Source organism: Chenopodium album, chromosome 22 (assembly GCF_948465745.1).
Source record: "Chenopodium album chromosome 22, dcCheAlbu1.1, whole genome shotgun sequence".
Taxonomy (NCBI): Eukaryota; Viridiplantae; Streptophyta; class Magnoliopsida; order Caryophyllales; family Amaranthaceae; genus Chenopodium; species Chenopodium album.
The window spans coordinates 13,226,751-13,298,839 of NC_137855.1; the positions used below are offsets into that span (position 1 = coordinate 13,226,751).

At 36.7% G+C, this 72,089-nt stretch overlaps 3 protein-coding genes and 1 pseudogene across 4 annotated transcripts; 2 read left to right on the forward strand and 2 right to left on the reverse strand.

Annotated features, from left to right (window-relative positions):
* The first annotated feature begins 13,894 nt into the window (after nt 1-13,894).
* Nucleotides 13,895-20,141, forward strand: LOC145605429 (putative disease resistance protein RGA3). The gene is made up of 3 exons (XM_081661481.1): nt 13,895-14,740; nt 16,554-19,632; nt 20,001-20,141. The coding sequence occupies exons 1-2, from the start codon at nt 14,071-14,073 to the stop codon at nt 19,592-19,594; spliced, it is 3,711 nt and encodes a 1,236-aa protein (XP_081517607.1). The 5' UTR covers nt 13,895-14,070; the 3' UTR covers nt 19,595-19,632; nt 20,001-20,141.
* Nucleotides 20,142-29,416: 9,275 nt separating this feature from the next.
* On the reverse strand, nt 29,417-30,572 carry LOC145606064 (NDR1/HIN1-like protein 6 pseudogene; annotated as a pseudogene).
* Nucleotides 30,573-43,936: 13,364 nt separating this feature from the next.
* LOC145605890 (uncharacterized) lies at nt 43,937-49,555 on the reverse strand. 2 transcript variants are annotated; one of them, XM_081661957.1, is made up of 5 exons: nt 49,383-49,555; nt 48,608-48,765; nt 47,269-47,335; nt 44,286-44,389; nt 43,937-44,125 (listed from the first exon to the last, which is right to left on the reverse strand). In XM_081661957.1, the coding sequence occupies exons 1-4, from the start codon at nt 49,512-49,514 to the stop codon at nt 44,291-44,293; spliced, it is 456 nt and encodes a 151-aa protein (XP_081518083.1). In that variant the 5' UTR covers nt 49,515-49,555; the 3' UTR covers nt 43,937-44,125; nt 44,286-44,290. The 2 variants fall into 2 exon arrangements, with proteins under 2 accessions (XP_081518083.1, XP_081518082.1); XM_081661956.1 differs by lacking the exon at nt 43,937-44,125 and having other exon boundaries at nt 44,171-44,389.
* An 8,313-nt stretch (nt 49,556-57,868) lies between these two features.
* On the forward strand, nt 57,869-61,023 carry LOC145603983 (putative disease resistance protein RGA1). The gene is made up of 3 exons (XM_081659946.1): nt 57,869-59,808; nt 59,914-60,087; nt 60,200-61,023. The coding sequence occupies exons 1-3, from the start codon at nt 57,869-57,871 to the stop codon at nt 60,654-60,656; spliced, it is 2,571 nt and encodes an 856-aa protein (XP_081516072.1). The 3' UTR covers nt 60,657-61,023.
* The last annotated feature ends 11,066 nt before the right edge of the window (nt 61,024-72,089 follow it).

The following is a 72,089-nucleotide window of genomic DNA, read 5'->3' on the forward strand; positions in this document are numbered from 1 at the left end:
ATTGCTTGAGTGGTGCTGTTGTTACTATTTCAGATGAGTTGGTGGACTCTATTACGCAGGTGGTTAATCTCTTTCTCGCAAGGAAATGTCCAGCTGTGTTGGGCGAATATATTGCTAGTGTTTCGGGGTTTTTTGTGAACTCCTCGGATACTGGTCGCGTTCTTCTGACAATGAGACTTGGACACCTGTAAAACAACGAATATTCCGTTTATCGGAATATTCGCCTCCGACGATCAAGTTAGAGATCGGAAATCGGAAAAGCTAGAGAGAGAAAGTAGAGAGAAGTTGGAGCTTTTTAATGCTCTATATTTATGTTATGTCGTAATCCACCCCTCCCATCATAAATGATTGGGGTATTTATAGGGGTGGGAACATGTGCCCCTCTAGGGTTTATACCCTAGAATTTCGTGACGTGCTTGGCTGCGCAATCAGGGGTCGCCACGTGTCATGGGGGGCGCCGTTTTACGGCATTCAAGGTTTTTCTTGGGATTTGGCCCTGATGTAATCAAGGCCTTTTTCTCTTTTTGATGTTGTATTGTGTATTTAAAGGTAGCTGACATGTGTCACCCTATCAGGGTGACACGTGTCACCCTCTCATAATGCCACGTGTCGCCTTCTTATTGGGCCACGTACTTGGGGTATTTTTACCCTAAACATTTGCCCCTCAGAGGGGGTGGCTCGTACACTTACTGGCCGCCTCCTCTGATCTTCCATTCTGGACGTCCATGTACTCTGGGTTGGGTTTACCTCCCATCTGCCCTGGACGTCCATATACTTTGGACTCAAAGCTCTTTTTGCTACCTGGACGTCCGTATATTTTGTTCTGGACGTCCTCGTAGTCTGGAGTGAGCTTGTCTTCTTGCTTATTTGGACGTCCATATGGTGTACTGGACGTTCTCGTACTCTGAGAGAGGCTTAACCCCTAGTTCATTTGGATGTCCACATACTTTGGACTGGACGTCTTCATGCTCTGGGAGGAGCTTATCTCCTAGCTCATCGGGACGTCCGCATATTTTGGACTGGACGTCCTCATACTCTGGGAGGAGCTTATCTCCTAACTAGCCAGAGCGTCCACAACATTTAAAATGAACATCCTTGCTTTTTCAGTCTGGACGCTCTCGTACTCTAGGAGGAGCTTATCTCCTAGCCACCCAGAGCGGCCTCAGCAGTGGGACTAGACGTCCTCCTATTTTTTGTCTGGACGTTCTGATACTCTGGGAGGAGCTTATCTCCTAACTACCCAGAGCGTCCACATATTTTTGAAACGGATTGGGCGTCCTTGATTTCAGGCGTACTCTCTGGTTCTTTCATCATGTTGTGTACGTCTGAAATCTCCCCTTTGGACTAACGTCTGGGAATTGGGCGGACGCATTTTCCTCTTTAGATATTTAAGTTCCGGAGACTAAGTGTTGAAGGTGTAAATCTCTTGAATTTGTGATTCAACTCACTTGGACGTGTCGTCAATTGTCCGTCTGATTTCCACATAAGTTAACAGAACCCTAACGTCATTCTGTCTCTTTCTTCGAGTAATTTCTTCAAAAAATTACCGTTTGAATGTTTAGGCGGGAAAGGTGGTTTTACCATTTTGCCCCCATGAGTTCATTCTATAAATACGGGAAGTGAATTCTCATTTTCACACTTTACCCAATTGTGAATTCTAGAGAGAAGTCAGAGCATTCTAGTGAGAGAAAGTGATTTTTCCTTTAATCTTCAAGGGCGCCGCCGTGAGTTTGAGTTGTCCGGGCGTTTTTGAGTTTTCCGGTCAATCTTCAACAACACCAAGAACACTTTTGAAGTTTTCAAAACGTACAAAGGTAGGCCGTCTACACTTCTTTCTTTTCTTTACTTGTATTTTTTCTTTTATTTCAATTCTGGATCCATACTCTGCTTCGTTCGACTCTCCTCATGAGGCCGGCCGTTCGCCTGGGACTGAGGAGTCTAGAGTGGACGGAGAAGAGTTGTCTCCTCCTTGGAGTGAGTCTATGTCTGGTGCGTACATACTCACCCCCACTTATTCTTCTCTGTCCCCACAGGCAATGGCAAGAACAATGCGTACGCGCGAGTTTCATGCGGCCAGGAACCCAGACGGTAGTCTGGTTCACCCTAGGGTCCCATATGACCCTAATAACCCAAGTACCATGGAGGTGGAGACTAGCTCCACCACCCAAACAACGACCGCCTCCACTGGCTCTCATCACTTGGCCGTGGAGGTCACTTCTTCTTTCGAGGAACGCCAACAAGCTCAAGGCGCCTTGTCCACCCCTGCTCTGGAACTTAGGTTCCCTCAATTTGCCAGCTCAGTCATGGATGAGGCCGAGCTGGTAGCCTGCAAAGACCATCCTACCAATTTTGGGGCGGACGCTACTGGTTCGTCTGTCCCCTCTTCCTCTCAACCTCTGCTCCAACTGGGCGGGGCGGACAGACCTATGACGGGAATCTCAATCAGGGAACCGTCCGATCTGCCTATTCGCAACGCCCCTTCTTCGGGGAACGAGGCGGACGCTGCCAAAGACAAAGGCAAGCGTCCATTAGTTGAGGAGGGAGTTCCTTCTTCCACGGGCGTACTCAGCTCAAGAGGCCGAAGCTCGGCCGAGGCAGTAGACCTGGATAGGGTGCTGTCTTCAGAATTCGGGAGTGCCTCCTCTCACCAAATGGAAGAAGAAGAAGTTGAGAAAGAGGCCGTGGGTGAAACGGCCGAAGGTGAGGCGGCGGCCGAAGAAAACGTCGCCAACATTGATAACTTCAGGGACTTGTACGCCTGTACAGTTGGAGAGACGGCCCTGAAGTTCTTGAAGAAAGAATTTGAGGAGTACAAGGAGTCCCTCCATTTGGGGGAGGGATTTGAGATACAAGTCCCCAGGAAAGCCATTGTCGTGGCTACCTGAGATGATGAGAAGCCGCGCAAAAGGGCTTTTTGCGTTTATAGGGCCGCCTTGGATGTAGGCCTTCGCTTCCCTCTTCATCCATTCGCCCGGACAGTTCTGGACGAGTATGACATTGGCCTTTTCCAACTGACGCCAAACAGTTGGTTAAACATATTTGGGTACTTGGTGACGTGCATCTGCAAGGGTTTCACGCCAGACTTTGCGGTCTTCTGTGAGATGCACTCACTTACACGGCTGGAAAAAGATATGGATGGTTGGCTCGTCTTGAGTGCGACCAGGGATTACATGGTCGTGGTCGACCGTGTCAGCAAATGGAGGGAGTGGAAGCACGTTTCTACCGCATCAAAACTAAGGATGCGGAGTTCAACCTCCGCATGAATAAGTGCCGTCCAGATCCCATTCAGCTCGAACGCGGGGATCACAAGCCTGACAAGCCACCCATCCATCCAAGCCAAGAACACCAGCTTGAATATTTCAAGGTCAATCGGGTCAAGCGGGGTAACAAAACTGAACGTGTCCCTCGCCATTGGGTTCCTCTAGCCAATTGGCTTAGGGACACTACCTTTATGTTTGCGTACGGCCTGTACCAGAACATGCCCCAAGGTGGACACTTAGATATATAAACTTTTTGTACGCACGTAGAGTTTTTTAGAAAAATATTCTAACACTTTGCTTTTTCCTCTTTGCAGCGGAGGCGTACGCTATGCTTGACCCGGCACAGAAGGGAGAAGTGGCTATGTCCAAGGTGGACATTGCCCGTTACAAGGCTCGTTTCAAGATGTACGAGCAAATCAAGGAGGTAAATACTTAGTTTATTTTTGAGTCTTTCTTTTTTATTGTCCATTCTGCTGTATTGGGAGGAACCTGCTTCCAAAGTTTGCACGGACGCATTTCGTCCGTTCATACATGTTGGAAGGGAGCTCCTTCCCCAATTCACACGGACACTGACATGCTTTCTGCCTTATGTAATTTTTCTAACTTGCTTGTATGTTTACAGTCTTCCACTACCCCAAAGGCAAGAAGAAAGCAGCCGGCTTCTTCCACTCCTGATGCGAACGCATCCAAAAGGAGGAAGACGGTCGCCACGAAGACGCCCTCCAAATCCGCGGCCAAGACTAAGTCGCAGACTGCTCAAACGCAGTCTAAAGGAGATCAACCTCGGCTGGTACAAAGCGAGGCCTCCAAGTCCGTGGATCCTGTTGCTGATCAGGTCCACGACGCGTCCGTCCCTATGGACGACGGGGGTAAGTCAACCCCGAAAAAAATGATCGGCCTCACCTCGACTCGCATGTCGAGGTAGTTAAAAAATCTAATTGGCTAAATGCCAGTCAGTCGGACAGTGACACTGCTGGCCGTTTAGACAACGAGGGGGACGCCTCTTTGCCGCCCCCTCCCATCAATCTCTCTCCTCCAAGCTTCTCCACTGGTTAGCCTTTCTTCCTTATTCTTGTACCATTTGATTTACTTGTACTTGTAAATTTTAGCTAACTCTTCTTGTCCGGTCGTCCGCAGTTATCTCAGAGGAGTTGCAAATGAGGCTGCCCGGCCAGTCACTGACTGGCGCGGACAGGAAGGCCATGCGCGAGGCCATGGTTCGCGCGGTTCCCCAAGCGCAGCGTGATAAGCTGCGGGGAATCAATGAGGGCTTCCTCGGCCCTATGCTCAACTGTAGTGCTGAGGTACGTCTCCTTTTCTCTATACCTTTTCTTTCCAACACTTAGCAAATTTTTCTATATTTGACTAAGTTTCCTTCTTCTGTCCGCAGCTCTTCCTCCGCCTGAACGCCTTCCTTGAATGGAAGGATAAAGAGAACGAGCGATTGAAGCAAGCTTTGCTTGAGATTAGAAAGGCCGAGGATGCTATGAATGGGACGGCCGCCGTCCAAAGGGTGCATTTTGAGACCCAGATAACCGCGCTGTCCGACAAGGCGGCGCGGCAAACAGAGGACCTGGTCAAACTGGGCAAGGCACTCGAACAAGAGTCCTTGGCCAGGGAGGCCTTGAGGGTTGAAAGGGACGAGGCCGTCCTAGAGAAGGAAAAATGGAGGCTGGGCTTCGAGGCGTCTGAGACCTTGAAGAGTGAGCTGAAGTTGGCCCAAGCCAACCTTAAGTTTGCTTTGGACGAAGCGGACGCGCTGAAGGCCGAGGTTGAGGCCTTGAAGAAGTCCGTTTCGGACTATGCTGAGCAGCTAAAAGCTCCTCGGCCGCCCAGCGCGGAGGAAATCGTCCGCATTGAGCAGAATGCCGAAGACAGGCTTAGGGCATACTTCTTCGATGCCTTCGAGCTGATGGTGGATGACGGAGAGGCCGCGTACTATGAAGAACGCTTCAAGAAGCGGCTGAACTATGTCTGCCTCAGAGAAGAGGCGAAGAAGGCCGGCCAGCCTCCTCCAGAGCTGGTAGTTACCTCTCCTAAGTCCGGAGAGGACGAGGAAGAGGGAGATGAGGAGGAGGAGGCGGACGGTGATGCCGCTCCGGCCGAAGACGCCAAGGTTGCGGAGGAGCCTGCCAAGGATGATACGGCTAAGTAGAGCTCAGGTCCTCCAGCAACCGTCTGCTCACCTACCCAGTTTTTTCTTCTTTTTTCTTCTTTTTTGTTCTTATTTTGAGGCCGCCTGTTTGAGCGGTTTTGTAAACATTTCGGCCGCCTTTTACGCGGTCAGTTTAATGAAGATTTCGTCCGCCCGTTGAGCGGTTCTTTAATTCTGTTTCATACTTAGCAATTTTTTGCAATGTTGTGCTTTTTGAATGTTTTTCGTACGTCTCAATATTATGCTTTTTCGTACGCTCCTAGGGGTATGCCCCTTTATTCGGTGTTCGCCTAGTCCATTCTCTAAGATGTTTGATTAACTTGGTAGTTTTTATGCCTTAAAGGGTATGACGACTAGCAAGTTAATCAAATCATAGTAATGATTGCCCTTGGACTAGGTGAAGCACCGAATCAATTTAATTGGCCGTTCAGCTATCTTTGTACGAGTAGTCCGTTGAAACTATCGCTCGGACGTACCCTTGAAATCCCAAGTATTATCTCAACTTAGAGATTCCTGGCTCGGCCGGGCTAAACGCCTAGGTATGCCCTTGCCCTATTTGTAAAGGATACTTGCTTTTTAAACAAGTTCAGAATACCTTGCCTCAGCCTTGAATTGGTGCGGACGCATTGTTCTCTGAATTGAATCAGTTTTTTTTTTCGTGGCCGAATTGCTCCATCGGAAGCAATATTGCTTCCTTGTTGCTTCGGCCACTCAGTAAGACTGATAAGCCGTGTTGCTATATCGGAAGAACTTAGTAAGTCATTTCACTCGGCCTTTAATTAAAAATCATAATATGCAAATAAAGATAAGTAAAATGGCAAAATAGTTCAACAATGCTTGACTTTTCATTAATTTTGTCAAAAGTACATTGTTGTGGCCGTATGGCTTTGACTACATGGCTCGGTCAATAGACCTAGCTGTATACACAGCTTTTTGGCTAAGTACTTAGAGAAACTTAAACATGATATTTCTTCAGATTGTCAGTGTTCCATGTCCGTGGGATCTGACGGCCATCAATTGCTTCAAGGCGATATGTGCCGTCTCGGACTTCTTCCCTGATTCGGTACGGCCCCTCCCAGTTGGGTCAACTTGCCGTCTTCATTGGCACGGCCAACAGTTTCCATTTTCCTCAACACTAGATCCCCCATTTTGAGTGGCCGCTTAGACACTCGGCGGTTATATGCCCTTGTCATCCTTAAGCGATAAATTTCATGTCTAAGGGTCGCATTGCCCCTAGCTTATGGAAGAAAGTCTAGAGCGGTCTTCATGGCCTCCCAATTGGACGATTCATCATAGAGCATTACCCGCAAAGTGGGCTCGTACATTTCAATTGGGAGTACAGCTTCAGCTCCATAGACCAAAAAGAATGGAGTCTCCCCTGTTGAACTCTTTGTTGTTGTTCGTATGGACCATATCACATTAACCAACTCATCTGCCCATAGGCCGCCCGCCTTTTCAAGCTTGCGCTTGATCCCATTTGAAATTAACTTGTTATAGGCCTCAACTTGGCCATTGGCTTGTGGTCGGCCGACTGAGGAAAAACAATGAGTTATGCCTTGGTCCCCAAACCATTCCTTGAGTTGGCGCGTCTCAAACTGAGGTCCATTGTCGAACACCATTGACTAAGGTACCCCATACCGAGTGATTATGCTCTTCCAAATGAAGGCGGACACATCCGTCCATTTGATGCCCCAGACGGCCTCAGCTTCAACCCATTTAGTAAAGTAGTCTACTGCCACTAGTACATATCGTCTCTGGCCGGATGCAGGAGTATACGGCCCCAAAATGTCCATGCCCCATTTAACAAAAGGAAGCGGACTACTGATGGCTGATAAGCTATTTGCTGGACGATGAATAAGAGTTGAAAACCTCTGGCACTTCTCACATTTTTTCACCATTTGCATGGCGTCCGTATTCAAGCTCGGCCAGTAATATCCCAAATGTGTCGCTTTTTCAGCTAAGGCTCGTCCTCCAATATGTGAGCCACAATGCCCCTGATGGAGGTCATCCAACACATCATGCCCTCTTTCAAGAGTTATACATTTAAGATAAGGCTTCACAAAAGCTTTTTTGAATAGCTCCCCATCCTTCATCTCGAACCAGGCCGCCCTCCTCTTCATTAGCCAACTCTCTTTTGGGTCGTCCGGAAGCATTCCATCCCTTAGATAGGAAATAATTCTGTCCATCCAGGTTGAACTTCTATCTATTATCTGAACGGGCTCGGCATCAATACTCCTTTTCTCCTTTACTTCCCAAAACACTGATCTTGGAGTATCACATGATGCTGAGGAAGCCAATTTGGAGAGCGCGTCCGCTTGATGATTTTCTGATCGAGGAACTTGTCTGAGAGAGAAATGTTCTAGGCACTCGGCCTCATCCTTCACTAGCTGCATGTACTTCATCATGGCCGGCTCCCTAACTTCGAAGCCACCATTGACTTAATTGGTGGACTATTAGCCGGGAGTCCGAGCACACTTCAACTTTGGTTGCCCCGGCTGCTTTACACATCCTTAGGCCGGCCAACAATGCTTCGTACTCAGCTTCATTGTTTGACGCTTGGAACTGAAATCTCAACGCATACTCATATTTGTCTCCTTCAGGAGATTCACATATAACACCAGCACCACACCCGGTCGCTGTTACACTACCATCCACAAACACTTTCCAGACTTGGTCCCCAGCCGGCTGAAGATCAGGCCGTGTCATTTCAGCCAAGAAATCCGCAAAAGCTTGCCCCTTGATTGCTTTCATTGGTTCAAACACAAGGTCAAAGCCCCTGAGTTCCAAGGCCCACTTGAGCATGCGGCCACTTGCTTCTAACGTTGAGAACGGCTTCTTCAAGGGTGGGTCGGTGTAGACCACAATTGAATGTGCTAAAAAGTACGACCGCAGCTTCTTTGATGCCATGTACAAGGCCATGCCAAATTTTTCAATTGGGGGGTACTTAAGCTCAGCATTGTGAAGTACATGGCTGATAAAATACACCGGGACCTGATGGCCGTCCCTCTCAGCAAGAAGGATGACACTTAGAGAATGTTTAGAGATGGCAAGATAGATATATAGCTTCTCATTCCTGAGCGGACTGACGAGGCGAGGCAATGTATGCAAGTGACTTTTCAACTGTACGAATGCTTCCTCGGCCTCCTCTGTCCACTCGAACATGGCTTTCTTCTTAATGGTTTGAAAAAAGTAACGACACTTATCCCCTGACCTTGACAAAAATCTTCCAAGGGCTGCTAAACAGCCGGTCAGTCTTTGCACCTCCTTAATTGTTCTTGGAGACTTCATGTCAAGGACGACTTGAATTTTTTCCGGGTTAGCCTCAATTCCATGTTGATCAATAAAAAATCCGAGAAACTTGCCGGACTCAACACCAAATACACACTTCTTTGGATTCAACATCATCTTATGCCGCCTGAGTTCGGTGAACGTTTCTCGTAGATCCTTGAGATGGTCGGCCGGCTCTTTTGACTTGACAATCATGTCATCAATGTACGCCTCCATGTTCCGGCCGAGCTGGTCTCTAAAGACTGTGTTAACAAGCCTCTGAAATGTAGCAGGGGCATTCTTGAGGCCGAATGGCATAACTTTGTAACAGTACAACCCCTACTCGGTCACAAACGCTGTCTTTTCTTGATCTTCTTCCCACAAAGGGATTTGATGGAATCCGGAGTATGCGTCCATAAAACTCATTAGGGCGTGTCCGGCCGTAGAGTCAACCAAACGGTCAATCTTAGGCAAGGGGAAGCTATCCTTAGGACACGCCTTGTTCAAATCCATGTAGTGCACGCACATCCTCCAAGTCCCATTCGGCTTTTTCACAAGAACTACATTGACCACCCAATCTGGGTAGAAGCATTGCCGAATGAAACAGGCGTCCAGCAGCTTTTTCACCTCTGCTGCGGCCGCCTGATTCCTCTCTTCTCCGTGATTCCTCTTCTTCTGGCGGACAGGTTTTATTAAAGGATTCACGGCCAACTTGTGCACGGCCAGGTCAGGACTTATCCCTGGCATTTCACCAACTTGAAATGCAAACACATCTTTGAATTCTCTTAACAGCTGAACTAACTCATCCCCAAGCAATCCCAAAGCTATAGTGCCGACACTAACTGTCCGTTCTGGGTGGTTGGAGTCAAGCACTATATCCTGGTGGCTGCCGGCCGGCTGGGGCCTCAACTCATCTGGCTGACCGACAGTCATTAATTGCTAGGCTTCTTCTGCCCTGATCGCCTTACGCTTCTGGCCGACCTGGTATGCTGGGAGTGAGGTTCCTTCTTCCTTTGGCTCGGACAGTTTTGGGCCGCGCGCTGTTGGCTTCACGGCCAGCTGATTACATTCCTTAGCCATTTTCTGGCTTCCTTGAATTGTTCCAATTTTTCCGTCCGACCTTTCAAACTTCAACAACATTAAGTGAGGCACTATGACCGCCTTGGCTGCATTTAGAGTGGGGCGGCCAAGGATGACATTGTAGCCGGTCAACTCTTTAACAACAAGGAAGCGGACGACCATGTCTCTCCCCTCTCCCTTCTGCCCGAAACGGATTGGAAGATCAATCCGTCCGACCGGATGAATGACATTCCCCCCAAATCCTACCAAGGGGTGAGTGATATCCTGGAGAGCATCTTCTGGGAAGCTTAAATTCCTTAGGGCAGACAGGCTGATGATATCGGCCGAACTGCCCGTATCAATCAATATTCGTCCCACCTTCAAATTTGCTATCTTCATGACAAAGACCATGGGATCATTGTGCAAAGCCCTGACCTCTCCACGGTCAGCCTCACTTATGATCACTTCAGGAAATGGCTCGGCCTTAACGGCGTCCGTTTGCATCACATTTGACAAATTTCGAGCATCCTGCTTGATTCCTTTCATGGTAGGGCCGTCTGAAGCAAAGCCTCCTGATATCACGGCCACAAAACCTGAATCAGTGCTATTCCCATCATCTTCCTTGTCATTTTTCTTATCACTTTGTTGCTTTTTCTCGGACGTGTTGTCTGTCCGTTTGTAGGTGAATTTGGACTTGGTCACATAAGGTTTCAGCAGACCCTTGTCGGCCAACTTATCCAACAGCCTCTTTAGATTGATACAATCGTTCGTGTCATGACCTACATCCTTGTGGTAATGACAATACTTGTTCTTGTTTCTGTACTGGGCCGAGCCTCTCAAAGGATGAGGCTTCTCAAACTCAAACTTGTCCTTTATCTCCATCAAAATGGAGTAGTCATCCTTGTTGAACTCATACTGAGGCTCGTACGTCTTGCTTTTCTTTGACTTGGGTTGCTTGTCATCAGCTACCCAAATTTCTTTTCTTTTGCTTCCTTCTTTCTTTCGGCCGGCCGAGTCTTGCTGAGAAGATTGCTTCTTTTCAGCCCCCTTGGCCGGCTGTTCTGATTTGGTGAGCGAACAAAAGTCCGCGGCCTCAATATAGGCTTCGGCTTCCCGCAATACACCTGCGTATGACCGAATCTTTTTCCTTACCAAATCAAACTTAAAACCATTATGCCTTAATCCCCGGAGAAATTCTGAGTATGCCATTTCGTCCGGAAGATTATGAATTTGGGCTTTTTCTTGGTTAAATCTTTGGACATATGAGCGTAGTCCTTCATTCTTCCCTTGAACAATTGTTGCCAAGTTGAGACTTGTCTTTCTTGGTGGGATGTTGTATGAGAAATTTCCCACAAACAACAAACTGAGGGTAGTAAAGCAATTTATGCATCCAGTCGGAAGGCTGTTAAACCAATCCTGGGCCACCCCCTTAAGAGTGGCCGGGAAGCATCTGCACCATGTAGCATCATCTATACTTTGCAAGTACATTAAATTCCTGTACGAGGTAATGTGTTCCTCTGGGTTGCCCGTACCATCATAGGCACCCACTAATACACTCTTCACTTTTGCTGGTTGAGGGGACGTTAGTATGTCTTGCGAAAACGGAGGCGGCTTATATCCCAAATTCAACAAACGCATCTGCCAATCGATGGGATGAGGCTGCGCTGAAGTTCCAGCCAAGTAGGGAGCCTGGCCGAACACCTGGCCATACGGCCCATATTGCCCAAAGACTTGGGGAGTTGGCTGTATCAACCCATTGAGTACTTGAGGGGGCTGATATTGTGATGGCTGAATTGGAATGGGAGTAGACTTCTGCTGGAGACGGCCGTGTTGGTGTATTGAGAGAAAGATTGGTTGGAGGCTTCATCCGGCATGGTTGGGGTAGAGGCCGTGTTAGAATATGCGGCCCTCTCCCTTTGCTTGTGCCGAATGTAATCCCTTGCGTCTTTGAAACGCTGTGACGGCTCAGTCTCAACTCTTTTCGGCTGTCTGCCCCTCCCCCCAGCCGACTGTGAGGTTGGTCCATGGGACTCGGGGAGACCTTCCATGCGGACGACGGAATAGGGTATTACCAGCATCAGTTGCATTGGTCTTGTTGTGTGTTTTCTTGGAAGCACCTCCTCCCCCTTTTTGTTGGTTGGAGGCCAACTCTTGGCGAAGCTTAGTCAGCTCGGCCATTAGGGTAGCTGGGGTAACAGGAGGTCGTTCAGCCTCTTGAAAGGAGGCAGTCAAAGGATTGCTAGAATGTATGGTTGTACGTAAGTCTTCTACATATCTGTCCTCGCCTGGACGAGGACCAGTATTAGGTGTCTGACCATCTATTGCCATAACGGACGAGTATCCCCACAGACGGCGCCAAATATTTCGGGGTTTTTTGTGAACTCCTCGGATACTGGTCGCGTTCTTCTGACAATGAGACTTGGACACCTGCAAAACAACGATATTCCATTTATCGGAATATTCGCCTCCGACGATCAAGTTAGAGATCGGAAATCGGAAAAGCTAGAGAGAGAAGTAGAGAGAAGTTGGAGCTTTTTAATGCTCTATATTTATGTTATGTCGTAATCCACCCCTCCCATCATAAATGATTGGGGTATTTATAGGGGTGGGAACATGTGCCCCTCTAGGGTTTATACCCTAGAATTTCGTGACGTGATTGGCTGCGCAATCAGGGGTCGCCACGTGTCATGGGGGGGCGCCGTTTTACGGCATTTAAGGTTTTTCTCGGGATTTGGCCCTGATGTAATCAAGGCCTTTTTCTCTTTCTGATGTTGTATTGTGTATTTAAAGGTAGCTGACATGTGTCACCCTGTCAGGAGGACACGTGTCACCCTCTCATAATGTCACGTGTCGCCTTCTTATTGGGCCACGTACTTGGGGTATTTTTACCCTAAACAGCTAGTGCTCCTTTCACGTTACTTGTTAAGCCTAGTGGTGGTATTCAGCCCATTGTTGTGGGTACCGATTAGAGGCGTCTTGTTTCAAAGGTTGGGGCTAATTTAATTGGTCCGTGTGTGAGAAGCTATTTAGGAGGTCTTCAGTTTGGTGTTGGGGTGCCGGCGAGTGGTGAGGCTATTCTTCATGCTGTTAATCGTTTGGTTGAGGCTCGTGGCGGTGATGGTTGCCTATCTATATTGTTGGTGGCTTTCCATAATGCCTTTAATTTGGTTGATTGTACGACTATGTTGCGTGAAATTCGTCTCCGTTGTCTAGCTCTCTCGCGTTCGGTTGAATTCTATTACTCTTCTCCAGCTAAGTTGTTTTACGAAGAGCATACCTAATGGTCATGTCAGGGAGTGTAGTAGGGTGATCCTCTAAGCCGTTCTCTTCACCTTATTTTTGATGAACTGAAATTATTTTTACTAAAACAAAATTATATTTGCCGAATTTAAATTATTTTTTACTAAACTTAAATTAATTTTACTATGTTTCAAAAAAAAAAAAAATTAATTTTACAAAACTGAAATTATTTTTGCTGTACTGAAATACAAATTCTTAAATGGACTTGGTTCACACTAATTTATTGTGGACCACTAACATTACAGAAATTATGATTATTTTATTTATAAAAAAAAAGTCACTATGATAAAATGAAGGTCACTATGTTGAAAATAAAAGTCATTTTTGTAATATATAGGCTATAAGAGGTTAATTTTTTTAATGATATATTTTATAAGGTCAATATAAATAATAAAGGTCACTATGATAAAATTAGGATCATAACGTCGGACTTCAAGTTCACAATATTATTAAACGTTATACAACTTTTAATAAAGGTTACTATGTTAAAAATAAGAGTCACTATGTTAAAAATAAGGGTCACTATGTTCAATGTAATATCAGTTTCGTATGTATAAAGCTCGGGTCCACAATAATATTATTGTGGACCAGGTCCACGCAAGTATTTCTGGTACTGAAATTATTTTTACTGATATTCTATTATAATTATTCTTTAAGAAAACTGAATTTTATTTAACTGAAATTATTTTTACGTAATATTATTTTATTAAGGTGAGATAACAGGGTCTAGCAATATGTAATTCGTACGGGCAGGTGTACCATACCCAAAATAACATTACGAGTACCTATAAATAAAAGAACATAAATATAAATAAAAAAACATTAAATAACAGTACAACCCCTCTACTATACTACGAGTATTTTCATTAGTAATTGTTGGGAACCTGTGTCAGACCTTAGTATTTAAATGAATTACATTTATACTAATTTAATTCATTTATCATCCCTGCATACAAACACACCTTCTAGTCTTTTACTCTCTCAATCTCTCTTTCTCAAACAGTCAAACTGCATACAGCTAGTTGATCCATGGCGGAAGCCTTAGCAGCATGGTTGGCGTTAGATGCAGCGAAAGCCGTGACGAAGGCGGTGACAGCTCGGGTGTTGAAGGAGATTACACTTGCCTGGGGTTTTAAGGATCAACTTAATATACTCCTAAACAGATTCTCCGACATCCAGGCATTTCTGGAAGACTTGGGAAGTGCCAAATATGTGGAGAAGAGCAATTTTGTGAATCTTTGGCTCAAAAAACTCACTGATGTGGTCTATTCTGCTGATGAACTCATGGACGACTATGATTACGAGTTACTTCGTAGAAAAATTGAGCTGAAGAACAACCATCCATCATTCAAGAAAAAGTTCTCCAACTTTTATAGTAGTGCTACAAACCCCGTTGTGTTTCGTATTCGGATGAGTCATCGGGTTCAGGAGATTCTTTCCAAGTTGGATGAGTTGGACAACGAGGCTATGAGAAACGGTATACAGAAGGCGCCTCTAGCAAGAGAAGCAGTAGCATCGACTACTGTAGGCTGCTATGTTGATAATGAAGCATTGCATCAAAATCGGAAACATGCTGCTGCGACACGCTCTGAATTCATTGGGAGGAAGTCTGATGAGAAGAAATTGCTGCATATGATTCTCAATTCTTCCACCCAGGAAGTTAATTGTTTATCCACTGTCGTCATTGTGGGAATAGGAGGTAAATTTCATCCGAAAATACCCGTTTATTAAAATAATAAATAAAATTTAATTATCAAATGACAAAATTATAAATAAATCAACTTTTTATTAAATATATATGATTCACACTGTTGTTGATATATTTACAAAAATTTCATGCTTATAGATACGGAGTATTTTTGTTTGGTCGTCTATTCCTTTTTGTTTTATTTATTTTTTTATTTCTGTGGTTGGTACTGAATGCTACTATGCAAGGCAATTTGGTATTATGTATTCATTTTTTTTTTTTAGAAATTTATTAATTTATTTGGTGTCATTTGTCTTGTATTTTTGTAACAATTTCACTATCATGTATGATGCATCAATTTTTTTTTATTTTTTTTTTTTTTAAAAAAAGTAACAAAAATAAGAAAATGTTAGGTACCATAAGAAGTACTTGTATATTGTATCAAGTTGACTGTTGACTTCCCTTGGTGCCAAATTTATTGATTTGGTACCAATCGTAGCAAGATAAAAAAAAAAAAAAAACAGCAAAACTATTTCCTAATTAATTTTTAATATTAAAATAAAATTTCTAAAATTATCTACATTATATCGGCTCAATTTTACCAACTTTCATTCATAGCACTCTATAGTCTATACTCTAACGGGGCGTTTGGATTGTGGGAATGGGAATTTGGGGATTAAAAGGTGGGAATGAGATTGAGAATTAATTGATGGGAATACATGAAAATATGTCAATACCTTGTTTGGATAGTGGGTGGGAATATATAGGGAATAAATAACAATTTTACAAAAATATCCTTACTAAGATTATTATTTCATTCTTTTCATTAATGGCAAAAATGTCATTTTCTTCCTATTTCCATTCCCATCCATTTATTACCTATCCCCCCTAGGTAATAAAATGGTGGGAAATCACCCATAAATAATCCCATTCCCAAACCCCTTTTTATTCTCATTCCCACCAAACAAACAAGGCATATTTTTTCAATTGGAATTAAAATTCCCAATCCCACCCTCAATTCCCACTTGCCAAACACCCCCTAATGTACTTAGAATTGTCGGTTCATTATGGTCATGTTTCTACGGCGGTCGTTTGAAATATGACTACCTTATTATTTTAATGATAAATGATATGAGTGATCTATTTTTTCACACTATAAATTGGACACAATTGGTATTCTAATTTCTACAATGCAAATATAACTTTTGATAATTTTAATCCAACATAAAAATAAATATTTTTGAGAAACTATAAAATAAGAGTAAAAATTACATAAATAAAACTAAAAATTTAAGAAATTAAAAAAAGGTTGATAATAATATGTTATAGCAAAAATAGAGTAATATAATTAATTACTTGGATAAAAATACGTTAATTATGAGCTATATAATCATTAATATATTATGATAGTCATATTTCAAACGACCACTGTAAAAAGTTTTAATTCATTTTACCTTACAAAATAAATAACTAAATAAATAAATAAAAATTCAAACTCTAAACTCTGACCAAGTGAAACTTGATGGAGTTGGTGGAGAATTCATTTTGTGACTTTGAATTAAGAAAGTCGAGCCCCATGGGCCCATCATTCCCCTCTACTTTCAAGTCTCAACTGCAATCCTATAGTAAAATTTTCACTTTATTACATATGCGTCTTATCACTAATCTTTACCATATAAGAACATAGAATATTTATGCCTTTGGAGGTTTCGTTACTTTTAACTAGCACCTGATTACAAATTTGCTGTATGCTTGTATGCAATGAATTAATTTATACGAGGATCTTGTAATCAATATAGCTTAATCTTCTATCTTATTTAAACAGGTATTGGCAAGACAACTATAGCTCGAAGACTGTATGAACATGCGAAAGTTGATGGGCACTTTGACAAGAAAAAAGTTTGGATTTGTGTATCTAAGGATTTCAATGTCGACAGACTTTTGAATGAAATGGTTGAACATCTTACATCAACCAAATGTGACTTGAAAAACACAGGTGCAATTAAAAGTAAATTGCAACAACAGTTGAAGGGGAAAAAATTCTTTCTTGTCCTTGATGATGTTTGGGAAAACAATCAAGACTCTTGGGATTCCTTCAAAAATGCATTGCTGAGTATTGGTGTTCTAAAAAGATGTGTAATTTTGATTACCACCCGTAGTATTGATATCGCGGAGAAAGCAAATGCCTTCTATCAACACAAACTGCCAGGATTATCAGAAGACGAGGGATGGGCTCTATTACAGCAGCGAGTTTTTACTGATACACCACCTAAATATCTCTTCGAGGATGTTGGGCGAAGGATTGTTAACAAGTGTAGGGGTGTTCCTTTGGCGATAAAAGCAGTTGGTGGCTTATTACAGTCAAAGAAGCATGCATATGAATGGGAATCGATAGAGAATAGTGAACTATGGAGTTTCCAACCAGAATATATAAACGATATCCTGCCATCATTATTGTTGAGCTACAACCATTTGAATCATGTGTATGTAAAGCAATGTTTCGCGTATTGTGCAATCTTCCCTAAAGATTATATGATGGAGAAGCACCAATTAATTACTTTGTGGTTGGCGCAAGGATATCTTCATAATGAATCTGTAACTAGCAGCTCCACTTCGACGTTGGAAATGGTTGGTGAGAGATATTTTAGTACTTTGCTAAATCATTCATTCTTAGAAGAAGAAAAAGTATGCAGTAAAATAAGGTACAAGATGCACGATTTAGTTCATGATCTTGCAGCCTACGTTTTAAAGAACGATTTGTTGGTCTGGAAAGTTGAAATCAAGCTTGCAGATGTCTCCCATGTTCGACATTTGGCGTTCAATTTAGTTGACGATGAAACACAGTCTGAAAATTTTACAAGTTTGAGGAGAAGCAAGCTAAGAACCTTATGTTTCTGGAAGAATGCGCCAAGCTCCTGGAACAACTCCAATTTAGGCTGTGCACGATACTTGCGAACGTTAATCATGACTGGTGCCGAGCTAACAGAGGTTCCATCAAATATTGGTAATCTTGTTCATCTAAGGTATCTTGACCTATCTAACAATGAAATCCATGCACTACCTGAGTCAATCTGCAAACTTTATCAGCTACAAACATTGAGACTCTTAGGTTGCTATGAATTGAGAAAATTACCCAAGGAATTGCATAGGTTGGAAAGCTTAAGACACATAGAGACAACAACAGGTTCCATGTTGGCATCAAGAAAACTCGGGAAATTAACTAACCTTCAAACTTTACCTGGGATTGAGTTGCTTGATGGAGAAGGATGGACCATTGATGAACTAGGACCTTTAGATCAAGTTAAAGGTCAGATGAAAATTAGTGGCCTTGAACATGTCAAAAACAGAGAAGCAGCAAGAGAAGCTGGCCTTGCAAGGAAGGACAAGATTACGACTCTACATTTGCAATGGGGCGGTGTAGATAGAGAAGCAGCATCTCAGACGACTAACAATCATTGTTTGTACAGATTCAACATAGACGAGGATGTTTTGGATAGCCTTGAACCTCACCCAAACTTACAAACATTAATTGTACAAGGATTTATGGGTGTGGGCTTTCCTTCGTGGATGATGACAATGGTTGTAAAACAAGGAGGTCATTCAACACCTCTTACACATCTCACACAAGTGGAACTAAGAAGTTGCAGTAGATGCCTACAACTTCCTTCGTTTGGGCAACTACCTTTTCTGAGGATCTTGTTCCTAGAAAAGTTCGATGATTTAGAATGTATAGGGGAGGCGTTTTATCAAAGTAGAAGAAACAACTCTAATGCTAGAGAGCTTCGTGTGATTAGGACTACAGAAGAGAAGGTATTATTTGGGTCTCTAAGCGAGCTCCACATTAGATCTTTCGAAAGGTTGACCACATGGGAGCCACCATCACTAATACAGGGGGCAATTCTATTTCCTAAACTTGAAACTCTGAAGATTGTAAATTGCCCACAACTGGAAACGATACCTTGTTTAAAATTTCAATCTCTGAAGCATCTGTCACTTGTGTGCGTTGGTGGCACTCAACCCTTGGATATAATCAAGTATAGTCCTTGTCTCAAGTCCCTGCGCGTACAAGAAATGAAGAAAATGATGATGTTACCTCGAGAGCTAGCAAATTGTACTAAGCTGGAGGGATTAATAGTAGAAGCTTGTGAGAAAGTGAAGACTATACCCAATGGGTTGATGTCTCTAACCAAATTGAAGATTTTATATTGCCCATTGCTCGCTTGTATTCCAGATGGCCTCTCTTCTCTACGTAACTTGAGAGTTACGGAATGTGCAAGGTTAGAAAGGATGCCAGAGAGTCTAGAGGAATCTACATCTTTGGAGTTCATGTGGATACAGAAGTGCCCATTGATAAAGTGTCCCATCATTCCTAATTTGAGCAAATTGCAAGGACTTAAACAATTGTATTTGGTTAATGTGGGGGAGTTGACGACTTCAAGTCTGCAGTGGATCCCAAAACTTCATCGCCTTTGGTACCTAAGAATTGGCGGGTATAGTAGAGATGAATGGGACTTCAGCCTTACATGTCCCCAATCTCTAAGGGACCTTACATTGACAGATTTCCCAAACGTCAAGTCTCTGCCTCAGCAATTCCTCCCTACTACCCTTCAATATCTCACGATTGAGAAATTTGTCAAGTTGAAACAAGTTCCAGAGTGGATAGGCAACTTGTCATCTCTTGAGAGATTGTGGTTAAGGGATTGCAAGAAATTGAAATATCTACCTTCAAAACAAACCATGCTGCACATCTCCAAATTACAGCATCTTGGTATTGTTAAATGCCCACTTTTGAAAGAAAGGTGTGTCGAAGACGATGGACCTGAATGGCATAAAATCGCGCACATTTCAAATACTTATATCGGATAGTGATATGACTATATGAGGATCATGTCTCCTCAGTATAGGTAACCTCTTTGCTATATCTATAACTAGTATATATATATATTGATGTTCTTGTTTTATAGCTGCTTCTAGTAAATGCAAACTAAAAACACTGTTATGTTTTTTTTAACGAATTTTATTTATTTTTACCTATCATATCTCAGAAGAAGCACTTAAAAATACCATTATGTAAATAGTTGTAGTTGCATCACAAGTAATCTGAATTTGCATAAAAGAAAGGAACACATTTGGATTTTCTTTGGTTTTTATGACTTGTTCAAACTAATTTTAAATCATCAATTTACAATTAAATTTGAATTGAATCTTAGGGAGTAAGTTGTGAAATTTGAGAGTTGGCTGACATTAGCCATATATTTTTATTTTTCTGCAGGAACTCTAGTAAGCAGACTACCAGAGTCCTTATGTGTACGACAGGCTCTTATATCATTCGTGTAATACGAATATTCAGCTTGGTTGTATAGCTCTCTGCTTGCTTTTTTTACTTGTGGTTACATTGTCAGCTGCACAACGCTCTACTTTTCCAAGAGTTTCTCTTCTAGTTTTACCATAAACACGGGATGTACCCATTCATCATCACCACTAATTACAAGTACCTGTATATACATGAGTATTGAGTAAGAAAATGCAAGCATAGTAATCCTTGTATATTTTAGCTTATAGAGAAAGTTATGTATGTATTCGATTATATGATGTATGTAGCTGCTTATTGTACTGAAGAATTCGTCCTTATTGTTGAATTTGAACTAAATGATACAGAATTTGAGAATTTAAACATGAATTTGACTAATTGAATTGCCATTACATTAAATTTAGCTTAAATTCAAGGCTACTGAACCTTAAAAACTGGGGAAAAACTTGTAAAAATTGGAAAAATGATACTCCCTCCGTCCCCAAATGATAGTCCCTTATGGCTTATTTTTAGTCCCAAAATGATAGTCCCATTTGCTTTTTTCAAGTACCCATATTATCAATTTTTATCAAAATTCTCTCTAATTACAACAATATTTGTGCAAATTTATATTTCCTATATAAATTTTGTTTTCCAATGTACTTTTATTACTTTCTCTCTCTACTATTTTACATACCCAATGTAAATTTATTTTTCCAATGTAATTTTACTACTTTTATTTAAGTTTCTTAATTCCCGTGATTTTTGCCCATAAGGGACTATCATTTGGGGACGGAGGGAGTATTAGGATTAACATTGATTTACCTGAGTGAGAGCGAGAAAGTCTTGAAATCAATTTTCTGGAAATGGTTTTTTTTTTTTGAAACAATTTGTTAATTACTCATGAAAAATGTGAAATCCCTTCCTTCAAATGTGCTAATTTGATTGGTATAAATAAATTTGATTGTAAATATAGATCACTGAAAGCTGCAGTAGCATATTGGCTAAATTTTAAGAAGAAAGATCCATGTTCCTTGCTGCAGCAAAATATTAGTTTCTTTTTTTTTTAAATTTATCGCTTCTTATATTAATATTGATATATAACTTCTTTTTTTTTTTTTTTTTTTTTTTTTTTTTCCGTAAATGGATATAACTAAAAGCTGCAGTAGCACATTGGCTAAATCTTATTAAGCAAAGATCCAGGTTCGAATACTGGCTACAGCAAAACTTTTATTTTTTATTTTATTGCTTTAGACCATGTTACGGGTTGTGGGGGTGGAGCTACTAATGTGGCATAAGTGCATAACTATCTTTTTTTAAGTTATTTCCTAGAAATTATTTTTAATTTGGGTCATTTTGTATTATAGATGGAGGGCTATTTTTTTTTCCTAATGTATTTGTAGTAAAAGTATTACTAATAAGAATTTCTCAAAAAAAAAAAAAAAAAAAAAGGTAAAAATAAGGACCATTTGAAGAGAAATAAAATAAAAATAAATATTTATTTCAAATAAAAAATAATAAAATTAAATATTTGAGAAAATACATTTTTTAAAAAAATGCTAAAGGATACTTTTATTTAGAATAAAAAATCCCTGTAAAAAAAAATGAATAAAAAATCGAGGGCTCGTTAGTCTTTGTTTATTGTTCTAGGGCTCGTTCTAGTTTTCATTTCTTATTTCAAAATCATATGATATATGTCATATAATATTTAAAATTTCGTCACACTTATTAATATCATGATAATTTGGAAAATTTACAAATTGCAGCCATTTAATAACAAAATTGCAAATTGCAGCTCAAAAGTTGTTATAAATTGTAAACTGCAGTCCAAATTAGTTTTTTCGTCGGTTTGCGTGTCGAAAAATGTTCGGTTAAGGTTTTAGCGGCCAGTTTAGCCTTAAGGATCCAAATTGAGCTCGGAATTGGCAAAAAATTGAATTGAGTACTTGAATTACCATTACATTAAATTTATGGCTACTGAAACCCAAAATCTGGGGAAAAACTTGTAAAATTGAAAAAACTAATATGAATTTGAATGAAATTAAAAAATTAATATGAATTTGAATGAAATTAAACTCGCCGTCTTCCCCCACTGATGATTAAGCAGTAGAGAAAAATAGTGATTAGAGAGTAGAGATTAGAGAGTAGAGATTAGAGAAGTAGAGATAAGAGAAAAAAAAATTTAGAGAGAATTTATTGATTTAGGGTTTAGAGTATAGAGGCTCTGATAACATGTCAAAATAGTGAGAATAGATTTTTCAGTGTTGTATTACGTTATGCACAAAGTATATATACAACCTAAGGGTAGAGATTACGGCTTATACGGTGGCCCAATACTATATACATTATATGGCTTAACAAATACGGAGTACTCTGTACACATATATTCATAGATATTCTCTCTCTTCTCTCTCCTCTCTTGTAGGGTTTAATTTTCTTGGCCGTGTAGGCTGGAAATAGTCTAATTTCCGAAGAAATTAGACTATTGAAGAAATTAGACTATTTCTGACCCTTTTCCTTTTATTCAATTTAGATTTTGTTTTGTTTTACGTTTTGGTTTGTTTTGTTCTCTCCATCTGTAAGAGTTTGTCCCAATTTTCTGGGATTTTGATTCTCATCCATGGATGGGAATTTAATTTCTAGGTTTCTTATAATAATTGGGAAGGTGATTTGGATTCCTATAGGCTTGGGATTTGTCATCAATTGGTCGATCAAAACATCAGCGCAGGTTGTGAAGGTCTCAACTTAAAAAGATGCAAAGACATCGAAAATCATTGCTTGTGTCAAGCTTGAAGCGGTGGAGTATGAGCTATGCCAAATAGGCAAATTAGTTATGATTTTGATTGTAAAAGTTATGATATTTTATCTAAATCTGTGGTTTACAGTTCTTTATAATTGTAGATGCCGTATGGCTATTATTTGATGATAGTCTTGAATTCAATTTTTCTGGAAATGTTTGAACTTTAATTTGAATACTCATAAAAGTATAAAATCCTTTCCTTTTAATGTCGTAATATTCGGACTTTAAACTTTTAAATAATACGGAACATAAAAATATTTGATCGTAATAAATAATTAGTTAAAGCTGCAGTAGCACATTGGTTAATCACAACAATTAGGAAGGGGTTAAGGATTGGCAGTACTGTCAATGAGAGAAGGTTGCTTGGTGTAGGTTCTGGTTTGGATTCTAGTTAGGTGGAGGGACCTAAAATTGGTGAGAATGAGACAGAATTTGAGGACCTTAGTTCTAGTTTCAAGGGGTGAAGAAAAATGGAATTTGTGGTTCAAAGTGATTCATTTAGTATGCATGATAGTCAGGAGGGAGGCAATAGTTTGGGTTTGATTGAAGGTTAGGTGAAGGGCCTTAAATCTGGTTTAAAGGTGAGAAGAAAATGAATTTTGTTGTCCAAAGTGATTCATCTAGAGATAGACAATGTGATTCAGATGAAGATAGTGAAGAAGAAGTAGAACCAAAGGGTGATGTGCCTGCAGATGAATTGGTTCAGCTTCAAAGGATTTCTAAAATCAAGGATAATTGGAAACCTAGGAAATGGTTTGACTTTTTAGATGATGAAGATGATGAGGATTACTTCAAGAGACTTTACAAGAATGGAGAGGTGTATGAGGATGCTGATTTTCGGAAGATAATATTAAGACCATGGATGATTTTCACTGATAAGGCACACTTTAAGGACACTATTAAGGACTTTACTGTACAAGAGAGATTAGCAATTAATGTGGAGTATGCTGACAATAAGAGGTATACAACAGTGTGCCAATCTCAATGTTGTGACTGGAGGTTGCATGCAACCAGACTTTCAGATGGAAAAATGTGGGCAATTAAGAAGATATGGCCCAATGTACACACTTGCAGAGGTTTAGAGACATACAACCCCATATGCAATGTTGAGTGGATAATATTAGAGATAACCTTGACATTCGTGGGAAAGCTTTAAATGAACTTCTATTCCAAAGATATGGCATCTACATGAGATAGTCTACTTTGTATCGGTTAAAGAGTTATGTAATTGAACAATTCTTTGGAGGCCATGATGTGTCATACTCCTTGTTGCTTGTCTATGCTAAAATGTGCATTGAGACAAACCCTGAAAGTAAAGCTTTTTGTTCATGGCAAGAAACTGAATCACTACCTAAGCAGCTCCAATTTATATGTACGTTCATTTCCTTCACTGGAAAGTGGAGAAGGCTTCTTAGAGGTGTTAGGCCTTTGATTGGTGTAGATGGAACACACCTAAAAGGTAATTATGGGGGACTATTGCTATCCGCTGTAGGAATAGATGGCAATAATAAGATCGTTCCCATAGCCTATGCTATTGTGAGTCAAGAAGACAAGGAGTCATGGAGCTATTTCTTCTGGCATTTGTTGAAAATTGTTGAAGAATCTTCAAGGGAGCTTTGGACTATCATTTTTGATAGGCAAAAGGCAAGTACTTAAGTTTTAATTGAATTTTTTGCTGTTTAGGATAACATTTGTATTTTAGAGCATACTAATCTTGTTCATTATTGTTTCAGGGAGTAGAATTAGCCTTAGACAATGTATAGCCAGAAGCTGACAGAAAGTTTTGCTGTAGACACCTCAGTAGAAATTACAAAAAGAAGTTTCCAGGCCCTTTGATGTATGTTTTGTTTTGGAGAGCATGCAATGCAACTTCAGCTTTCACATTCAGGAAAGCTATGGAGAAGCTTAAGAAAGAGGGAGGTGATGATGTCATGTGTTGGTTTGCAGATTTGGGAGAATAGTCGAAGTGGAGTAAGCATAAATTTAACCCTAATGTCTGCAATGAGACCAATACATCCAATTTTATGGAAAGCTTTAACTCCACACTTGGAGTTACCAGGTGTAGGCCTGTATTAACTCTGCTAGAAGGTAACATTTGTACATAACATTGTTTTGTGCTTATGATAATGTGAATATATTATGGACAATCATATCTAATTATGTACAACTATGCAGGAGGGTCTGTATGGTGAGAATTGCAACAAGGCTTGAGAATGCAAGGTCTTGGAAAGATGAGGACATTTGCCCAAAAATTGTGAAACTGGTGTAACAAATAGGGAAGTCATCAAGCTCAAACTGTAGAGCTTTCAAGTCCAGCCAAGGAGAGTATGAAATCCATGAGGGTAGATCTTAGTTCCCTCTAAGCCTTAACAAGAAAATTTGTTCTTGTGGTGCATGGCAACTTTTAGGAGTGCCATGTAGGCATTCCATTAGGGCCCTAATTGATGCAAAGTTGGACCAACATGACTTTGTTAGCTCCTGGTACTCTGTCAAGACATATAAGCAAGCATATAACGTTTGCATTAACCCAGTACCAGACACTAACCAATGGCCTGCTAATGACTCAGGCAGAATTATAATGCCTCCTAAGATGAAAAGAGGAATTGGAAGACCAAGTAGGAATAGAAAAAGGGAATTGGAGAAGGAGAAGTGCAACTAGGCAAAAGAAGCAAAACAGTCAAATGCTCAAAGTGTGGATGCTTTGGGCATAGTAAAGCAACCTACAAGGGAGGCTTAACTGGGAAAGAGCTAAAGGCATCTAAGCCTGTTGTCATCTAGAACCCAAGGGTCAGATACCAATCAAATGCAGCAAAGGCAGCAAAAGCAGTAAATAAGTCTATAGCCACTTATCAACAGCAACTAAGCCTGCAGCTAGCATCTTTCAAGAAAGCACACGGAAAGAAAGGCAGGCTGTTAGCTGATGCAACAACAGTTTTGACAGCATCATAAATGCCTAGCTAGTCAGTCAACATATCCCAAGCAAACTCAAATTCTCAAAGCTTTTAAGTGTTACAGAGTAGTAGATTAGGCGTTGAAACATTTTTATCTTGGGTTTTTTGAACTTAACTTGTCTAGTTGGTACATATGTGTTTTTACCAATGTTCCCAAACATCTTCAATTATCCCTATTTATGATATTTATATAAGTATATCCAACTGTGGCCATTTTGTCTATTTTAAGTTGTCCTTAAATTTTAATTTTGTCCCTATTTACATTCAATGGAAAGTAAAAGAACCCATAATTAAGAAACACAGATAAATGCCAATTGTTCGAAATTTCCATTCATTAACCCACAAAATACAACCTTTAACTACTCATAATCTAACAATTACATGGCATAAGTAAAAGGCACAGTACACAAATCTCATTTTAGAGATACAAAGAGTAGGATCAAGTACATGACAAGAGCAATCCTAACAACCATGTAAACGTAGCTTGCAAACTCATACGCTCTTTCGGTAAAATCAATAAATTCCTCTCTTAACACTCTCACATTGGATGATTCATCAAGATATTTCCATTATTTGTTCTTCGGTAACCAACATGAACAAACCAGGCCACAATGCCTACACTTGTAACATGTTCTCCCTGGATTCGAAATCGACTTAGAAACCCTAATGTCTGCATGTCTTGGTGGATTGCAGTTGCATTGAATGCGTTTGACTCACATGGATCTTCCATATCTCCTGCCAGAAGTTGAACCAGTACCTGCAGAATTAGCCATGTCAAAGAAATACAGAACAGGAAGTGGAGAGAAGAGAAGAGAAAAAAATTGCAGCAATGGAGGACAAATGAAATGGAGAAGAGAAGAGGAAGTGGCGCATTTATAAAGAAGTCTTAGAGTGAACGTTTTTGGTGGGAAATAACAGGCATTTTAAGGGGGAAAAGTTGGAGGGAAAGGAATTAAATGGGGGCATATAAGTCTTTTTAGTTTATATTAAACCTAACCTGCTAGTAAACTAAGTTATTAACGTCTGCTTAACAGACTTAATCACGTCAGTTAATAAGTCAAAAACTAAGGTGTATCACCAAGAAGTCAAAAAAATGTGGTACCGCTAGGAAAAGTTGAAACCTGGAGTGTACCAATGGGGATTTCCCTTATTTTTAAAGGTGAATAGAAGTTCAATAAAAATAAAAGGGAGAAAATTGAAGTTAAGAACATCTAACTACATAATCTTTTGATATGTAACTATTTCAACTATTTATTAATAAACTTTGTTACTCAGCTTCCTCCGTTTTTTTAATAAGTGCTCCATTAACATTTTTTGCATTATCCAGTACTTGACATACTTTTACTAATTGTGATATATGCATGCATAAGAAAAATATAGTTTTGTAAATACTTGTTGGAGTTATCACACAAAAAATAGAATATTAATTATTTTTCAATTTTAGTAATTTATATATATTGATAACTAAGGATATTATTGGTCAAAGATTTGTATCGGCATATGTGTTATGGGTGAAATTCTCACGACACAAAGTAAAGGCCTAAGTGTTGTCCTATGACCAAGACGGCTGTATGTTAGACGAGTCTTGGTGTTCAGGTTGAATAAGATGGGGAATGCCAAGGAAACTAATGTCCATTTCCAAGCAATAGCTAATGTCAATGACGCACCTTAATGACGGACGTCAATACTCGACGCCCGACAACTATAGAGAAGTCTAAAGGCCTTCAGTGACCTCCGTTGACCTCCAGTGACCTCCGACGTCCTTCAGACATACGACGTCTAAAGATGACACTGACGCTGACACTCGACGTCCAACCATGACGCGTCTCGCAGTGCGACGCCAGAAAGTTGCGGAACAAGTCAATGTTGTTACTAGTGGATCCTATAATCAAGGAGAGGATCTGGCAGCCTTTAACCACTCAATGAAGTTGTTACAATGGATATGGAGCCTAACCAAGTCCACATTCATCAAGGGACCAAGTCTTGAAGTCAACAAACAACCTCCTAATTAAAATCAAGGAAGTCATCCTTATCTTCCTCAACCGATTTTCTACCACTTAAAGGCCTATAAAAGGGGAGCAACGACCAGCCATTAAGGCAGATCATACACACCATATTCCAAGCATAAAACACCACATAAGAATACACTACAAGATACATCATCAAAAGCTACATTACGAGGCTCCGTTCGACGGTCTACATGACGACATGTCTATTCCGATTGTTCTACAAGCTGCAATGATCAACTAAATCTTCATATATCTTCTCAATAGTTTTAATGTATACTTTATCTCCTGTTCTTATGTTTTCCTTCATATCCATGGTCTTAGACGCCCGAATTATTTATATCAATAATGGCTATAACGCCCGTATCATAGTAAATTGGTGGACAAGTAGCCACCCGCGGTTTTTACCCACCTTCATTGGGGTTTTCCGCGTCACCATATTGTGTCTTTATTCTTTCTATTTCTATTGTTTACATTTCGTAACCCCCCTTTTGATCTAGTTATTGGTATCCCAACCAAAGGTCGTTCCTTGACGATTTTTGGCATTAACAATATGTGTCGAGGTGAAATGGAACTCTTATTAGAGGAAGTAGTAATGGAGGAATTTTATATATTTTAAATACATAACCATGGTTAAAATATTCTAAAAACACTTATGGCCCACCAAATTCATGTTGTAAGTTTTTTTTAAAAAAATAAAATAAAATAAAATAAAATAAAACTTAAATATATTATAATATTGATAAGGGGCCCACACTTTTTGTCAAATGAGATTCAAACTTGGGTATTTAAACTTAGCAACTTTCTTTTGGAATTGATAAGTTTAGATACCAAGTTATTGCTATCCTTTACTCGCGTCGTATAAAAAATATTTTCTCTCCCTCCTAAAGAAACTCTCTCAAGTCTCACGATTGGAGATGATTTTATAAAGCTCCTTGTTTAAACTTATTCCTGTACCTTTTTGACCATATTCTAAAACATCAATATTTAACTTCTTAGGACCTTTATTACCAAATCCTCATATCAAGAACAATCAGTCTTAAAAGGAGTTTATGCAATTTCTTAATAGTAAAACTAGTTAACAACTTAACATTATAATAAAGATTTTTTTTAGTATTCCGTATAGAATTTGATCTCATATTTATTCTTAAACGTGTACTTTGTTTTGAACAATTCATGTTGTTGACCTAATCAATTAAATTCACTTGATAGCTGCCTGTGGCAATACATGCCAATTCACTACTTCAGGTACTCAATATGGGAAGGTGAAACGTGAAATTAATTAGGTGTCGTCACAACTTTTTTTTTTTTGTTTTTTTCATGGATTTGAATTTTATAAAGCTTCGCGAAGCACTATGTAATCATGAAAGTACACATTGTGTTTCAGTTTAAACTAGTTGATTAATTGATCTAGTTGGATCGTCATATACTCATATGAAAGCAAAATACTTCCTCCGTTAATAGTTATTTGCAACAAAGGGGTATTATTTGTGAGATATAAAATATTCCTTTGTTGCAAATAACCATTAACGGAGGAAGTAAATAAATTCCTAGTCGTAATAATAAAATAAATGTACAACACATTCTTATTCATATTATAGTATGTAATATAGCATATATATCCATCAAAAGTCGATGTAACATGTACATGTAGCTCGCTCATATACAATAAAAATCAATGTCATGGAAGATCCACAAATAATCCTCCAAATCTTTATTCAAATTACCTAATACTAGTAAAAAAAAGTAACCAAAGAAAAAAAATCAAAATCATGTAATAAATGAGAAATGGAAATCGAAAAGAATGAATTTCCAAAAGAATCAAAAAATACGTTTGAGTCTAAATTTGCAGCTGCTACTTCCAATTCGAATTTCCGCTTGATCAGCTAATTTATCAATACTTAAGTGACACGTAACCCTAAACCTCATTTTCATCAACTTCAACTTTCCCAACTTAATCTTAACAGGAACCTTTGCCCTTAAAACCAAGGGAATATTTCCAGTATCTTGCTGTTGTTGTTGCAATGTAGAGCTTAACCCCGAGGCATTGTTCACGGTACCGGATAACGACACGTCGAGATTGGTGGTGTTACGGTGGCCTTGATAAAACTTAGGCAATGACCCTTGACAAAGTTGGGTGTCTTTGTACCAAGCAGTAAGACTAGACCCACCTAGGTAATATATACCTATGCGTTTGTTAGGGTTGTGAGCGGTTATGTTTACGACGAACGTGGCTGAGATGGAGTTGTTGCTGTTAGGGGAGAATTGGGTGACTTTAAGGGTGTCAATGGAATAATCAGGGATTTTGGGGCGAAATATGAGGAAGAGTATACCTATGGTAGCACCGATAGCGACGATTAGTACAAGTAGTGTACAAAATATGCAACAAAATGCACGGCAGCAACAACTTCTTTTTGTACGTTTGTATGGTGGGGGTGGTATGGGGTAGGCGCGTGGAGAGCCGGCTCGAGGTGGTAAAGGAGGGTAGTGTTCACGACCGGTGCTATCGGACTTGAGTGTGTTGGGTGGGATCAGTGGCGCGGATGATGGTGGTGGCGCCTCCACGTCCGGTGCCGGGTGGATCCTTTGATGATCGGTAGACATCTTGTTTGGGCGGTTGTTTTAAGACTTTTTGAATAAGATGTGTTTTTGAATGTAATTGTGACTTTTGTTAAAAGAAGGAAATATAAAGGATATTATAGGAGTATAAAAAGTCAGGAATTGGGTACGTTGAAGTTTCGTTTTATTGACTTTGAGTGGTTTAGGTGATTTAATAACGTGTCCCTATTTGTTTCTAGATATATATATACTTGTACTTTTTTCCTTTCATATTGTAAGAAACTAAGAACTTTTGTGATTTTTTAATTGTTTTGATGTGGCTGCTACAATGGTCAAAGATGAGGGGGGAAATTATATTTATATCTAATTTTTGTCAAGTTGCCTATTTATTTTCTGATGTATTTTGTTGTTGTCAAAGTGAAATGCATTGAATTTATGATATTTTTGATATATAATTTGATTGAAGATAATAGAAAGTGAACAGATAACCAGATTTAGTCATACTTGTATTAATTAATTGTGTTTTGTTGCTTGTGGTAAGGTCCATCAAAGGTTAAAACGTGTACATAAATTGTAAGGCATGTCCTAGTCTTTATTTGGAGTTCTAGGATTTTAGATTTGCCATTTAGTAAATTGACTAAATTCGCAAGGCATGACCTCCTAGCTAGTTATGGTTTTACGCTTTCGGCTATGGTGTGGGCTGATGGCCATATATATACTAGTATATACTAATTTTGTTTAGTAGAGAAGATTATTCTACACTTTCACTCGTAAGTATATAAGGTTAAGTTTAAGGATCACACGAATGTCTCGAGCCAACAAGTAGATGATAGAATTGGTTGGATTGACATACCACGAGAAGTTTCAACACAATGCACTTCTATCTATGCCTAGCCTGTTAGCCTCGGCTATATCATTGAGAAATTAAATATGGTGAATAGATATGTTTTGTTTTTTTTTTTTTTTTTTTTTTTTTTTTTGACAAAGAGAACAAATAAAGAAAAAAACAGAAAGACCCTTAAAAAGACCAGGACAAAGAAATACGACGCCGAGCTTGAGCTGCTAGCCAGTGAGCTGGAGAAACCCAGGATCGAGGAACCTTCTTGATTCGACAAACCGAAAGACCCGTAATAAGATCCCTGATTGTCAATAATAACCAATAGCAAGAAATATCCACCGTTGAGGCCTTGGATAGTAAGGAAACCACCTGGGAACTATCAGTATAGATCTGTAAACGAACACACCCTTTACGCTTAGCTGCTCTTAACGCCCATAAGCACGCTTGAAGTTCTGCCTGAAGAGCTGAGGAGGCTTTGGTTGCCCGGAGACCGCCCCCAACAATATGATCCGAATGAACATCCCTTATAACCCAGCCAACACCTGCTGTATTATCCTGAATATCCCAAGCTCCATCAACTATTAGACAAAAATCCACAGTATCAGAAATATTCCCCACAAGGCATCCTGGCGAAACCGAAGTCGAACTTATAATTTTGCAATGCTGGGAGATGGAAGAGTGACGAAAGAAAATATCAATCTCCGAAGCTTTCGAAACCCCTTCTTCTGTCAAGTGAAGGATCCATGATGGAGAAACAACAGCCTGTCTAAAGAGCTTATGATTGCGAGAAAGCCAAACGGCCCACATGAATGAGATGAAGCGAGATAAACCCTCGAAATCCCTCCTGTCCTTAAAATCTGTAACCAAATCTGGGAACCAAACCCCAAAAGGTTTAGTATATAAAGTAGAGTGAGAAAAGACAAACGGGCGTCGAATCAAAAGACCGGTCACCATTGAGCAATCCCTAAACAAGTGAGGAACCGTTTCTCTGTGCTGATAACAGAAGACACAAATAGGAGAAACTGGGATGCCTCGCTTACTAAGCATGTCCCTAAGAGGAAGAGCATCATGTAACATTTTCCAAATGAAGATTTTAAATTTAGGGAGAAGAGAGAGACCCCAAAACCGTTTCCACCATAGTTCAGAGATCGAGACACTAGCCATGGAAGCCGTTGAATTACGGACCAACATTGCATACGCTGACTTAGTGGAGAAACTTCCATCCTTTGTAAATTTCCAGTAGACAAAATCATCCATAATACAGTGCGGCCTATCCAGAGAAAGAATTCTCTGAGCTGATTGAGAATCAAACAACTGATGTATTAAAGATACATCCCACGCGTAAGAACGCGGATTAATAATAGAAGAAACATGAGTCGGCAAATCCGACTCAACAGCCGAAGCTTTAAACTGAACTGGGCTTCCCGAAGCCCAATTATCCTCCAGGATCCGGACCTGGGAACCAGAACCCACTTTCCAAGCGAGACCTTGTGATAACGTAGCCATGCCTTCTAAAAGGCCCCGACAACCCCAAGAAGATCTAGGAATCTTTCCTGACAGAAAAGAACGAAGAGATGGATACTTAGAGAACAAAACTCTCGATACTAGAAGTTGCGGGTTATTGTAAAGACGCCAACTCTGCTTCGCCAGAAGGGCCGAGTTCAAAACACCGACACTTCGAAGACCCAAACCGCCCATACCCTTCGGTAAATGTAAAAGAGAAGCAGAACGAAAGGCAAGGCCCTTCGAAGAAACCGAAGACTTCCACCAGAAACGAGACAACAGCCGATCAATCCGGTCACAAACCGAAGCCGGAACTTTGAAAACTGAGAGGACATGATTGAAAGAAGCAACTAAAACCGAATTAATGATAACTAGCTTCGCAGCCGCTGACAGCCGTAGGGATGCAAACTCCGAGAGACGTTTGGCAACTGTATCCACTAGATGGCCAAACCCCGCGACTTTACTCCGACCCAAATCAACAGGAAGGCCCAGATAAGAACCTAAAGAATCCGAACTGCAAAGCCGCATGCTCTTAGCTAAGTAATCCCGATAATCCACAGGAGTGTTAGGACTGAATTTCACAAAAGATTTCTGAAGATTGATCATTTGCCCGGAGTAGTCACAAAATTCCTTGAGTAGCAACATAACTTGATTCGAAGATTCCGGAGAAACTTGAAAAAATAACAGGGAATCATCTGCGAAGAACAGGTGGGAGATAGAAGGGGATCCTCGAGAAATACGAACGCCTTTAAAAAGAGATAATTTTTCCGCACGCCGAAGCATTGCCGAAAGAATCTCCATACATAGAACAAAAAGGTATGAGGAGAGAGGATCTCCCTGTCGCAGTCCGCAGAGAGGATGAACGGTCGGAGTGGGATCCCCATTAACCAACACTTGATAAGACACAGTAGAAATACACTGCTTGATTAAGTGAATCCAGTAGGGAGGAAAGCCAAAAGATTCCAATGCTCTGATCAAGAAATCCCATCGCACCCGATCATAAGCCTTGTTCATATCCAACTTTAAAGCTGCGTAAAAAGTTTTACGGGCTTTAGAGCCGTTCATGAAAGATAAGAGCTCGTGAGCTAAGAGGCCATTATCCAGATATGTTTTGTTGCTTGTGGTTGCAGTCCATCAAAGGATAAAATGTGCACATAAATTTGTAAAGCATGTCCTTGTCTATTTCAGTTTTCTACGGAGTATATCAATAATTTGAATGATATTTTTAGGTTAGCCATTTAGTGAATTGACTGCTCTCCCATTTCAAAATAAATGTTCTATTTTAACTTTTTGTTTGTTCCAATGGACCCTATTTGGTGGTAATTTTTGAGGTAGTGGTTAGTGGCATAAGTACGTAGCGTTTAGGTAGTTTTTCTTAAACGTTAAAATATTAGTGTTTAAAAGGTAGCGAGTTTGACATTCGAAGGTATGGGTAGCATTTGTCAAAAAAGTAGCATGTTCTAATTATAAAAAAATATTAGCATTTCAAAGATAGCATACATCTCTCTCACTTTAATAGCACAACAAGGTATGAAACGACACAACATAACATGACATGACAAAGCACGCTAAATTAAGTTAAACTAGCCTTTTGACCCGTTCGATGCACGGGTTCTTACCTAAGTTATTTCATATGTAGGTATGTTTTTCAATAGTTGAAACTTTTGATATGAAATACGAAGTAACTGTTTCATTGCTAAAACTTAAAGGGAAAAAAAGAATAAGGGTAAAACAATGGAAAAAGATAATGAGATTTAGTTACGTATAAATACATGAAGATTGTAGGATATGAAATGACATATTAGTTTAAGTTATGTTTTAAGTCTAGGAATTAAAAAGACAATTTTTATATAATTCAATTCATATGTTTATGTGAAGTATATTAATTGGTTCAACTTTATTTTATTATGATGGAAATGAAACACTTCATTTTCTTAATTGAATTTGCAATTTATGGAATACATTAAGACTTAAACAAAAAGATTAAAAGGGGTGACATGTGTCATTTGTGGTATTGAGTAACTTGTGATGACATGTGTCATATGAAAAAATTATGGTTTGTGTTTTTAAATACTAAGTATAGAAGTATAGATTGGTTTATCGAGATATAAATAGAAGGATAGATTAGTTGGTTAGCAATCTTAGAACTTTGACTTCCAAGTACATTCAGTTAAGGATCGAATTTCTCTAAGCTTATTACATTTAATTTGCTTATTACTACTACAAAGTTATGATTGTTAGACTTTTACGTAAAACTTTAGTAACTTTTTGGTATTAGGTAACATTTTTTGTAACACTTTATTGTAACATTTTGATATTAGGTAGCACTTGGTTGTAACATTTAATTTTATCAAAAACTTTTACATGCCCCCGATTTACAATAAAATAGTGTAAATTGGCGGCACGGCACGTGTGCGAGCATTTATTATTATTTTTTTAATTCCGAAAACAAAACAAACGAAAACAACCTCAAAACTTGAAATCGCAGAACAACAATGGAGGAGAGAGAAAATAAAAACACGAAGAGAGAAATCGCAAAAACAAGTACCTTAGGGCTTCGATCATCAATGGAGAATTCATCATCGAACTTCAATACCTCAAATTATAGTAATTTGATCCACGAAATTCTGCAAAAACAGAGGCAAATTGAAATTTCATTGTTAGGTGATTTTGAGATCTCGAATTCTTTTGTTGAAATCTATTTATAATCATCGAAGAAGAAACAAAGAGTTTTGGAGATGAATGTGTTCTACTGTTTTTACGATAATTACAATCCTGGCACAGGAGGTGATCACAAATTATAGTAATTTGATCCACGAACTTCTGCAAAAACAGAGGCAAATTGAAATTTCATTGTTAGGTGATTTTGAGATCTCGAATTCTTTTGTTGAAATCTATTTATAATCATCGAAGAAGAAACAAAGAGTTTTGGAAATGAATGTGTTCTACTATTTTTACGATAATTACAATCCTGGCACAGGAGGTGATCAAATTTTGGGAGGTAATCAAATAGATAATGCAAAAGAAGCAATTGATAATGCAGAAGAGATAGAAAATTAGGTGGTTCCTCGTAAATCAATAGATTCAAATTCAGCACAAACATCCAAATCAAATGAAACTGAAGGTAATTTCTATACAATCAACCTTCTAATTAATCTATATACATGTTCTTCTATAATCGATCCATAATTGTTATTTTATATGAACTTATGTTGCCTATATAAATAGAACATTGATAAAAATTAACGTGAATTATACTTGAGAAAATTCAGGTTTTATGCAAAAAAAGTTACCCTTTGAATGCACATATGTTACCCTTTTTATGCATAAAAGTGATCCTTTGTACGAACAAATGTTACCCACTTGCATGCACAAATGTTACCCTTTTTCTACAAAAACAGTACTCTTGTATGCACAGATATTACCCTTTTTATGCATAAAAGTGACCCATATAAATAATAGTATTACTCCCCTCCAATTTGATTTCTCTAAACAGAATGATATGCTGCCTCTGATTATTTGTGATATGTCTATTAAATGACATATGCAAATTCAATTGATGCTTCTGGTTTAGATCATAGAGGATAATCTGTTGGTATGGTAAGAGAAACTTTTACAAAAATTTTAGAACTGTATGAAAAACATGTTGCTATACTAGGGTTTTCAATAAGAAAGTATACAACAAGATACTTCACACGCACACAGAAATAGTAAGTGAGAAAAATTATGTGTGTTCTCCTGAAGGAAAGAGAAATTCAGGTGACAAGAAAACAAAATTTAATTGAAATGGTTGATGAAGAGAATGTTAATGTGAAAATAAGAAAGGCAAGACAAGTAGCCATTACACAATCTAATTGCAAGGCAACTATAAGAGCGAAGTAAATAAAGAAGGAAAGTTTGAGGTGGTGGCACATGTTTTACAACATAACCACGAGCTAAAAAGGTCATGGTGGCATTATTTGAATCATTTTGAAAGAAAAATGACAGAAGAAAAAGCCGAAGCAATCAAAACAATGAAATCTTGAGGTCTGACTACAATGGATAGTTTTAGTTACATGGCTACAGAAGTTGGAGAAGAATAGAATGTAGGGCATAGTGTTGTAGATCACCTGAATTTCTGCTTAAGGTTAAGAATGAAGCAAATTGAGGAAGGAGATGCTCAAACTTTAGTGAACATTTTAAATCAGGAACAATCAGAAAATCCAAACTTCTATTTTAGAGTGACGTTTGACAATGAAGGAAGAATTTCCAATATCTTTTGGAGGGATTCAATGATGCTAGAAGACTATAGAATATATGGAGATGTGCTTGTCTTTGATACAACATACAAAACCAATCGATATAATCCTATATGTGCTCCATTTATAGGAATAAACAATCACTGGCATAATTGTATGTTTGCATGTGGTTTTATTAGGGATGAAAAAACAAAATAGTTTGTGTGGCTATTGGAAACTTTCTTGAAAGCTATGGAGGATAGAACACCAACTTCGTGACCAGAACCAAGCAATGGAAAATACAATTGAGCAGGTAATAAGTTTATATTTACATGTTACCTTAACTAATAAGATCTGACAAAATACAATATTTGATCATCAAACCACAAGTTACTCTTTTTAGTGCATAAAGTGACCCTTTTAACTACATAAAGTAGCCTTTTTTAATGCATGAAGTGACCTTTTTATTTTTGAATGTAGGTTCTTCCTAATGCAAGGCATATATTTTGTATCCGGCATTTGGAATAAAATGCAATAACCAGATTTGGGGCTCTTAAAAAACACAAAGAGTTTAAGTATGCATTCAACCAGTACTTGGTGTGTGAAAGAACAAGAATTTGAAGAAAATTGGCAGGCAATGATGCAGAAATATGACTTGACAGCACACTCTTGGCACAAATTGGAAGAGAAATGGTGTCTTGCCCTTAGTAGAGATTTCTTTTTAGCAGGAATCTTGTCGTCACAAAGGAGTGAAAGCACTAATTATGTTATAGGATTCAAAGCAAGTAAAGCAACTACCGTGACAGAATTTTGTACCACATTACAATCAATCGTTGGAGAAGCAAATAAAATAATGATGAGTTTACCTGTAGCAAGTTAATAGCATTCACTTCATTGCCACTATCCGGAATGCTAAAGCATGCTGCACATGTAAAAAGCTAATTCAAAAGTACATAAATAACACAAAATATATAGCAGCTTAAATGTAGCTACATGATTTTGGTGAACATGCTTTCACTTTGTCAACCTTCAGAGATTTTGAAGACGAGTTTGGGTACTCTATGACAACAACTGTTTAAATGATAAGGGGAATTGAATAATGTCCACTTTATCAAGTAACCCTTGAAGACAAGCCAGTCAAGGTCTGCACATACATGAGAGCCAGAGTGTATGGTGTACTTGCAAATATTTTGAATCATCTAGATGGTTATGTTATCATTGCATTAGAATTCTACATCTATATTCAGTAACAAGATTACCAGACAAGTATGTTACAAAAACATGGACTAAGTTTGCAAAGACAAAGACATGGAATAGGTTGAAAAATCAAGATTCTACACAACCATATATACCATGGATCCAAACAATGAGGAGGAAATACTACAATCTAATCTTAAAAAGTCAAGAAAATGAAGAGACAAGAGCATCTATGAATGAAAACATCAGAAGACTGTAGGAGTCGTTCGAAGTGCACCTACGTTAAAGCATGTGGTGAATATGCTTGACACTCATAGTAAGTGGGAATTGACATTACGATGGTCACTTCGTGCATTAAAAAGGGTCACTTTATGCAGTTAAAAGGGTCACTTTATGCACTAAAAAGGGTAACTTGTGGTTTAATGGTCAAATATTGTATGTTGTCAGAACTTATTAGTTTAGGTAACATGTAAATATAAACTTATTACTTGCTCAATTGCATTTGCCATTGCTCGGTCCTAGTCATTGAATATTGAACTTGGTGTTCAATCCTCCATAGCTTTCAAGAAGGTTTCTAGTAGCCACACAAACGATTCTGTTTTTTCATTCCCAATAAAAGCACATGCAAACATACAATTATGCCAGTGATTGTTTATTCCGATAAATGGAGCACATATAAGATTATATCCAGGGCGGAGCCAGGATTTTTAAGCTAGGGAAGCCGACAGCTCAATGTATCGAGTATAAATATATGGTTTTTTTTATAACAATTTTTTTTTCTAAATTGCAATTTAAGATTTTTCATATTAAAATAAATGTCAATAATAGATTACATGTTAAAATTTTTGGCAATCAATTTTCCTATATACTACGTATATGTATAAAACTGTCGTAAATCCACTCGTTGACTATCAATCACTAACTTTAAAAATTAAGAGTTTCTTATTTCATGACTATACAAATCATATCATCCAATAAAAAAGGTGATTTGTAGAAGAGTAATTATTACTGAACAATAAGAAAAAAGTAAATTTTGAGTTTTTATATAAAAAAAAGGCGGTAATTTATATTAAAAAAATACCCGATCGAATACAAATAAAACACTGAAGAATTGAAAAGATAAATCACTTATAGAAGAGTTAAATAAATTTAGTATAGAATTTGGGCAAAAAAATAGAGGAAAAAAATTAAATGAAAGGTCTAATATCCTTTGATTTATGAAGAAGATTATGGACACAAGTTTAAAGAAAAAAGAAAGTAAAAAAGGGGAAAAAAAAAGGGAAGGAAAAAAGTACTTTCTAAGCGAACCTCATACCTAGAGAAATCAATATAAGCCCAACTACCACTAAGCCACCAGCATTTCAATATCCTAAAATCGAAATCATCAGTACATATAATAAAAAACAGCAGGGACCAAATTAATAAAAGTAAAGGCTGGGAGTTTGGGCCACAGGGGTCGGGCCTCTGCTAGCCACCCCTGTAGCTCCGCCCTTGATTATATCGGTTGATTCTATATGTTGTATCAAAGACAAGCACATCTCTATATATCCTATAGTCTTCTAGCATCATTGAATCCATCCAAACGATATTGGAAATTCTTCATTCATTGTCAAACTTCACTCTAAAAAAGAAGTTTGGATCCTCTGATTGTTCCTGATTTAAAATGTTCACTAAAGTTTGAGTATCGCCTTCCTTAGTTTGCTCCATTCTTAACCTTAAGCTGAAATTCAGGTGACCTACAACATTATGACCTTGTTAGCTCGTGGTTATGTTATAAAACATTTGCCACCACCTCAAACTTTCCTTCTTTATTTACTTTCGCTCTTATGGATGCCTTACAATTAGATCGTGTAATGACTAATTGTCTTGGCTTTCTTGTTCTCACATTTACATTCTCTTCATCAACCATTTCAACTAAATTTGTTTTCTCATCACCTGAAGTTCTTTTTCCTTTAACAGAACACACATAATTTTTCTTATCATTTTTGTGTGTGTGAAGCATCTTGTTGTATGATTTCTTATTGAAAACCCCAGTATAGCAGCATGTTTTTCATACAATTCCAAAATTTCTGTAAACCACACCTACAAGCATCAATTGGATTTACATATGTAATTTGATAGACATATCAGATAACAGAGGCAGAATATTATTCTGTTTAGAGAAATCAAATTAGAGGGAGTAATACTATGTTTTATATGGGTCACTTTTATGCATAAAAAGGGTAACATTTGTGCATACAAACTGTACCGTTTTATAGAAAAAGGGTAACATCTGTGCATACAAAAGGTAATATCTGTTCGTACAAAGGATCACCTTTATGCATAAAAATGGTAACATAAGTGCATTCATAAGGTAACTTTTTTGCAAAAACCTTAATTTTCTCAAGTATAGTTCGTGTTAATTTTTATCAATGTTGCATTCATAGAGGTAACACAAGTTCGTATCAAAAATAACACTTATGGATCGATAATAGAATAATATGTATTTAGATTAATTAAAAGGTTGATCGTATAAAAATTACCTTCAGTTTCATTTGATTTGGATGTTTGTGCTGAATTTGAATCTATTGATTTACGAGGAACCACCTGATTTGATTTTCTATCTTTTCTGCATTGTCAATTGCTTCTTCTACATTGTCTATTTGATTACCTCCAAAAATTTGATCTCCTCCAGTGTCAAATTTGTTATTATCATCAAAAATCGGAACATATTCATCTCCAAAACTCTTTATTTCTTTTTCTTCTATAATCAATCGATTTTAATCGATTTCAACAAAAAAATTCGAGTTCCCAAAATCACCTAACAACGGATTTCAATTTGCCTCTATTTTTGCAGTAATTCGGGGAACAAATTACTGCAATATGAGGTATTGATATTTTCTCGGATGAAATCTCCATTAATGATCGAAGCCCTAAGGTACTTGTTTTCGCGATTTCTCTTAACGTGTTTTCATTTTCTCTGTCCTCCATTGTTGTTTTCCGATTTCAAGCTTTGAGGTCGTTTTCACGTGTTTTGCTTTCAGAATTAAAAAAATAATAATAAAAAAAAAAGCTCAAACACGTGCCGCACCGCCAATTTACAATATTTTATTGTAAACCGGGGGCACGCAAAAGTTTTCACAAACATATGGAGATAGATATAATTTTGTTTAGAAAAAGTTTGCTTTTGAGTTAGATTTGGGTTCTTCGTATTCCTAAATAGTATGTTAGTATGTACATCATCGCAAAGACCTACCACGAGACTTATTCTTAGAAGATTCAAATCTAATCTAAGGCATCATTATTCCTTATACTATGATTGCAGGGGAGTGATAGAGAATACACTATCTGTTTGTTTTTTTTTTATTTTTTTTTTATTTTTTTTATGTATCAGTTTGACCGGCATATTTGCCGAGACGTTACTTTGACCATTAAAATCTTTAATTGTACATTAGTAAAAATTATAACAAAATTATATAATGAAACTAGACATTATGACAAATTTAATGATACATTATATAATAACATTTATTTATTTTTCAGAGATGAAAATTAAATATTAAGTCAATCATGGTATGTGAATACTGCAATTGTCAAAGTGATGCATATAAAAAAACGGAGGGAGTATTATACCTAGTAGTTTTGTAAATGATGAAAAGCCAAGTTATTCAAAGAGTGTGTATATATTTCTCATCTGGAACTCTGGAAGGTATTATAATATCATGTTCCACGCTACAAAATCATGAATATAGAAAATCTTTCCTTCTAAGCAACTTGAAAGAACTTCTATTTAAATACTGTATGTGGAATAATAACATAGAATACATCAATAGGAATATAAAAATCCAGAAATAGTTTACACACTATAACTAGAAATAGTTTTCGAAGCTAATTAGACTTCGTATATCTGAAGTTTGTGTCATTACGTATTTGTGTGTTATTTTTCGTCTGATTTCTTAATTTCTAAGGTGCACAAAATGTATCAGGTTATGTTTAGACGTTTAGTCCACCCTATCTTGATGGTCCTATGGAAATCGACGACAAAAATCTCAAAGCCTTTTGGTAATATGATGGAGAAGGTGGTGTCTAGGATCTATTCCTGGAAATTTAGCATGGTCTATTCAGAAAAGCTTAGAATGATATCCGAGATCACGAACTACTTCACATTTTCAGTATTCTTAGTGCCAAAAGGTGTAGTGAAGAAAACCTCGTCTCATTGTTTGAGATATAATGGAGGAAGAAGAGTTCATTACAGTTACCAAAACAAGGGGTTTGGTAGTTGGTGCTGAAGAATTTGGAAGCCCTCAATGAGGTGCTGGTTTATAAACAGGCTTGGAGGCTTCATAATAAAAATTAGCTAATGACCTCCTAGATAGAACGTAGTAGTCCGAGGAAGAAATTTTAGATTGTCAATTAAAAGAGCCTGAGGTTGATTAAGTCTAACCAAATGTTCTTGGGCATTTAGAGGAATGTGCAAGGTGGTAGGCACTGAAATGATCATTGGGCGGACAAGGAATGTGGCTAAAGGAAATCCTCGGTACCTACATCAGGGAGGACAAGGAGGATGACGAGATAATATGGAACAAGAGCCTCTCAGGGGAATACACCACAGTCATGGTATGCATGGTTGCTCTAGATAGGCAAGTAAGACGGAACGCAATAATGATTCTGGAACATATTTTGGAAGAAGCTGAAATAGGCTCCAAAGCGTCTGATGTTGGTATGGAAGAAAATCAATAATGAAATTCCCTCAAAGGCAGAGCTGAGGAAAAGAAATATCCTAGTTCATCGGGAATGTCCAATCTGTTGAAAGGCAGAGCAGACCGAATAACTTATTCAGAGAGTGCTAGCTGATCAAGCATGTTTAGGGATGCAGAGATCTGAGAATTCAGACAACGAATCTGGAGCCAAACATTAGTGACCTGGTCCAAATTATCACAAACTACCTCATGAAAAGTGGTCAAAGAGTGCTCCAAGAGACAGACATACTTTTGTCCACAATCTGGAGTATTTGGTTGCACATGAACGAAATTCTTCAATCAATAGAAATGAAGTAGTCTTCTATCATGTTATACCTTACCTTTAGCTAAGTTCCAACACTTTACAAGGTGTTTTTATTGGCGACCATCATCAGTTAATCACCATGAGAGAGGAGTAATCAGATATTGGAATATGGGGAAAGAAGTGCCCAAGAGAATTATAGTGACAGTTTGGTCTATGACAATTAGGGATGTCAATGGGGCGTGGCGGGGCGGATGTTGGCCTTCCCATCCCCATCCCCATCCCCACCTAATATTTTCATCCCCATCCCCATCCCCACGGCGGGTCCAATTTTCATCCCCATCCCCGCCCCACAGGGTACAACTCCAAAACCATCCCCGCCCCACCCCCCACTTGGATATCCATCCCCACCTTATCCCCACCAAAGACCCGCCTAATCCCCATCCAAGATCCACCTAATCTCCGTATCTCAAATAAAAAATCTTACATAATTAATACGAATTATAAAATAAAACATTTTTACACACATTTTTGTGTTATAATATAAGTGTCATACAAAGTAGATTAATATTGTACTAGTATTTCAAGTAATTATTTTATAATAGTATAAAAGTATGTAATTTTGCTTTAAAAGATATATAGATGTGGGTATGAGGTGGGGATGGGGCGGGTATGAAGTGGGGCGGGGCGGGGATGGGGCGGGTACAACTTAAAATCCACCCCCGCCCCATCACCCATGGCGGGTATGGTTTTTATCCCCATCCCCGCCCCACCACCCGCCAAACCGAGACCCATCCCCGCCCCACTGGGGCGGGGATGAGGCGGGTCTCCTACTTGACCCGCCCCACTGACATCCCTAATGACAATGGCCCTGAATTCAGCCGAATTGAACATCAATAATAAAAAAAAAATTGAAGCAGGATTCGATTTATTAATCTCTACAGTACATTAACTCAACAAGTTACTCAGGCTGTGCCAGAACTAAACATCATCATAGAGCAGACTTCCGGGATCAATTTCAAAGGGCTACCAAGTGCATGCCTGCTTCTTGAGGAACTAAATATTGTCCCCAAAAGGCCAAAAGCATCCCACACAATGACATGAATTTAATTAGTTCGTGATTAAATTATGGGGGTACTCAAATTCTAATTTCCAACAGATATTACACTATCAAACCCTCTTCCAATAAGCAAGAGGGCCAAAATTACCAATTTACCTCTTTTATACATCCTTGTATAACAATTGGAATTTCGGTATTTTTTCTGGAGGCAAAGGACAGGTCACAATCAGCTTCCCTTTCATCGCTCCTCTATAAATACCCTGCAAACATATAAAAGAACTTTAAAAAAAAAAAAATTTCAAGAAATGTGCTTGATTAAAAAGCAATGAATCCAGAGTACAATCAATGGACAGTACACAGTCAAAATATTTAATATATGTGAAAAGGACCTCAATACACAGTACAATAAGTTCTATTATGTTCCGATAAGTTCCTAATACATTCAAACAAGTCAAATTAAGTAGATCAAAATAGTGCATACCCAGAAGGTACTACAAAAGTAGTATGACTAGGGCTAAATGGCTAATAGCCAAATGGGAAGTGAAAATTATATTGTCTTGCCAAATGCATAGTTAAAAATAACATCTGGCAGTAATAGGGAATTTGAAGATGCTCCAAAACAACATTCAGGCAAGGAAAGAAATTCATATTGTAATTTATCCTTTATGATTTAAAATAAATTCATCATTTTTATTGATTTGACAATTACGTGTGAGAAAGGGAAACAACAGAACCTAAATGGGTGGTTAAAGACATGTAACCATGAAATCATTTGATACTGAGAGAGCTAGATGAACTTTGTACTGAAGTACTGCTCTTGTGCACAGCAATCTTCACTTAAGATAGTACACTTAGTTCTATATGGTTATATCAAGGGAGCAGAAAAACAATGGTAATGGACAAGAACAAAGAAGAGCAAAAGGGGAGAATACTTCTATTGCTTACCCAATATAGCAAAAGGGGCTCATGCTAATACCCACTTAAATATTTGGGGAGTAGTGCTAGAAAGCAAGCCAATATCAATAATAACTTTCAAATCATACCATTCAATACAAGAGTGATCATCAAGGCGGTTAGGATTTAGTAATTGATAAGTGCACCTTAAAGGAAAAGGGGGCTTAAATCTTACTGTAAGCATCTTATAATGAAAGACCAGGCAATTGTCTACAATATAACATTGGGCTCTAGAACATCACAACCCAGATCTCTTCAATATTCTTCCCCTTTGTCACACATAACACTTAGGACAGGGATAAGATCAGACTCTAAGAAATTTTTTTGATACATACATGTATTGATAAGGCCACCATTGGGAGGGGTGGGCTAAAAGCCTAAAAGTGTTTCTATAGTTCACTATGAAGTCCAGTAGATTAGCCTATTAGGGGTCTTATTTGCTAGTAGCTCCCTTACAAAATTATTGCAAAAACTGCCATATCCAGTGTACTCCAGTTCCTGGTAAGTGTCATCTCAAATATTGCCATAGTTCTTTAACATAGAGTCTTGGATGAAATAAAATTGGGGTCTGAGAAAAATCTTGGATAAACAAAATTCTTTCATTCCTTCTTCAACAATACGTCAACTCTACTATATGAATCCCAAACTTTGAAATTCTTCATCAGGTAGTTGATTCCTTGAGAGTTTTTACCACAAAAACTAGCTTCAGTGTTGGGAAGTGGGTGAACCAAATCTAATGGTTGTGTAACATGTGTTTAAAGCCTTATTCTCTATAGATTCCCATGTAATCTAGTCGTCTGGTAAATTTTTAATGATAACCTGGTGCTCCTTTTCAAAACATTTGCAAAAGTTGCCATAAATTGTCTTACTCCAGATCAGTTTTTTTTTTTTTTTTTTCTTTCTTTTTTTTTTTTTTTAATTTTTTTTTTAATGATAACCTGGTGCTCCTTTTTGATTTTTTAAATGATAACCTGGTGCTCCTTTTCAATTTTTTTTTCCCTCAGCCACATAAGATTCTGGATGGATTAAGATCAGTTTCTGAGCTTGGATAGAAAGCCATTTTATTTCATTCCCTTTTCAACAATTTTCTGCTTCTTCACTTCATATGATACCCTATTTTCAAACTTTAAATTAGAGGTGCTTCCTTAAGTATTTCAACCTTAGTTGGTGAACAAATATGATGGGTGTGTTAGAACACTTAATTTCTGTGAGGACCCCAAGATTTTCTCATTGGCAGGAAATTGTTTATCTAGTAGCTCCTTTAAGAAAACACTTGTCAAAGTGCTGTACTCATTTTTTCAGCAGATGATTTTGCCGAGTGTTGGTCTCATCTTTGTCATTCTCGTCAATCAGAGAAAACTACATAACATGCACTTATTTTATTTTTTCCTACAAGATGTTTGGCTACTCTCACGCTATATGTTGTCTTTTGCTTGTGTTCTCCCTAACAGTTCGTTCCTTTTTCTAATTGTGTTACTAAACTGGTCTCGTTGTTCTTCTCTATTTACCAGGAAAACATCTATAATAGACAAACTTTAGGAGGGGCAATTTGGGAAGTCTAATATTATTAAGTTAAGCTTTAGTGTAAATAGATAGAGGAGGGAAAGTGAGAGGTATGCAGAAATTTGTATTAAGGGAAACCTTAGAGAGTCATGGCCTAAAGCCATTTTGGAGAGTTGTGAGCTAAACTCACTATTGAAGATTGATAGCCTTAAGCTATTAAACCTATCTTTTGAAAAACATTTTGCCATTTTCAATCAATATTCAAGCTTTAACCTTTGTTTATTAGCAATACCAAATCAGAATTATAAACCCAGAAAATCAGTCCATTACAACATCTCAATTACAGTTCACTAAAGGTAGCATTAGCTGAGAGCCAATTAGCTTATAGCAAATTTGGAGATTTCTTGCACTGAGTTTGTAACAACTGATGCCATCGGCTATCAACTCCTTCCCCCCTCTAGACCAAAGCTAGGTATTTATGTAGCTGATAGTCAGACACCACCAGTGTCTTAATTGGAACAGTTTGATCAATCTACTTGAAAAATAAGCAAACTTTACAGAAAAAGTTGTCTAACTAAATGAGTGTTAATTTCCCCAACTAAGATCTGGCATAGTAGTATGATAGAATTGCAAAATCCAAGTAACATAACAATGAGTCAAAAGTATTCTTGTTGTCACTAACCTCGACGACATCAATAAAATCCTGTTTCTTGTGAAATGCTCCTACCCATTTAGTGTGATCTGCAGTCCTGTTTCACCAATCACCATAATGAAGAAACCTCAATCTTACAAGTAACAACTCTAAGATTAAAGTAAACACTGTAACACGGTATAAATCCCAGAAACATAAGCATGTTTTTCTTTCTGAATTTCATTAATATAAAAATGCTTGTTAGGCATACAAAAACTTCTCATCAACCATTTAGGAACAAGAACTATTTGTCATGTTTGACACAAAATCTTCAAAATGAAGCACTTTGGGAGATGACAAATACATAGTTAGATGGAAAAAAAAAAAAAAAAAAAAAAAAGATAGGAGATCACAAAGCGGTGTTTGACAAACTGAAGAATGGCTGCCACTTCCTATTTAAGCTATTTAGCCACCAAGATATTCAATTCCTCAGTTTTGATTAAACCACCATGACTCTTCCATTTGTACACAGAGACATTTGGTACCGCAGTAAAAGTAAATAAAATATGAATATTTTTTCTTTTCTTTATCTACTTTAATGCCAGCTATGCAATTATACTAGCATGTGCTTTTGATAAAGTCCGAGAATTAAACCTTTGGCCAAATGTGAGCATAGCAATGAGAAATTCCTCCATAATGCTAAATAGTAAAAACCAAATTTCAGATTTAAGGAACAAACTTAACTCAGTTCCATCCCACGCTTCAGATCAAATTCATACGCAAACTCATATTTAAAATTTCATATACAGATACAGAATTTAATTAATTTTGATTTAAAAAGGAATAATGAGCTCATCCTTAGTCAGTGGTCAATCAGTGAACCAGATCCACCTTTGTCTCGCGTAGCTCCTACAGCCTAGAGCAATACAGTGTAAAAGTGATATAGAGAGCACAGCCTAAACACATATGTGTATTTAATCTAAAGATTTTGATGACTATCAGACCTAACTGAACTATCCTTCAGCTAAATTACATCTCAAATGCATAATCAGATAAATTCCAGGTTGGGTAAACAAATCCAGAGAAGCAGTAGAGTTTCATGAAAAAAACACCAACCATACACAACTAATTAACTGCAACCGTGACGTTAGAAGAAAAGAATGTAGAAGTGGGCAATTTGAGTATCATTCATAAGTCATGACCCCAGGTAATACATAGTGTAATCATAAAATCAGCAAACGAATTATCCCTCAAAACCAAATCAACAAATGGATTTGACAACATAATCAAAGAAATTGCTAAACTACAACATGAATTGACAAGAAATGCCAACAGCTGATTGAAAAATAGTAATATGAACAACAATATTTCTTAGACAAACTAAACATACCCAGAATCCATCTTCATATGGTGTGCATTAAAGAAAAAGATAGTTGAAGGTATTAGTGTGATGTCAAAGTACTTGACATACACCTGCACATCCTCTGAATCAATATCAACCAACGCAATACTAGCAAATTTGGATACATCATGAGACGATTTCGCCAACTGCATCAAGAAAGACATAAACAGCAAGGAGTTATATCTATCATCCAAACATAAAGTCATGAACCAAACAATTTAACAGTCGCAAACTCGCAACATAATCGAAAAACCACTCATCTCGGCATCAAAATAACCAAACTAATGCCTGAAAGTAATCAAAGCCATTCGCAATTGAGCATTATGCTATGATTATAATCAAACCCCTCAACTTTACTAATTAGACAATCACAGTAGGCTAGGTCCCCTACAGCATCTCCGAAGGAATAATATTACACCCGAGTGTATAATAGACACATCTAGCGATCCCTAGGAAATAGCAGACAAATAAATAAACAGCCCTTTAAATAATCAAACACCACCATCTTTTTCCAACAACAAATTTCTATAAAATAATACACTATGAAATAATTCTGAAAATCACCCAGAACCAAAACTGCCAATCAGGATAAAAAAAAAGGGAATTCAAAAAGGGTTTGAACAATAATTTTCCAAAATTAAAAAAAAAAAAATCAAATATAGAAATGCAATCAATCATGGTAAAATTGAATTTCTTGAGAAATTGAAGCTAGTGTTAAATTAAGCAATGAAATTAATGGAAAAAATTGGCGGGGAGAGAATACAATGTCGTCGAGCTGGAGGCAAGCGGGGTCGGAAGAACGGCCGAAGCGGAGGACGAGAAGTTTGTCGATGGTATCTCTGATAATGGAGTCCACCTCCTTCTTCTTCGTCAGCGTATTTACAACGTAACTCATCTTTCTATTTTGTCTTTCACTTTCAAGCGTTACTGAGGAACATCGCGGGATGGATGCTCATTTACTTTCAACTTTCAAGGGAGGAGTTTTTTTTTTAAGTAGATCCCAACTAAAGGGTCAAAACCTGAACTGACTGGCTCGGTCAAAATCGACTCAAAAAAATATCCAATTTAGATACTGACTTGTATGGATATAATAATAAAACTAGTTAGTGATTATTCAAAAAAAAAAAAAAAAAATAGTTAGTGACGTGGTCAATGCTTCGTGCTTGTTTCTTTTTTTCATTTTCAATTACATGACAAATAATTACATGCATTATATCTTTTAAAAAAAAGATGTAATATCATTTTCGAATTAGATGCACAAATGAATCATCAAACCAATATTCAACTCCCGAGCATAAGGGCCTGTTCATATTTACTGAACTGAGCTTAACTGAACTGAACTGAACTGATTGGAGCTGAACTAAACTGAACTGAATTGAGCTGAAATGAATATTTTATGTGAGAGGGAAATTAAGAGCTGAACTGAACTGATTGGAACTGAACTGAGCTAAACTGAACTGAACTGAACTGATTGGAGCTGAACTAAACTGAACTGAATTGAGCTGAAATGAATATTTTATGTGAGAGGGAAATTAAGAGCTGAACTGAACTGAACTGAATTGAACTGAACTGATTGGAACTGAACTGAACTGAACTAAACTGAAAATAAGTAAATATGAATAGGCCCTAAGTAATGAATAATGAAGAATTTTACACGCGCAAATTTTTGAGTGAATTTTAAAGAAAATCAACCAATGGAATCTCATATTAAAATATGGTAGATCCTACACATTACACAATCATCAAACCTAAATGTTACTTATAGCTTAAAACATATGCAAAACATATATAGGCCATAATTAATTTGGAGTGATTTTTTTTTTTTTTTTTTTTTTTTGGTGAAAGAGAGGGGCAAGCCCCAAAACAAAGAACAAAGCCAAAAAAAACTACTAGAAGAAAAAGAACAGAACAAAAAACAAGCTAAAAAACTAGCATCCTGGCAGCCTAGTCCAAAGCTTCACTCGGGACCTTTCTTCTCCAAGCGTACTCCACTCAAATCCTCCAATAAAATAGGACGAAGATCTTTCGAGACCACTTGATAAGCTCTAGTTTCTGCTCCAAGCCCACGCCATAATTTGCCAACCAGTCAGCTGCCTTGTTGGCTTCCCTATAGCAGTGCTCGATCACAGCACGTGTATCCTTGTCCATTGCTTGTTAGGAAGCTTCCATCTAATGTAGCACTCTATTTTCTCATTGTTTCAGCCTACCCCAGCACGTGTATCCTTGTCCATTGCTTGTTGAATGCCACTAATTCTAGCAAAGATAAAGGCTGGTTGGTCAATTGGGATATTTGGTTCCCTCTCAAAGCATCTGTTATTCCTCCATTTCCATAACCACCAACACGTTACCGCAAACACCCTAGGCCATTCACTACCCAATTGAGCATCATTCGTATCAATATTACCCAATAACCAATCTTTGAAAGGGATATCATTGATTATTTTTTGAATATCATATCAACACCCACTTTTCTCCAGACCAACGAGCAGCAGGACAAATTCAAATAACATGTTTAACATTTTCTTCAACATCTCCACATACTTGGCACCTCGGATATTCAGTTAATTTTCTGATGAATCTGTTCCCATTGGTCATGAGCCTATCTTGAATAGCAAGCCATAAAAACAAGCAAATTCGCTGCGGCACGGGACATCTCCAAATAAGTTTCCACCCCTCAACATCTCTCACATCAGTTGGCTCCTCGCCCTTAATTATCTCTATTGCCAATTTTAATGTGAAGCCACCATTAGGAGAACCATTCCAATATATGCAATCCACTGCCTCGTCATCTGTAACAACTTCATGGGCTGTTATTTCAGCCAATATATTAGCTGGAAGGAGATCAGATCAGAGTAAAAAATCCAATTTCCATTCAGTTGCATCATCCCATAGCTTACGGACAATCATGCCTTGAACTTCAAGAGGAGGTTCTTCATTCGCATATTCAAGGAGAGGTTTCTTAGTTGCCCATCGATGATGCCAGAAAAAAGTTTTGTTCCCAATCCCAACTGCTATATTAATCCCTTTTCTCACCACATCCACACTACTCATAATATCCTTCCAAGTACTCGAGGCTCCAGGTTTGTCCTTAAACATATCCAAATCACATCTATTGTCGCAATGTTTGGCCCTCACAATTCTAGACCAAAGGGCATCCGGTTCAGCTAGTAATCGCCACCCCAACTTTGCCAAAAAGGCTTTATTAGAGTTACGCATATTATTAAATCCCAATCCACCCTCCTGTTTCGGCTTTGTGATATTATCCCATGAAACCATGTGGACTTTTCTTTTCCCCTCACTTTCACCCCATGAGAAGCCTCGGGCTTTTCGATCCACTTCATCACAAGTAGTCCTTGGCAACTTCACAGACTGCATAGTATAGAATGGAATTGTGCTCAACGTCGATTGAATTAACGTTGTTCTCCCTGCCATAGACAAGGTCTTCGCCTTCCACCCCGCAAGCTTACCATTGATTTGATCAACAATATATTGATACTCACGTTTGGAAGTTCTTCCATTCACAGTTGGTACACCTAAATACTTACCGAAATCATCAGTTTGCTCCATATGAAGGCACTCGCAAATTTCATCTCGAATATCAAAGTTAGTATTCTTTGAAAAGAACACACGAGACTTATCCACATTTACCTTACTCCCTGACGCTGCACAAAAAAGATCAAGGAAATTTTGCATTACTTGAGCTTGCTCAACGGAGGCCTCACAAAAAAGAATCAAGTCGTCCGCAAAAGCTAGATTTGAAATGTGAGGGCCGTTTCTACTAGCTTTAATTGGCTTCCAACAACCTAACCGAATTGAACTTCTCGATCAATAAGATGTGCTAGTCTTTCCATGCAAATTACATAAATATAAGACAATTTGGATTGATTTATTAAAAGTGTAAAAATATGAGTTAAGTATGGAAAATATATCCATTGCATGCTAAGTAAAGTAGAGTAAACAAATAGTCACCTAACACAATACTGATCCAGTAAAATGTTTCTCCAAGAGATTTAGACTATATAATGTATCATTTCTTTGGATAGTAAATATATAGGGATAGATATATTGAATACATATGGGTTACATATTTTACAAATTAAATGGATCAATGCAATTAAAAACATTTTAATAATGCCTAGTCTATTAGTTTGCAAGTAATAACATCTTCTCTTTCTTTAAAGTTGAAATCGGTATTTCAATTGATCATTATTCTAAGGCGTAAATCAAACACATTTAACTACAATAGCAAAAGTGACGTGGCAAAAAATTTAAATTGGTGTGGAAAAATGACAAAAACAAAGGACAAATGGCAAAATGTCACTCCTTGTCTTGGAGTTTTAATAATAACTAGCTTTTTGGCCCGTTCAATGCACGGGTTGTTACTTGGGTTAATTATTTTCATATGTAGCTATGCTTTTATATGAAGTAATTGTTTTATTTCTAAAACTTAAAAGAAAAAACAGGATGAGAGTAGAACTGTGAAAGAAGATGAAGAAGATGAAGATCGTGAGAAATGAAATGACATGTTAGTTTAAATTATATTTAAAGTTTATGAGATGAAAAGACAATTTTTATTATAATTCATATGTTTATGTAATGTGTACTAATTAATTGAACTTTATTTTATTATGGTGGAAATGAAACACTTCATTTTCTTACTTGAATTTGCAAGTTGTAGAATGCATAAAGACTTAGGGCCCGTTCTCTTACGTTGAAATTCAGTTTATTTCAGTTTAGTTCAGTTCAGTTCAGTTCAGCTGAGTTCAGTTCAGTTCAGCTCAATTCAGTTCAGTTCGGCTCAATCCAGTTCAGTTCAGTTCAGTTCAGCTCCTAATTTCCTTCTCTTATAAAATATTCATTTCAGTTCAGTTCAGTTCAGTTCAGCTGAGTTCAGTTCAGTTTAGTTCAGTTCAGCTCAGCTACAGGCTCTTAATTACTTAAACATAAATATTAAGAAAGGTGACATGTGGCATATGGGGTGATGAGTGACTTGTGATGCCATGTATCATATGAAAAAAAATTGTGGTTTGTGTTTTTAAATACTACTAGGGCAGCTAACGCGCGCGATGCGCGCGTCAAAGCTAGCCATATCTTGAAGGTTTTTTTGGTTTGGCTTTTAAATCACAAAATTAGTTAAATTAACAACAAGAGAAATTTTTCCTAAAACAATAAGAGAAATATATGTAATCAACTATGGGCCTGTTCTCATTGACTGTACTCAGCTGAACTGAACTGAACTGAACTCAGCTGAACTGAACTGAACTGAACTGAACTGAATTGAGCTGAACTGAACTGAACTGAAATGAATATTTTATAAGAGAAGAAAATTAGGAGCTGAACTGAACTGAATTGAGTTGAACTGAACTGAACTGAACTGAACTGAACTCAGCTGAACTGAACTGAACTGAACTGAATTTCAACGTAAGAGAACATGCCCTATATTTAGGTGGTATAAATGTTCAATAAGACAACTAACATTTATGAAAGCATAAAAGTACATAAACATTTTAGAGGGTATAGTTGTCTAAATACTATTCATTAAAATAGCATCTAAATATTAATGAGGTAGGGTATGTATGTAAATACACATTTTGAAGGGTATAATTGGTATTACACTATTCATAAGAGTATGTTTCTACTTTTATAAGGTAGGGAAGTATAGATATAGATATAGATATAGATATAACTCAAGTTTAAAATTAGACTTAATCCGACCTGATCTCACTAAATTCGATACGAACACCTAAATTGACACTGCTACTTTCAACAATACATACATGTTAATCTATTGCTTAGACATTGAATTAAGTTAGATGATTAAAGTGTCGATCCTGAGCTATGTTTTGAGGGACAATCGTCATAGGGCCCGAATTAGGAGGGCTCCAAAATGTCACATAATTTTGAAGTACTCCGTAACCTATACCACCTCCGGTCCAAGTTAGTTGCAACTTTGGGGTATTATTTGTGAGATATAAAATATTCCAAAGTTGCAACTAACTTGGACCGGAGGTAGTAGCTAATACTTCCCCCGTTCTATTAATATTGCAAAAGCAGGTAATTACGCATCCTAAGTACATTTTATATGCTAAATATCTATAATTGTGAAAGACTAAAAAAAAAAAAGTTGATATTGTGAAAGCATTTTATGAGACGAATCCAATAAGATCCCACATGACTATATTTTGCTTAACATATAAATCATATTATATGATCAAACAAGAGTGATAAATAGTGCAAGAAGTCTATTGTTGCAATATTAATAGAACGGTGGAAGTATATTCTTACAAAATGTACATCTAATACAAGTGTTTTATTTTTTTTTTTTAAAATTTTTTAAATTTTTTAATTTTTTTTATTATGTTTTTTAAGTCTAAATCGGAAAGTAGAATATACCACGTATTCCCTTGATCCCCTTTTGATAGTCCCTTATGGGCTAATTTTTGTTCCAAAATGTTCACCCCATTTGTTTTTTCCAATAACCATTAATATTAGTTTTTTTTTTTTCCAAAATTCCCTCTAATTTGCAACAATACTTGTGCAAAATTTAAATTTCCCATGTAAATTTTTTTTTCTCATGTATTTTTATTACTTTTTCTCTCCACTTTTTTGCATATCCAATTTTAATTTACTTTTTCAATGAACTTTTATCATTCTTATTTGTGTTTATTAATTCCCGTGAAAAATGTCCATAAGAGATTATCAAAAGGGGACGAAGGGAGTATAATTTGAAGTTCAAATTCTTAAAGCTCAAATTGATAACTTGATAGCAAGGGACATCATACATGACAAAATTGACATCTAGTAAAGAGACAAAGAGAATACAAGATAACAAATAAAAAAAAAACAAAACGAAATATAACAAAACTCTCAAACTGCGAAGGTAAGTACTTTAGAATTAATTTTTTCTTAGATAATACATTGTTTCACATACAAATTCAGTATTCATTGACATACAAATCAGTATACATTGGCATACAAATTAAACTTTGTTTGTTCCCCACCCTTCTCTACATTCCTTTCCCCTTCAAACATTTCAAAAATTTTTGGAAATAATGCAATGCGTGCATAAAGTTATAAGATACTTTAAATAGGATAATTTTTTTGATAGGAAAGGACAAATAAATTCTTTCTACTTTAGTAAACAACAGCTAAAGTACATCTTAGAGAAACGAGAAAAATACAGTACAACTTCTAAGCTACCGATATTTTTCTAAAAAAGTGGTAACTCTAAGTCGCTATTAATTGTTAGTTACTGTTATTTGTCATTAGGATTACGCATCATTAAGGTTCGAAAATCCTTCAATAGAACAACCTCAAATATAGCTTGATTTTTAACCAAAGATACACCATGATTAGATGTGTCAAATTGCTTTCTTGATAATCTTATACTTTGAAAAACGATTATGAGCAAATGAGTAGGTGTTAGCCTACAACAAACTCATGTTGTATTCAATTCATTACTCTAATAAGTGTTTAATTAAGATAAATAAATATTTTTTTTTTTACACATTGAGATAAATATAGTAGGGTTGATAGTTTATTGAAAAAATAATGAATGTGATAGAAAGTATATAATAAAAAAAAAAAAAAAAAGTAGTAGTGGGTTTGGGTGGAGACCATGAGAGGAGAGGGATATAATATTTAAAGATAGCTTTTTGCAAAAAAGGAAGTGTAACACTTATTAAAACAAGGCCGGATTTAATAAGTGTAACATTTATTAAAACACGGAGGTATTAATACATTTATGTGGAAGTATTAATGTAGTGCTATTAACAAATATTAAAATATTAAAAGTCACATGGAAAAGAGAGAAATGAAGAAAGAGAAAGTTGTGTGGGATCACTTTTAATTGTACAACTGAAAGTTTAAATCATACCATTAGTTATTTAGTGATATTATATACGCACGTAGTTAGTACCACTGAATGTATACATAGTACCACTGAAATATTCAATGGTACTATTTGATCACTCTATGATATTATTCTAAAATCAAAATATACATTACGTGCAATAACACTATTACCCCGCATTATATAATTGTTCTTACATAACATGACCCCCTTTAAGCAAGCTCATACATTTACTACCGGTCATCCCGTAGTGGGTGGTTAAACCAAGGTAAAGTGTTCAGAAATACTCCCTCCATCCTCAAAACTTCGATTCTTTTGGGTTGATTTCACGGTCATTAAGAAAATTACTTAAAAATAAATAAAAACATATTGGAAAGATAAATTTACATGAGGTTTGTAAAAAAGTAGACAAAGATAAAGTATTAAAAATACATAAAAATAAACCAAATTTTATATCAAAAAGCTTATTTTGCACAAATATAATTGTAAATTGGTGGATATTTTAATGCAAATAGGTCGATTATTTGGGACTAAAATTAAGCTAAAAGGGTCGAAGTTTTGGGAAAGGAGGGAGTAGCAATACAGAGGGGACTTAAAAATCTACAGTAGTTCTATAAAATACTCGTAAAGGAAACATCTAGGAAAGCTCCTTGTAGTATAATAAAGGTATGGACATGTGAGACAACAGACAATGTCTTAAATAAAAGAGTTAAACAAACTAAACAGCTGTATCACATTTTACGAGTATATTAATTTAAGTATATTAATTTTTTTTGCCTTCTATTGCCACTAGAATGGCTACTGGACTGGTGCTAAGTGTTGCTCAAACACTATTTGCAGCAATAGAAAGCAAGCTGTTGAGAGAGTTGTGCTCCAAATTGAGGTATGAATCCCAACTTGAGGCTCTCCGTTGCACTGTCGAAACCATCCAGAATGTCTTCCTTGATGTGGATTCTAAGCAGCAAGAGCTCACTTGTGAAGGCCAAAGTTGGCTTGAAAAGCTCAAGGAAGCTGTCTATGATGCTGATGATTTGTTCGATGAATTTGCTACAGTTGCTGAGCGACAGAAGATGCATGGTGGTAAGATCTCCAAAAAGGTACATGATTTCTTCTCCAGTGAAAACCAGTTGCTTTTTGCTATTAATACATCTAAGAAGATTAAGAAGCTTAGAGAGAAGCTAGATAGTATTGCTAAAGATCGTACTGAATTTGGGTTTAGTGATGTGGTTAAACCTGTTAAGAGACATTTAAAAAAAGAAACCTGGTCTTATGTCCCTGAAAATAGTATTTTTGGTAGAGATGCTGACAAAGAGGCCATTATTGGTATGCTGCTGAGAGAGTCGAATTCTTGAGTTGATGGTCGAGATAATACTGTTTCTTTTGTTAGTATTGTCGGGATGGGAGGGTTAGGGAAAACTGCTCTTGCCCAACTTGTGTACAATGATGTTAGAATTAATGAAGCATTTGATTTGAAGTTGTGGGTTTGTGTCTCTGATGAATTTACCACGGAGGATATCCTTCGTAAGATGTTAAAGTCAGCAACTGAGAAAGATCCGGGTGATATTGGAATTGATGGGCTGCAGAAGAACGTCAGAAGACATATAGGAGGAGTGAGATATTTACTTATTCTAGATGATCTGTGGAAAGAAAGTCGTGATGAATGGCTAAAATTGAGGGAGTTTATGTGTTTGGGTGCAAGAGGTAGTCGAATTGTGGTTACCACTCGCTCAAAAAAAGTAGTGGAGGCTATAGGAGATGATCCAATGTACGAGCTGAGGGGTTTATCAAATGATGATTCTTGGCATTTGTTTGAGAGAATTGCGTTTAAACAAGGGACTAGTCAGGCCGATGATTCGCTTGTTAATATTGGTAAAGACATTGTGAAAAATTGTGCAAATGTTCCCCTTGCGATAAGGGTGGTAGGGAGTATGCTCTATGGTCAAGATAAGAGCAAGTGGAAATTATTTCAAAGAACTGACTTGGCTAAAATGGGACAAGGTGAAGACAGCATAATGCCGATATTGAAGTGTAGTTATCATCATCTTACTCCACAATTAAAGAGCTGTTTTAGTTATTGTGCAATCTTCCCCAAGGATTATGTCATTAGGAAAAAGTTATTGATTTGTCTATGGTCTGCACAAGGCTATCTTGGACCTATGAATGACTTGCAAAATACAGAAGATGTTGGTGACGAGTATTTTTCAATTTTATTGCAGAGATGTTTTCTCCAAGACATTAGAAAGAATCAGTATGGTGAAATTAATTCATGCAAAATGCACGATTTGATCCATGATCTTGCACAAGAAGTGGCAGGAAAAGATTCATACTTCATGGGGGAGGCTAGCACAAGCCCAATTGATAGAAAAACTCGACACCTCTCTATTTCTTGTTGGAGTTCACTCCTACTGCTTAGTCCAAGAGATGCTTTTGGCAAGTTGAGGGGATTGCGTACATTTCTTCAGCTTTCATTTTATAAGAATCTGAAGTGTGAATCAGAAGTGACAACAGTCTTAGCAAATTGCAGGCGTTTGAGGGTATTGGACTTGCACGAGCTTAGCATAAAAGCTTTACCAAGTACAATAAAGAACCTTTTACATTTAAGGTACCTTGATCTCTCTGACAATAAGGAGTTGAAGATACTTCCTGAGTCAATTACTACACTCTATAATTTGCAAGTATTGAACTTGAGTTCATGTCGGGAACTAAAAGAGTTGCCAAAGGATTTGAGGAAACTAGTCAATCTCAGGCATCTGGACACGAGCTTTTGTAATAGTTTGACTCATATGCCCTCTGGAATGGATAATTTGAGTGGTCGTTGTACCCTTACAAGGTTTGTATTAGGTCCTGAAAGTTCTAAGAAAGCCCAGATTGGTCAACTTAAAGACTTAATGCCTCTAATTAATCTTAGAGGTACACTTACAATTGTATTACAAAAAGGATACGCATATGATTCAACAAACACTGATGAGGGATCTTATTTAGTAAACAAGGAACATATCAAGGCTTTGTCAGTAGAACCACTAAATTTGTATCATCCCAAAGAACCAGGAGTTGTAGACGAAAGATTGCTAGAAAGACTTGAACCCCATCCTGATCTTGAAGAAATAAAGATTATGGGATACAGCGGAACCAAATTGCCAAGATGGGTAGCCGCATTGTCAATCTCTCTCCCACGTCTTGTGAGTATCTCCCTGGTGCTTTTTCACAATTTGCAACATCTGCCAGAATTGAGTCAACTCCAGCATCTGAAATCTCTTACACTTGCAAACTTGCCCAAAGTAGAGTTGATGGAATATGATAATGTTTCTGCTGCTGCACCTTCATTTCCATCGCTTGAGTCATTGGTCCTCTAGAATTGCCCTTGCTTGAAATCTTTTCCCGAATGTCCACTTGTGAAAGATTTTACCCTGTATGGCCTCATTGAAGATTTCACATTTACAAGACCAAGAGATTATGAAGCAATTATTGCAAATGCTGCTGCTGCTGTTGCTGCTGCCACTTCATTCTCTTCCCCTTCTTCAAGCAACAACAACAGTAATTCAGCTGGTGATGTTGTTTTTGATATAAGGAGATTAGAAACAGACAATTTGGGATTACTGAAGTCACTTTTTGGAGAGTATACGAAGCATTCGTAGTCTCACATTGTGCAATATGGAGATGGAGAATTTATCGAGTATTGTACAAGAGTATCAGAGGTACGGATCTACCATCCATCATCTAACTATTAGAAATTGCCAAAACTTAAAGAGTCTGCTGGGAGGAGGAATAGAACATTTCACCAACTTGAAAATGCTTCAAATTAAAGGTTGTAGAAACCTAGAACTTGAAGAAGAGAAAGAGATTCCATGGAAATACCTTCAAGCCCTCTTTTACTTGAGCTTGCAAATACTTCCACTGGTACATCTACCAACGGGCATTCAGTACTTAACTTCTCTTGAGTGCCTCGAAATTTTTTTCTGTCTAGAACTGGAAGACCTCCCGGACTGGCTTGCTTGCCTCAAGTCTTTGCGATCGCTTGAAATTAGTTGTTGTCATAAGCTGAAATCGCTGCCAGAAGCAATCCTCCCATGCCTTAAAAAACTTCGCATAGACACATGTGATGGATTGAAGGAAAGTTACAGTGAACCAGATGGAAAAGATTGGTCTAAAATAAACCATATCCCCCATCTAAACCTCTCTTTTTGAGTCATCTTCAAAATCCACTGCCTCTACTACACTTTTTTTTTTTTTTTTTTTAGGAACACTGTCTCTACTACACTAGGTAACTTCCATTAAATTTCTTTTTTCTTTTTTACTTATTAATTTCTTATATATTCTACGTAGTACCTGTAATAATATATTATTTGGTGAAATATATGCTACAGAGTATGTTTTTTGGTGGGATATGCTACCTTTATTAACCTCTTTTTTTATTGTGATTAACTGATTACCTATCAAAAAGACTTGCGTTGGCCTGGTCCACAATAATATTATTGTGGACCTGAGATTTATGCACACGCAACTGACATTAATTGAACATAGTGACCCTTATTTTTACCATTGTAGCCTTATTTTTAACATAATAATTTTTATTAAAACTTGTATAACGTTTAATATTATTGTGAACTTGAATACGACGTTATGACCCTAATATTAACATAGTGACCTTTATTATTCCTATTGAATAATATAAAAATTATTTTATTAAAAAAATTAACCTTTATAGCTTATATATTACCAAAACGACTTTTATTTCAATATAATGACCTTATTTTTATTATAGTGTGTAGACACCCATTTGTGTCTCTCCAAAACCAAACCCAGTGATGAATGCCTTTCACGTCGAACCATTATCGAATTAGGTGAAAGTGGTTGAAAGTCAAGTGTTGCGGTTTAGTTTTATTAAAAATTCTTTTCTCTCTGTTTTTGAAAATAACTCTATTTATTTGGAAATAGCCAAACCAGTTTAGTTTGGTCCATAATTAAAGTCCAATAATAGTGTAGTTGGATTACAAATTTTTCCCTAGACTCTAGTTTAGGCAACTTTCCCTACACCCCCATCATACTACGTCATTTTTACTTTGCCCCTTTTGTCTTTTTATTATTATTTTTTTTTATTTTTTTTTTAAAATTTTAATTCTCATATTTCCTTCTTTACTTTTCATTCAAGCCACTGTATAAAAAATTTCTCTCTCCTCTTTTATAGAGATTTCATATTCTCTCTCCTATTTTTTTCTTCAACTTTCTCTCTCTTCTTTTATGAAGATTTCTAACTTAGTTGTTTTTCATCATGATTGTGAATTTTTGTTATTCTTGCTAGAGTTGGATTACTCGATTCGTTTAAGGATCATGTGAGTAACTTTGTATCGTTAATGCTAATTAATCAATCGTTTTTTTTTTTTTTTTTAATTTTTGATAAGGCTCTGTTTTTTTTTTTTTTAATTATTGTTATTATTTCATTACAAAGATTTGATTTCATAGTACTGGTTGTAATGCTTTTAATCTTGATATTTCTTTGTTTTTCTATTGTTATTGTTTCATTTTAATATTCTTTTTTTTTTTCCAGTTATTGCATCTTATATGAACTTTTATAGTTATTTATAATTTTTTCATTCGATTGTTTTTACCAGTTTTATGTGCTATATATAAACAACTATAGTTAAAACAATGCACACTTTTGTAATAGTAAATGTTCACTTTAGGGTTATATTTGTGTTCAGTAGTAAATAACATGTTTATTGTAGTTGTATATGCATGAATATATGTGTTTACATGTGAATTTTAATAATTATAAGTGTTTTGTAGTCTCATATACTTTTTAGGCTTTTAGCTAGTGAATATATTTTATTATTTGTTATTATACGGTGTCATCATAATGTTCAATTATGTAAAGATAAATGTTCATTTATATATACTCTATGGTAGCTTTACTCTAATTGATCAAATGCGTCATTATAATTGAATATTGTTGCTATTGGATATATATGTTCAATTATTACATGTTTTTATTATTGTAGTGACAAAAAAGAATGTTATTATTCTTGGAAAACAAGTAAGCCTAATTTAGTGGGGAAACAATTTAAATTCGAAGAAGAAAACTTATGAAATGTATAACAAATACGCATTTATGAAATTAAAGATTTTAGAGTTAGAATTGGAAAGTGTAAGAGGCGATGAAGAGATGATTTAATATGTATGAAAAGATTTATTTGTTCAAAGAAGAAGCAAGTTCCTCCTAGTGCTGCAACAAATGCTCCTAGTATTTAAAAGAATGCTCAAGCTCCTGAAGTCCCTCCTAGAGTTCCTAGAAATGTTCAAATTTCAATTATTTTAGGTGTTCAAGCCAATGATCAAGTTGTTCCTACTGTTTCAATGTACAAATTCCTACAATTGCTCAAGTGGCACCTAATATTCAAAACAATACCTTTATCCATTTGCTATTAAGTACTATTTTTCTTATTGAAATATTTTTTAAAAATTTTCTGTAAGTAAATATTTAAGTTTGTAAAACTGATCATTTAGTTTTTAAAAGTGATCATTAAGTTTTTGTAAAGAATAGTTTAGTTTTACTAATATTCTACAAGTGAATATTTAAATTTCTGAAAGTGGATCATTTAGGTTTTGTAAATGATCAAAATTGATAAACATAATACTTTACATAAAAATCACAATTTTCATATAAAATTATAAGAATAATTTTGTAAATAAATAATATTTATCAAACTTTAAACATAAGTAATTTAAACTTAAAAAACGTAGAGTAATTCTATTAACAAGTAATATCTATAAGTTTTGATTTATCAACCAACTATGAACATATCCATAAGTGAACATGTCATATATACTTTCGTTCTTTCCGCTCAGATCTTCAGTTTGTATTAGTTGAGCAATGTATTACATCATCAGTCCTATTATTTGGTCTACCTGTTAATGAAAACGAATTATTATTAAACTGAACATTAAGTGTTATATAAATGAACATTATGTCCTACATAATTGAACATACACTAAATTATATTACTTGTTCAGCTAAAAATTAATAAGATTACTACTTGTTTATTGAATTTTACTTACATTTTAAGTCACAAACCCAGACTTTTGGCTTATTGTTTTCTTTTTTCATAGCTTTTGACTTTATACTTATATATAAATGAACAATTATCAAATTGAAAATGAACATTTATAAAAAATAACTTGGATATACATGGACATCATTCATAATATGAATTTGAGCATGTAGTGTTTTGTATGTGTTCATTATACTTAAGAGTTGTATACATTATATCTTCTCCACTCATCGTATTTTGCATATTATATATATATATATATATATATATATATATATATATATATATATATATATATATATATATATATATATATATATATATATTGTTCATTACACTTAAAATTATGCTTTTATATCGTCTCAGAAATAATTCCTTCCGCTCTGAAAAATCAAATTGAAAGAAGTAAGTTGTTTAGATATGACCAAACTTAAACATCGTTGTGCTTACACTTTGAAATTTAACAATAATTACTAACAATACTTATGTTGATGCTTCTTCGACGCTGGATTTTTCACTTTCTTTCATGAATACCATCACAAAAAAAAAAAAAAAAACCAAAAAATTAGGGTTTCTACTTTTTTTTTTTTAAACTCTAAACATGAAAAATATACTTACTCTTCAGATTTTTGCTTAGTATTCGTTGAAATTTGTTACGATTGAACAATTTTATCTCTAATGTTGGACATTGTCATTGACTTTACTTAGTTTTTGCTGTAGTTTTGCACTTTTGCTTTTGCAGAGAAGATGAGAGATAAGATGAGAGAGAAATGGAGAGATAAGATGAGAGAGAAAATATTGATCTGAAAATGCAAATGAATATTTGATTATTTATTTATTTAATTATTTATTTATGTGTGGGGTAGGGGAAGTTAGTGGCAATTACTGTGGTAGGGGGTGGGTATTGAAACACAACGTTTCATGGGGGGTGTAGGAATAGATGCCTAGACTAGTGTCTAGGCATAAATAATTATAGTTGGATGGGGCTCGAAAAGACCTTTCCAACGATATATTATAAGCCCAATTCCGATGAATATTGAGGAAGTTATGGCCAAAATAATAAACTGGGCCCGGTTAATTATTTAAATACGGCCCAATGATCCAGAGGAGGGCCCAATGTTAATTGTTATTCCTAAAATTATTAGGATTAATTATAATTTCCTAGAAGTTTCTAGAAGGTTCTTTTTTCTAATATTATTAGATTTAATAATTAATTATTTTAAAATAGACTTTTATTTGGAGTAAAACATTATTTTATTGTTTTATTATCTTAAAAATACGTATTTTATCTTCTGTACGGATTCCGTAGATCAAGTTGATTAAAGATCGGATTCCGCGTGAAGAAAACGCGCTAATACAAGTTGTCGTCAAACGACAAGTCTGTCGCCGCGCGATAGACACTGTCGTCGCGCGACAGACACTGTCGCCTCGCGGTAGACACTGTCGCTCGCGACAGAGTTGATTCCTGGCGACAACGTGTAGTTTTATTCCTTATCAAATTCTATGTTTTTCCGGACTATTTTCATTATAAATAGGGTCCGAATTCCTGTTTTCAGAATCATCAATTCTCATTAATTCTTCCTTAATTCTCTCTATTCTCTCTCTAAGCAATATAGCTTATTCTTTTTCCCTCTTGTTCTAAATTAGCTTTTTACATACAATATTCCGCATTCACAAGACTTAGAGTCTCTTAGCCAAGTTCGAAGTTGCCTTCGCCCTAGACGTGCAAGGTTTGATAATTTCTGAGGGTTTGGTCCAAAACTAGTCTAAACTTTATTTAATTTGATTTCAATTTAATTCTTTAATTATTGTTTATTATTTTCATTGAAGTTTACTAACTTGTGTATTTTATTATTAGAAAGAGGTACGAGGCTTCAAAGTAAGTAGATTAGCTTACTCCCTATTTTATTAACAATGTAGAAAGCATGTTTATTATTGTTTTATGATTCCTAGTATCATGTTAGGATGTTATCTTATGCTTTCTAGTATCATGTTTAGGGTGCCTTTACTCTTTCTAATATCATGTTAGTACCATGTTATGTTTAAAGCTTTGATCTTTATTGTTTAGTGACATGCTTGGATTTGTTATTAATCTTGTTAGTATCATGCCTAGGATCTCGCTATTATTATCAAGCTTTATTATGCCTTATCATGCTATTATCATCGTTGTTATTATTTATTGATTTATTATTATGTTGCTTGATTATATTTTAATGCTATTGCTTGATCACACCTTTTGTGATTGTTAAAGGGAATTTGTACTTGAAATCACGCTTAATAAGATAATTATTAATTTGGTTTAGGCTAATGTGATTTTAACTCAAGTGATCGCCAATAATAGTTTTATTTGTGCATTAATATTCAACCAACATAGATTAAACAGGTTAGGTTTAATATAATGTTTGTATGTTATTCGAAAAGCGCGCATGAATACGAGCAGAACAAAGTAGAGGCCTATTTTATAGGGCGGGTCCTTTCTTTTGTAGATTGGATTCGTACCCTCATCCCCGGACCCTGTTTGGTTCAAGACCTTATGGAGTTGATGGTCCTTTTGGATTGTCTTTTGGGTTTACAAGTTCCTAAAATTTGTTGGCGACTCTTTTGCTCTCTTTTCTTTCCCTTTGGAACGCCACCATACTTTAGTGTATGATCACAGTGGGGTTCAAGTTTGGGATCATAATGCTTGAAATATTCCCTACATAGTGACTTTTTTTTTTATTAATAAAACAACCATAGTTTATCTTATATTAGTGGTCTACAACAAATTAGTCTTAACCAAGTTCATTTAAGAATATGTGATTACTTATTAGTACTCGTATTATGTTAACGGACCCTTCTACAATTTACTTACAAGTATTAGGAACTTGTAAACCATTCACAGGGTGAAGGTTAAACTCTTTTAACGATCCATGAGATCATTAACTCCAATAGGTCTGGAACCAAGACTGGATGTTTGGAGATGAAGGTACGAATTCAATCTAAAAGAGAAAGGATTAGCCCTTGTTGGGATTTGGTTAGTCCGACTCAATGCGGAAACAACCCTGATCCAAGAACCACTCGCAATTAATAAAACCATAAAGCATAATAAAACATAAAGAAGGGTAAAACTGGAAATTACCTTTGACGCGTGCTTCGCCCTCACACACGGGCTCTTACTTGAAAGCCCTTAGCTCTGCAAATGCTGAGCGTCCAACGGTATCCACCCACAAAGGACGAACACCGACTTTTTAGGTCCAGCAAGGTCCGACCAAAATCCAGTGTTAATGGCGTTTAAGAGTTTTTGCCAAAATGCAATGCTCTTTCTAACTCCCACTCAAACACTTTTCTCCAAATCCTAAGATTGATATTTATAGAGAAATGTGGGAGTGAGAATTTCAATCCCATCAATGTAGGATCATGAAATTCCTCAATTTAATTTAAAGCTAAAATAAATTAAATTCAAGCAAGTAATAAATCAACAACTGTCCTAGTCATATGTAAAGAGGAGTATGGACCACTTGGAGAGGAAGGGACCATACTTGCTCCCCACTTCTTCCTCTCCTTGTGACACTTGTCCACATAAAATCAAGCTTCACTTACTAGCTCTCCTCTTTACCCGACCCTATGCCACGGCCCAGCTAGCCCCGCGCCGTGCGGGCTGCTAGCTGCTGCCAACTCGGCCCAGCACGCCCACGCACAAGAGTGCGGGCTGCTGCTGCCGAGTGGCGCTGCTAGCTAGCCACGCACTAGCGCGGACAGCTAGCAGCAGCGCGCGCGCCAGCATACCTCACTTTGCTTGTGGGGTGCTGGCCGTGCCTTGCTAGCACGCCTCGCACATGGTGCGGGCTGCTAGCTCGGCTAATCCCCTAGCACTCGGGATTGTCTTGATTTATGTCATGTGCAAATGTCTTGGATAAAGAAACACCTGTGCAAATGATTTATGTCCTCATAGCAAAAGAAACAGTGCTATAAATCATACTACACACTAATCTCTATTGGTCATTAATCGTCCACCATATAAATAACCTTGATTAGGGGATAATTTTCGATTAAAATATCCAACGTACGTTCACTTAATAGGTGTTTCTTTATCCAAGACATTGTCTTGATACCCTATTTTGAATATTCTTTAAAATCAAATGGACTCATTATTTAATTCTAAACCATAATTAAATTAGGACTGGCAATCGGATCAGGTCGGGTTGGGTTCGTGTTTGGGTCAGGTAATTTCGGATCAGATACCCCCTGAACTGAACCTGATCCATTTAACATTTCGGGTTGAAAACCTCAACCTGAACCTGATTTTTTCGTGTTCGGGTCAACCTGAAAATGACCTTATTTGACCTGTTTTTTGTTAGGATTTAAGTAAGGTTATTTTAACCTGAAACTAACCTGAATATGACCTGAAATTAACTTGAAACTGACCTAAACAACTAAACAACAAAGTTTCAAACCACAAAGGCACAAACATTCAATGCTTCAAACAATCAAATCTAACAAATAGTCCAAATAAAACCAAAAGTAGTCTAAGTAAGGCACCTAATTATCAATTACAAACCAGAAATTACAATCCAAACAAGTTCAAATATCTAAGTTCTCTAATAACATTAGAGGATTCAAAAGGGCTTTCAAGTTTTTCAAAGTCGGGTGATGTAGGTTGCGTATCATTCTTGTTCTCTATCTCAAGCTTCATAATTGATCCACAAAGCATTTCCAATTCAGGATCCATAGAGTCTACAAAACACACACACAAAAAAAAAAAAAAACAAAACAAGTTACCATCAATAATACATGCCAACATAAGAAATAAAATCAGATTACATTATATATAAGTTACCTTGCCCAAAGGCCCAATCCCTTAAGCAAATTATAGCCTCCACTGTATCTGGCTTCAATGAACTACTATAACAATCAAGTACCCGACTCCCGGTACTAAAGGCTGATTCAGAAGCCACAGTTGATACGGGGACAACAAGAACATCTTTAGCCATTTGAGCTAAAACAGGGTAACGAACTGAACAAGTTCTCCAATAAGCTAAAATATCAATGTTGCTGGATCGAGGCATAAGTGGCTCCTCATAATACATTTCCATCTCTGATTTCATAGCCACAGATGATTGCTCAACAGAAAAATCATCAAAATCCTATAAAAACCAAATCATAAATATCAGATTATATTATTATATAATCAGATTAATATCAGATTGTATAATCAGATTATATAAATCTGATTTATATAATCAGATTATAATCTGAATATATAAAATCAGGTTATAATCAGATTATACAAATCAGGTTATAATAAGATTATATAAATCAGATTATATAAATCAGATTTCATAATGCAACAAAACATTAAATCAGATTTCATAATACAACAAAACATAAAATCAGATTTCATAATATGATAATACAACAAAACAGATAAGGGAAGAAGTGTTTACCTTCATAAAATCATCACAAGGTTCCTTCACAACCTCAGAATCAGTAGATTTGACATTTACATTGCTTGATGAAGAATGAGATGCGGCATACGAATTGTATAGTTCCTTTATAGAATTGCTAACTTTAGAGAACTCAAGCTCATATTCAACACCATCCCCATAGATCATCTTGTAACCCCATTGGGCACATTGAATCTTATATCGTGGATCCAACACCACATCAACAGCCATAAATGTACTAAAATCAGCCCAATACTTTCCAAATTTGTCAAGCATCTTGTTAGCCATTTTTGCATAAAAAGATCCGAACTTCTCTTTTCATTTTTTAACAACAATCTAACCTTTAAAACATTAGAAAAGTAAAGATTGGAAGTAGGATATTTGGTTCCGGAAAAGGCTAGTATGACATCATGAAAAACTTTCAAAAACTTGCATATTTTCTCTAATCTACCCCATTCTTCCGTGGAAGGACAATGAGCATAGTTGGCATCAACTTTTTGAAAGTGAATTAACGCTTTTTTGAAATACAAAGCACTATCAAGCATCATGTAAGTAGAGTTCCATCTAGTGGGAACATCTTGTTGTAAAGATCGAGTTGATTGAAGTTCAACATGTGCTACACAACTTATAAATCTTTGTTTTCTAGATTGAGAACTCTTACAATATTTAACACTCTCCCTAATCGTACACACAACCCCATCAATCTCTTTTAAACCATCTTGAACAACTAGATTAAGAATGTGAGCACAACACCTTACATGAAAAAATTCCCCACCACAAATCAAATCAAGTTCCCCTTTAAGATTTTCAGCAAAAACATCATTTGAAGAAGCATTATCTAATATAATTGAAAAAATGTTTTTTTGAATACCCCATTCCTTTAACAACCCATACACATGATCACATAAATGAATACCGGTATGAGGGGGAGCAATGTAAGAGAAGTTCAGAATCTTTTTTTGCAAACACCAATATTTATCAACATAATGAGCAGTTAATGAAATGTATCCATCAGTGGTTATGGAAGTCCAACAATCAGAGGTCAATGAAATTCTACCAGAAGAAGAGGCCAACACATTTTTCAATTGCTCCTTTTCTTTTTTTTTTTTTTTTTTTTTTTTTTTTGCATCTTAAGCACATCAGATTTTATGGTGTTTCTTGTGACAGGTTTGAAATTAGGATTCAGATAAGAAAATAACCTCCTAACACCCTTATACTCCACAAATTGAAAAGGCAGATCATGCTCAACAATAGCAAGACACAACAATTCACGAAAGTAGGAAGCATCAAATTCAGGCAATCTATTCCCTAAACCAGAAGATGTTTTCTCTAAAATCATTTGACGAACATCCCTAAATGACCTTTGTTTACAATTTTTAAGATGACGATGAAGATTTCCTGTTCCATTCGTACTATTACCATTAAAACTTACACCACACTTTTTACATTTGCAAATCAAATTTCCATTTGCATCAGGCTCATCCATAAACTCAAAGTGCACCCAAACATCAGAAGAAAAGGTGACGTTGGCGTTTCTTACCAGTAAGAAGCACACGAGGTTTATTAGGGGATGCTTTATGGCTTTTGCTCTTCCTCTTATCATCCATTGTTGAATTAATTTCTTCCTCCTCTCCGAAAGAAAGTTCTTGAACATTGTTGGACATAATTACTTCCTGCCAAATTACATTAACTAGAATTACTTCCTTTATCATCCAAAAAATTCATATAATCCATAACAAAATCAATAAATCAATTTGTATAATTAGCATAATGCTTATATCATTTTGTATAATTACATAAAATCAATAGATAGCATGAAAATAACAAAGTTAATTCGAATAATCAATAAATAACTTCGTATAATTACATAAACTAGCATAAATACGCATAAATCCATAAATCAATTTATATAATTACATAAACAAGCATAAATTCGCATAAATTTTCATAAATCAGTTCGTGTAATTGTATAAACTCGCATGCATTCGCATACATCCATAAATCAATTCATATAATTACATAAACAAGCATAAATTTGCATAAATTTGTATAAATCAGTTGTGTAAATGTGTAATTACATAATCTAGCATAAATTCGCATAAATCAATTCATATAATTACATAAACTAGTATGAATTCACATAAATCCGTAAATTAATTCGTATAATTACATAACCCAGCATAAATTCGCATAAATTAATTTGTATATACTTGTAAAATAACAAAATCAATTCGTATAAACTCACAAATTAAGAACAATAAGCAAGAAACATACCTTATAAGAGTGAGAAGATAAGAATTGTAGTCGAATTCAACAATTGTGAAGATTTGATTCAACAATGGTGGAGTGATTTTAGGGTTTTTGAAATTTTGAGTGTGGCGTTTTTGAGGAGAGAAAATTAAAGAGAGGGAACAGAGAAGTGGGTAAAGGACGACTGATCTAAAATGAGGTAGAAAATGAAAAATTAGGGTTTTCATTTTATATGTAGAAGCCTCTTAAGAAATTGGGCTGGGCTAATTTACAATGTTAAAGCAGTTTACGATTTTTTTTTTTTACTTAAAATTGTTCGGGTTCTCAGGTCGGGTTCGGGTTGACCCGACCTGATTTTGACCTGAAATTTATTTCGGGTTAAGTGGGTTGTTTTCGGGTTGAGATTTTCAACCTTAACCTAACCCATTTAATTTCGTGTTCGGGTTCGTGTCAACCCATTTAAGTTTTTGGGTCGAAAATCTCAACCCTAACCCGCTTTTTTCAGGTCGGGTTCGGGTCGGGTATTCGGGTTGGGTCATTTTTTGCCAGCCCTAAATTAAATAGTTTTGTGGAATATTTAGAAAAATTTTATTCCACTATGAAACTTCACAATGTTTCATCTTATGATAAATGGTTTTCCCAAATGTTTTAAGAGTAATACTCTTCATAAAACATTTATAGAAATCACAACCATATCTAATATGCTTGATTCCGTTCACGCAATTTGTGAATGTTGTCGTTCACTTATTGCATAGGTTTTGTTATAATTACTTTGCAAATCTTAGCATCTTCATTATCCACCATTTCCATAATAAGATGATAAAATTTTGAGAGTGTTAATGGGTTACATGTGATTTAGGATTTATTGTCCAAGCGAAGGCTCCCACTCATTTTCATGA

Bases quoted from the DNA above. Each gene is read 5' to 3' on its own strand.
- LOC145603983 (XM_081659946.1), top strand. From the start codon at position 57,869: ATGGGAGGGTTAGGGAAAACTGCTCTTGCCCAACTTGTGTACAATGAT. The intron at 59,809-59,913 runs GTCATTGGTCCT...CACATTTACAAG, and splicing joins CCTTCATTTCCATCGCTTGA to ACCAAGAGATTATGAAGCAA. The intron at 60,088-60,199 runs GTATACGAAGCA...TCTAACTATTAG, and splicing joins CTGAAGTCACTTTTTGGAGA to AAATTGCCAAAACTTAAAGA.
- LOC145605429 (XM_081661481.1), top strand. From the start codon at position 14,071: ATGGCGGAAGCCTTAGCAGCATGGTTGGCGTTAGATGCAGCGAAAGCC. The intron at 14,741-16,553 runs GTAAATTTCATC...TTATTTAAACAG, and splicing joins CGTCATTGTGGGAATAGGAG to GTATTGGCAAGACAACTATA.
- LOC145605890 (XM_081661957.1), bottom strand. From the start codon at position 49,514: ATGAGTTACGTTGTAAATACGCTGACGAAGAAGAAGGAGGTGGACTCC. The intron at 47,336-48,607 runs GTATGTTTAGTT...TTGGTGAAACAG, and splicing joins CATATGAAGATGGATTCTGG to GACTGCAGATCACACTAAAT. The intron at 44,390-47,268 runs GTTAGTGACAAC...ATATGTTTGCAG, and splicing joins ATTTTATTGATGTCGTCGAG to GGTATTTATAGAGGAGCGAT.